At 29.3% G+C, this 56,686-nt stretch overlaps 3 protein-coding genes across 7 annotated transcripts; 1 reads left to right on the forward strand and 2 right to left on the reverse strand.

Moving 5' to 3' along the window:
- Nucleotides 1–17,236: 17,236 nt before the first annotated feature.
- LOC112757097 (protein BONZAI 3-like) lies at nucleotides 17,237–26,210 on the reverse strand. The gene is made up of 16 exons (XM_025805697.3): nucleotides 25,904–26,210; nucleotides 21,244–21,291; nucleotides 20,983–21,131; nucleotides 20,808–20,856; nucleotides 20,387–20,443; nucleotides 20,043–20,222; nucleotides 19,817–19,951; nucleotides 19,659–19,720; nucleotides 19,429–19,528; nucleotides 19,226–19,340; nucleotides 19,061–19,137; nucleotides 18,681–18,815; nucleotides 18,283–18,450; nucleotides 18,064–18,177; nucleotides 17,830–17,926; nucleotides 17,237–17,651 (listed from the first exon to the last, which is right to left on the reverse strand). The coding sequence occupies exons 1-16, from the start codon at nucleotides 26,102–26,104 to the stop codon at nucleotides 17,539–17,541; spliced, it is 1,800 nt and encodes a 599-aa protein (XP_025661482.1). The 5' UTR covers nucleotides 26,105–26,210; the 3' UTR covers nucleotides 17,237–17,538.
- Nucleotides 26,211–29,542: 3,332 nt separating this feature from the next.
- Nucleotides 29,543–33,245, reverse strand: LOC112758723 (bifunctional 3-dehydroquinate dehydratase/shikimate dehydrogenase, chloroplastic). Of its 5 annotated transcripts, none has more exons than XM_072219307.1 (11): nucleotides 33,084–33,245; nucleotides 32,724–32,866; nucleotides 32,502–32,607; nucleotides 31,853–32,071; nucleotides 31,415–31,764; nucleotides 31,266–31,329; nucleotides 31,068–31,173; nucleotides 30,831–30,974; nucleotides 30,525–30,673; nucleotides 29,999–30,161; nucleotides 29,543–29,902 (listed from the first exon to the last, which is right to left on the reverse strand). In XM_072219307.1, exons 1-11 carry the CDS (start codon nucleotides 33,096–33,098, stop codon nucleotides 29,859–29,861), a joined length of 1,503 nt encoding a protein of 500 aa, XP_072075408.1. In that variant the 5' UTR covers nucleotides 33,099–33,245; the 3' UTR covers nucleotides 29,543–29,858. The 5 variants fall into 5 exon arrangements, with proteins under 5 accessions (XP_072075408.1, XP_025663239.1, XP_025663238.1 ...); XM_025807454.3 differs by having other exon boundaries at nucleotides 32,724–32,941; XM_025807453.3 differs by having other exon boundaries at nucleotides 32,724–32,965.
- Nucleotides 33,246–49,164: 15,919 nt separating this feature from the next.
- On the forward strand, nucleotides 49,165–50,242 carry LOC112756773 (uncharacterized). Its single transcript, XM_025805393.1, has 3 exons — nucleotides 49,165–49,441; nucleotides 49,538–49,689; nucleotides 49,763–50,242. The coding sequence occupies exons 1-3, from the start codon at nucleotides 49,165–49,167 to the stop codon at nucleotides 50,240–50,242; spliced, it is 909 nt and encodes a 302-aa protein (XP_025661178.1).
- The last annotated feature ends 6,444 nt before the right edge of the window (nucleotides 50,243–56,686 follow it).

The raw sequence follows: 56,686 nt of genomic DNA on the forward strand, positions 1-56,686 counted from the left end.
AGGGTAACAAAGATTCAGACATGAAAGGTGAAGGTGACTAGTGATGATAGTATGATCCAATTAATAATTGTCTACTCTGTTATATTACTGTTGTTGTATCCAATAACTCTGCATATCATAATAATTCTCAAGAGCTCCTTATTTTTAAGCTGGATGCCTGAATTATACTTCTTAAAAATAATAATAAAATAAAGAAATGTGTAGACAATTATTCATATTATTTCCTGAATTTTATGCTTTCTTTTCTCGTTTAGTCGTTTTATTTTTCCATCATCGTTATTATTTTGTAATACTTTGACGTATGATTTCTATTTTACTACTCTGTCAATGATCTAAAAAAATATTTCCTAGAAGAAATATTATTTATTTATTTATTATTACACTTATCATCTGTTTACCCCACTGTTTAATCTTTCTCATCTCTCTCAAGTGTCAAAGGTTAACCTTTCTCTTTTCTTGATTTTCTTAATGTAAAGAAAATGTTTAATTCTTTCCCTCGGTCAAAGTGAAAGTTTTGCAATATTCCAAATTTTGTTATCTAATTAATGTTTTCAAGAAAAAATATTTATTTATTTATTTATTTATTGTTGTTTGAAGTTGCCATCATGTGGATTCATTATTATTATTATTATTATTAGCTTTTTCCACTTCTTGAAATCATTTTTAAGTAAAAATCCAAGATTTGAATTTTACACCCTTCTCATCTATCTCAATTCTCAAACGATAAAGGTTTGCACACATAAACTTTCTCTTTTCTTAGTTTTCTCCTTCTTTAACATTTGTTATTTTACTTTTGACTTTAAAATATATTAAATTTGGTTCATAATTTCTTTTCTTTACCCATTGAAATATTAAAGAGATTAAGATTCTTTAATAGTAGTGAATAGATACACATATTAAGTAGTTGAGTTGAGATCGATATTTTTTATGAAAACTTTATTATTGATTAGGTTAGTAATTTTTATGACTTTATTATTGTCTTATTCTCTTTTTTTTTTCTCAACTTTCTCATAGCTAAACAATAATAAAAAAAATGTTGAAAAATTGAAATATTTTTCAATAAAAAATAAATAACAAATAAAGTTATAATATTTGTTATTTTGTTTTTTATTTTGAAGTATTTTAAATTTTTCACATAATTTTTTCATTAGATATTAAAACATTATAAAGATTAGGATTCGTTAATCATTGTAAATTTTAACATGAAATTAAAACAATAACTAGAATAAAAAATTAAAAGTGTTAATAATAATAATAGAAAAAGTGTTAAAAGTTTGAAGATATTTCTAGATGAAAGACAAATAATAAATAAAGTTATAAAATTTGTGATTTCGCTTTTGATTTTGAAGTACTTAAAATTTTTCACATGTTTTTTTTTTTAGATATTAAAATGTTATAAAGATTAAAATTCCTTAATCAATGTAGATTTTAACATGAAATTAAAAAACAAGTAGAACAACAAATTAAAGTTGTTTAATTTTTTAGATTTGTAATTTTCTTGTAATATTAATTGTTTTATTTCATTATATATTATATGTCAATGAAGTAAAACAAATAATATTACAAGAAATTGCAAATCTAGAAAATGTATTATAACTTTAATTTGCGATTTTATTTAATAATAAAAAAAGTGTTAAAAATTTGAAGATATTTCTAGATGAAAGGTAAATAACAAACAAAGTTATAATATTTGTGATTTTGTTTTTGACTTTGAAATACTTGAAATTTCTCACATTATTTTTTTAGATATTAAAATTTTATAAAGATTAAAATTCTTTAATCAATGTAGATTTTAACATGAAATTAAAAAACAAGTTGAACAACAAGTTAAAGTTGTTTCATTTTTTAGATTTGCAATTTTCTTGTAATATTAATTGTTTTATTTCATTATATGTTATATGTCAATGAAGTATAACAAATAATATTACAAGAAATTTCAAACCTAGAAAATGTATTATAACTTCAATTTGCGATTTTATTTAATAATAGAAAAAGTGTTGAAAATTTGATGATATTTTTAGATGAAAGGCAAATAACAAATAAAGTTATAATATTTGTGATTTTGCTTTTGACTTTGAAGTACTTGAAATTTTTCACATTTTTTTAGATATTAAAATATTATAAAGATTAAAATTCTTTAATCAATGTAGATTTTAACATGAAATTAAAAAATAAGTAGAACAAGTTAAAGTTGTTTCATTTTTTAGATTTGTAATTTTCTTGTAATTATATTAATTGTTTTATTTCATTATATGTTATATGTAAATGAAGTATAACAAATAATATTACAAGAAATTGCAAACCTAGAAAATGTATTATAACTTTAATTTATGATTTTATTTAATAATAGAAAAAGTGTTAAAAATTTGAAGATATTCCTAGATAAAAGGCAAATAACAAATAAAGTTATAATATTTGTGATTTTGCTTTTGATTTTGAAGTACTTGAAATTTCTCATATTTTTTTTAGATATTAAAATATTATAAAGGTTAGAATTCTTTAATCAATGTAGATTAACATGAAATTAAAAAATAAGTAGAACAACAAATTAAAGTTGTTTCATTTTTTAGATTTGAAATTTTCTTGTAATATTAATTGTTTTATTTCATTATATGTTATATGTCAATGAAGTATAACAAATAATATTACAAGAAATTTCAAACCTAGAAAATGTATTATAACTTTAATTTGCGATTTTATTTAATAATAGAAAATGTGTTGAAAATTTGAAGATATTTCTATATGAAAGGCAAATAACAAATAAAGTTATAATATTTGTGATTTTGCTTTTGACTTTGAAGTAGTTGAAATTTTTCACATATTTTTTTTTTAGATATTAAAATGTTATAAAGGTTAAAATCCTTTAATCAATGTAGATTTTAACATGAAATTAAAAAATAAGTAGAGCAACAAATTGAAGTTGTTTCATTTTTTAGATTTGTAATTTTTTTGTAATATTAATTATTTTATTTCATTATATGTTATATGTCAATGAAGTATAACAAATAATATTATAAGAAATTGCAAAACTAGAAAATGTATTATAACTTTAATTTGCGATTTTATTTAATAATAGAAAAAGTGTTGAAAATTTGAAGATATTTTTAGATGAAAGGCAAATAACAAATAAAGTTATAATATTTGTGATTTTGCTTTTGACTTTGAAGTACTTGAAATTTCTCACATTTTTTTTAGATATTAAAATGTTATAAAGATTAAAATTCTTTAATCAATGTAGATTTTAACATAAAATTAAAAAACAAGTAGAGCAACAAATTAAAGTTGTTTCATTTTTTAGATTTGCAATTTTCTTGTAATATTAATTATTTTATTTCATTATATGTTATATGTCAATGAAGTATAACAAATAATATTACAAGAAATTGTAAACCTAGAATATATATTATAACTTTAATTTGTGATTTTATTTAATAATAGAAAAAAAGTTAAAAATTTAAAGATATTTCTAAATGAAAAGCAAATAACAAATAAAGTTTTAATATTTGTGATTTTGTTTTTGACTTTGAAATACTTGAAATTTCTCACATATTTTATTTTAGATATTAAAATGTTATAAAAATTAAAATCCTTTAATCAATGTAGATTTTAACATAAAATTTAAAAACAAGTAGAGCAACAAATTAAAGTTGTTTCATTTTTTAGATTTGCCATTTTCTTGTAATATTAATTGTCTTATTTTATTATATGTTATTTGTCGATGAAGTATAACCAATAATATTTTAAAAAAATTCCAAATCTAAAAAATGTATTATAACTTTAATTTACGATTCTATTTAATAATAGAAAAAGTGTTAAAAATTTGAAGATACTTTTAGATGAAAGGCAAATAACAAATAAAGTTATAGTATTTGTGATTTTTTTAATTTATTTTGAAGTACTTGAAATTTTTCACTTTTTTTTTTTCGATATCAAAATGTTATAATGATTAAAATTCTTTAATCAATAAAGATTTTAACATGAAATTAAAAAAATAAGTAGAATAAAAAGTTAAAGTTGTTTCATTTTTTAGATTTGTAATTTTCTTGTAATATTATCTGTTATATTTTATTATAGGTTTAATTATCCTGTCAGTCCCTATAATTTCATCGAATTTTTAATAAGATCTTTATACTTTTTTTCTTTTTAATTAGGTACATATATAATATCAACTTTTGTAATTAAGTCCCATTAACAGTAAACGTTAAAAAAAATATTTATCTAGTGTGAATTTATTAATTTACCCATACTTATTATTCTCCTCTTAGAAGTCCCTATACTTCTGATTGTCGAGGCCACCCAAGACTGCCACCATTACTCTTCTTCAGGTAAGGTATCAAATCCTTCAAGGTTCAAATCATTGATACAATAACATCCACACACCCAGGGAGACCTTTATCAAACACAAAGTGAAAATACTTAAAGGAAGTCCCTCTTGAGAATCCTTCCATCGCCCTCTCCCTCTGCGCCTCTTCTTCACTTCCGCCCCTATCTCCACCTCGTTCATTATCACTGGACCACTGTCTAGCTAAGGACGAGACGTTGTTGTTGTTGTTCATGGAGTATGAGTGATAGTGGAAGAAAATATTGAGGGTTCTTTTTGCAATTTAAGAGAAAAAAAAGGATATTTTTATGTAGTATATTCTTTTGTTTAACAGAATATTCTATTAACTTTAAGTTTTTGTAACGAGACTTAATTACAAAATTTGATATAGTATATGATCAAATTAAAAAAAAAAAGTATAAAGACCTAATTAAAAATTCGGTGAAATTATAGAGACTGACGGAGTAATTAAATCTTTATTATATGTTTATATGTCAATGAAATGTAATAAATAATATTATAAGAAATTGCAAATCTATAAAATATATTATAACTTTAAGTTGCGATTTTCTTTAATAATAGAAAAAGTGTTGAAAATTTGAAAATATTTCTAGATGAATGGCAAATAACAAATAAAATTATAATATTTATGATTTTGCTTTTGATTTTGAAGTACTTAAAATTTTTTACATATTTTTTTCTTTAGTTATTAAAATATTATAAAGATTAAAATTCTTTAATCAATGTAGATTTTAACAAGAAATTAAAAGATAAGTAGACTAAAAAAATTAAAGTTGTTTCATTTTTAAGATTTGCAATTTTCTTGTAATATTATTTGTTATATTTTCATTATATGTTATGTATCAATGAAGTATAACAAATAATATTACAATAAATTATAAATCTAAAAAATATATTATAATTTTAATTTATGATTTTTTTAATAATAAAAAATATTAAAAAATTAAAGATACTTTTTGATAAAAGATAAATAATAAATAAAATTATAATATTTAAGATGCTTTTTCAACCCTTTGTAAAAGAATTCAAAATGAAAAAGATTTAAAAATTGCCCACTTGAGAAGTGATCATGGAAAAGAATTTGAAAATCAAGATTTTGAAAAATTTTGTGATGATTTTGGAATTGCACATAACTTTTCATGTCCTAGAACTCCTCAACAAAATGGGGTAGTTGAAAGGAGGAATAGAATCCTTCAAGAGATGACTAGGGCTTTGCTTTGTGAAAATGATGTTCCAAAATTTTTGTGGACTGAAACTATAAATACAGCTTGTTATATTTTGAATAGGACTATCATTAGGAAGGGTTTAAAGAAAACACCTTATGAGCTATGGAAAGGAACCCCACCAAATCTTAAGTATTTCCACATTTTTGAATGCAAATGCTTTGTACTTAACAATAAAGAAAATCTGGGCAAATTTGATCCAAAATCCTACGAAGGAATGTTTGTTGGATACTCTACCACTAGCAAAGCATTTAGAATTTACCTCAAGGAACATAGAACCATAGAGGAATCCATACACGTGTCTTTTTGTGATACTAATTCAATTCCCAGTGCCCCTTTAGATGACTATACAGGTAGTGAAGCAGAAACAAGTCATCAACCAAGTCAAGAAAATCCCAATGCTATCCGAAGTGAAGAACCTGTTCGTCCAGTTTTGTCTCATCTGGATAGAGGAGACATTTCAGTTTTGTCTCCTGAGCCTGCCAGAGATTCCGGAACAAATTAGATTACTGAAGCTCATCAAAGCTCAACCTTACTCCGAAAACCTAGAGAATGGAAGTCCATGAAAGGTTATCCTCATGATTTTATCATAGGTGACCCTTCTCAAGGAGCAACCACAAGATCCTCATCCAAGAAGCAAGCCGAGCCAAGCAATGTTACTTTTCTGTCCCAAATAGAACCTCACAATGTGAAACAAGCTCTTGAAGACCCCACTTGGGTCAAAGCCATGGAAGAAGAACTTGCCCAATTTTAAAAAAATGAGGTTTAGACACTTGTACCTCATCCGAATGATAAGAAGGTAATGGGTACTAAGTGGATTTTTAAAAATAAATTGGGAGAGGATGGAAACGTTGTTCGTAACAAGGCTAGATTAGTGGCCCAAAGTTACGATCAAGAAGATTGTATAGATTTTGATGAGTCTTTTACCCCGGTAGCAAGAATGGAAGCAATTAGGTTGCTTCTTGCATATGCTGCCCACAAGGGGTTTAAAATGTTCCAAATGGATGTCAAATGTGCTTTCCTTAATGGATTTATAGATAGAGAGGTATTTGTGGCCCAACCCCCGGTTTTGAAAGAAAGGAATTTCCAAATCATGTTTATAAGCTTTCAAAGGCTCTTTATGGCCTAAGGCAAGCTCCAAGAGCTTGGTATGAAAGGCTTAGTGCCTTCTTGTTGGAAAACCAATTTCAAAGGGGAACCAACGATACTACTCTTTTTATAAAAGTATCAAATGATAATATTCTTCTTGTTCAAGTTTATGTGGATGATATAGTGTTTGGATCGGCCAATGAATCCTTGTGTGAAGAGTTTGGAAAACTCATGACTAGTGAGTTTGAAATGAGTTTAATGGGAGAACTAATATTCTTTCTTGGTCTCCAAATTAAACAAACTCCTAGTGATATTTTTATTCACCAAGAAAAATATGCTAAAGAATTAATCAAGAAATTTGGCCTAGAAAATTCCAAATCTATGGAAACTCCAATGCATCCAAACACTAAATTTGAAAAAGATGAAAATGGTAAAGATGTGGATGAAACACGGTATAGAGGAATGATTGGCTCACTCATGTATCTTACATCCTCTAGACCAGATACTGTTCAAAGTGTGGGTGTATGTTCAAGATTTCAATCTCACCCAAAAGAATCCAATCTTTCAGCCGTAAAAAGAATCATTAGATACATTAAGGGAACTTGTGATTATGGCTTATGGTATCCTAGAACTAATGACTTTTATGCAGTAGGGTTTTGTGATGCAGATTATGTGGGAGATCGGGTGGATAGAAGGAGCACCTCCGGAATGTGTTGCTTCCTTGTAAGCTCACTTAACATGTGGTCAAGCAAGAAACAAGTCACAATTGTTCTATCCACAGCCGAAATTGAATATATATCTACCTCTGCGTGTTGTTCACAATTAATTTGGTTGAAAACTCAATTGGAGGATTACAAATTGAAAATCAATAGCATACCCTTATTTTGTGACAATATGAGTGCAATAAACATTTCAAAAAATCTCGTTCTGCACTCTAGAACCAAGCACATTGAAGTGAGATATCATTTTATTAGAGAACATGTGCAAAAGAAAACTATTGATATTCAATTTGTAAAATCTGAAGAACAACTTGCAGACATTTTTACTAAACCCTTGTGTGAAGACAGATTCTGTTCTTTAAGAAACAGTTTGAGAATGTTAGAATTGAATTCTGTTGATAAATTGTGAATTTTCTAATTCTGTTTGGTTTTGTCTCGTAGGTAAGGAAGAGACAAATCTGGTTGTGCGATGAGATAGGGAGAGACTGAACTTGTATAAAGCCCAGAAAAATTTGTGGATTAAACATGGAGAACTGTGCCCTATTGCCCAGCATGTTGTAACCATCTTTTGGGCCTATGTAAGACAAACTTTGTTCACATGATATGGACTCATTATCTTTACATCATAAAACTCTTTTAATTTTTAAAATTAATTTTTCAACATGCCATCACTTTACTCCATTTCAAGTCATGTCAGTTTTAATCTTTTGTCATTCCTCATGACTTGTTTTTTCAATTGTCATGTTTTTTTTAAAAAAATAAATAATAATAATAATAAATTAATTTTTAAAAACTATTTTCATTAATGATTTTGCTTTAAAAGAGAAGGTTTGTTCCTAGCATTAATGACAGTTCTTTTACTCCTAAAAAGCGGATCATATAAGAGGATAGCTATTTGTGACAACCCTTGTTCTTTATGCTGTTTTGAACTCCATTCCCATATCTTTAGCTTACTTTATGATTCGTCATTTACGGGGCTGTGTGAAAAGTGATAAAAGGAGTAACTTGCCATATGGTATGTTTTTGACTTGCTTGAGCAATTTAATGTTGATTTGAGTAATGAGCCTGTTGAGAATAAAGTATCCACGATCAAAGGTGGTGGTGGTGTATCAACATGATAAAGGTAAAGATGTTCTCTTGGAGTTTGCTACCATGACCAAGCAAATTGTAAAATCCAGCAAAAAAGCTAGAAAGCTTGCATTGCAAAATAAAAAGGCTTGGCTAAAATCTCATGAAAGGGTAAACTTGCTCTTAAAGCATTTGGATTCAGTTGATGAGGACATAGCTCCTTTCGAGAAAGAAGATGATGTTCTGGAATCTAATGAAGAAAATTCTGATGCCTAAGCTTGCTCCCTATTGCTGCTGCTAAATGCTCTGTTATTTTGCTCCCTGTATATTTGACTCAGTGGAACTATTTTCATCTGTCTTGAATCATTATGAACTGCATTGCTTTTTCTCCATTTTTTGCAGGGTCCTTCCTTGATGACAAAAGGGGGAGAAGAGAAAAAATGGCTGAATTGAAACTGTTATGTTTCATTGATTTGTTGCCCTGTTTTCCTCTGTTATGTTTCATTTGTTGACATGTTTTGCTCTGTTTTATGCTCTGATCTGGCTCTGTTTTGAGCACTTTGTGTTAGTGGATTGATTTCGACTTGAGTTTTGATTATCATTGATAAATTTATTTACTCAAATGCAAGTGTGCTGACTGGACTATGGATTTTATTAATGTGTTTGAAAAGTATTTTCTTGTGAAAATATGGCTCGGTCTTAAAGGATCCAAAATTCTTGAAATTTTTATCTTTTGGGAATCTTTTGGAGCTTATACACATTCTTTGCATTATTGAATATTGTGTTAATCAGGCACACATTAAAGGAGAGCATTTTGAACAATTGAAAGGGAGAGGATTCGGCCAAATTATCAAATAAATTTTCTAATCCTAATCCTTTTTCAATTCAGCTTTAATAATGTTTGTCATCAAAGGAGAGATTATTGAGTTTGGAAAACTAATATCTAATTTGATGATCAAATATTATTAAATTATTAAATTGTTATTTGCTTCCAATAGGTTGTTTAATGTGTTTGTTAGTATGCAGATTTTATATTAGGTCAAAAGGCAATATGAGTCCCACTTGTTATTAATCAAGCCATGTGCAAAATTAATATAAGTGGGTGTGCTTTGAAATAAAAAAAACTAAATTAGCCCAAATGGATCATTAAAGAAAAATCAGCCTTAGGCAAAATTAATTCAAATATAAGTGGCTAAATTTTGAGAGTGAGTTAAGCCCAAATCAAAAGCCCATAAACTAAAGTTGATAAATCAGAAAATGAAGTCCAAGGATCTCAAGCATGTTTCGTTATCCATTTACCTTGGTGGAATCCAAATTCTAATTGAAAGCATGCCTTCCACGGATGCCATTCTCTATGGGTGATAGAATTCAAATTTAATTAAGTGCCTTGGTAGCATGAGAGAGAAAGAATTCATTGATTTGATTACTTTTAATGCTCTACACGTTACAAGGTATGGGAAAGAGAAGTGGTTAACTCATTTTTAATTTCATTCTTCAATTACATTGAAAGTTTTCTTTCTTCTCTCTCTTTTCTCTCTTTGTATTTGGTCACCACACTGTCAGAGAAGAAAATGGTAGAAGCAAGTAATCAGAAGAATGAAGCATAAACTAAGCATGAGTAAGTAAACTTAACTCATTTTATTTTATTTTCTTCTTTAATTACATTGCAAGCTTTTCTCCGTTCTCTCTCCTCTCTCTTTCGGTCTTGTCTAGCAGGAAAGGAGGGATGAAGCAAGCTATCAGAGAAGCTAGTAACAAGAAAGAGGCAACTGTGATGATGGCAGTAAAAAAAAATCTACAGTATGGTGTGGCTGAGATCTTTGCCACTAAAGGTAAGGTGTGGTGAAGAAGTCTCAAGCCTTCCATAACCAAAAATAGAAGAAATCCATTTCGGCCAAAGGAAGAAGATCCCTTGGAAGCATGACTCGTCTCTACTTTTGCTCAAACACTATAGAAGGTAGCTACTGTAGCTACGTGGAGGATGAGGCAGAAGATAAGAGCAGGAGGAAGCTGTCAAGCAATCAAGGACTCATTAAGGGCTAGGAATCTTTCTTGGAGAGCAAGTCAAGATAGAAGGCCCGGATTGATGGATCTTGGTGAGAAGGGATGACACAGAGGTAATTACATGTTGGTTATAGCATTCGGTTTCCTTTCTCCTCACTTTGGCCGAACCGGTTTTTGCATGAAGAAGAAGAAGTTGGCTCGGTTCAACAGTTTCAACCTTGGAGGCTTCCCCTTCTATAAATAAGGGAGAACAGTCAGGGCTTAAAGCAAGGAGAAAAGAGTGAAAAACACAGAGTTCTCATAGCTACCCAAGCTAACAGAAGTTCTTCTCCTTCAATGTTTTTCATTTTGTATTTTTCTGTTTAGTTTTGTCTGTCTTAAGTCTCATGGAAAAAGGCAAACAATGAGGTTTGTAAGAAAAAGCCATAGAGTGGAAAAAGGCAGAGTATACAAAATTAAAAGAAAAAGTCATAGATGTCCTAGAGGTCCTTTGTACATCTGTGTTGTGTTTCATGATTCTGTGAGAATCCCCTTGCAAGTTGGGTTAGCACTTAGCAGTTGAAAGCTTGGTAGGTGACCAAGTCAAGTTCAGGATTGGGGATCGATTCTAGACTTGTCCCGGATAGGAAGGGTAGTTCCTAGGGAGAATTGGTGTCTGTAATCTGTTTGATTATAGTGAAATTCTGTCATTGTTGTGATGGAGACTGGATATAGGCTGTACTGAACTTAGCAGCTGAATCAGGATATATCTGGGTGTGATTATCTCTCTCTACTCTACTCAAATTCTGATTCTGTTCGAAGGAGACAAAATTGAAAAATATCTCCTCATTGGTTACGAGACAAAAAAAAAGTCTCTTGACTAGTGACGAGACAAAAAGCTGAAATATCTCCTTAAGCATTTTAAAAGGGCAGTAAGTGTTACTAAGCAAAAAGGGGCTAAGATTCAACCCTCCTTCTCTTAGCCACTGATAACCATCAAACTATTATATGTTTATTTGCTTTTTACATGAGTATATATTTTTTTAATTAATTTATATAATATAAAATCTTTTATCATTGTGTTAAAAATTATTATGCGTTTATTTGCTTTTTACGTGAATATATATATTTTTTAATTAAATTTATATATAGGAGCTCTTTGAGAAGAGGTCGGATGGTTTGACCTGAAGAGGTCGATCGCTTTGTCGCTAATCATCCCGGATCGGACAGCTCGAACCAGCATATGAACAGTACCCCCATTGAGAGATTTGATATATATATATATATATATATATAGACTCATGGGGATGCGCGCTGGGGGACAGTTCAAAGGTTTAGCAAATCGGACTTGTCGAGCTGGCTTGACAACCGACAGATGAGACTCATCAGCCATAGGACAGACATTCATCATATGCATCTATGTGACATTGTTTGGGTGTGCATATTATAATTGGTTTGCCTATGTGTATAATTATGTCTAATTGCTAACTGCTCTACTTGATGTAACTGCTTGATTGTGCTTGAACATTCATACTTGTGTTTGTGACTGAAAATTGGTTGGATTGGCTGTTGTTTGAATTGTTTGGGTCTAGGGCCATGGTTGGTTATGAGATGTGCCGAAAGCGGTGCTTGGTGTGTGTTTTTGGTTTAGAAAATTATGAAAAACTAAACTGGTTCAGCATAGACTTAATGAACCTATACTTGAAACAGTTTGGTCATTCCTGCTGTCTAAGAAAAACTTTTAAGAAGACTTTTGGATTTCTGAGAAATTAACAGCTTTCCCTTTAGAAAGGATTTTCGGATTTTGAATATTAAATCTTTGGTTTTGAAAAGAAGCATAAGGTGATTATTAATCACTGTACTTTAAAAACGGTTTTATTTTCGTATCTTATTATAGCAATTCTATAACCATATAGTGTGAACCCTTTTGAGGACGATGTTCTCACTCCCTTACAAGTTTTTCCCTTTTCAGGATATGGGCGACGAAGTTTCAGAAGAGTTATATTCATTTTCTGTTTATTCAACATTATTTTATATTATCTTAGTTTTTATTTTTCTCTTGCCTTTATTTCTAGCAATTTTTGTAAGAGGGATAGGAGTTTTAATATGTGAAGTTTGTATATTGGTATGATATATATATATATATATATATATATATATATATATATATATATATATATATATATATATATTATTTGTAAGTATTGTAATCTGTATTGTAATGTATGGATGTATGTTTTGAATATTCAGTTTCAATTTTAAACAGGCTCATATTTTAGTACTAAATATTTTAAGAGTCGTTGTAATCCGAGCTATCAGAGTGGTGCAGTCGGAAGAGTGATTTTGATAGTTAGGGTGTTACAAAAGATACAATTACTAATTTTTTGTTTGTCAATTATATTTCTATTAAAATTAGTTGGATCAAAAAATATTTTAAATTTAATATCATAAAGAAAAAATAATTAAAAAAATTATATAAGGACTAATTTGATTAATTTTTAAAATTTTAGGAATGAAAATGACTTACGTCTGAACTTTCAAGAACTATTTTGATTATAAATAACTTTTTTACATGTCAAGTGACACGTGGCATGCCAGGTGTCACTGATCTGACACGTCAACCAATCATCTTGTGCCACGTGGCATTAACCCACTACGTTATCATGTCACGTGACACTTAACGTGATACGTCATCATCCAACTGACGGAAAGACTAACGTGACCAAGTCGTGTATCTTTCGGGGATCGGAGTATCTTTCAGGGACGATTTTGACTATTAACTCAAAATTTAAAGTTTTTTTCAAAGATTCTATTTAACTTGTAAGAGACTAAAAGATTCTTATAGTATTAGTTTAAAAACAAAAAATATTTTTGTAGTTCATATTTAAAGTACGAGTAAATGGTCAAAGTCTTTTAAAAATCACTCTTTTTCAAATTGGTTTTCGAAATTTTTTTAATCAAACTCGTTCTTTAAAGATTTTAAATTAGTCATAGTAGTCATTTTGTCACCTTCTTTGTTGATGGATCAAAATTTGCTAATGTGACACGTTAAGTGACACCACAACACACACCTAAGGGTAGGGGTGTTCAAATCCAAACCGATCCAAATTAAACCGCTCATCCAATTCGATCCAAACCGAAAACTGATTAAAACCGCACTAATTCGGATTTGATTGGATTCTATTTTTTGCAAACCGCTGGATTGGATCGGATTTCGGATCTACTTTTCATAACCGATCCAATCCAATCCAAACCGCACAATGTGTTATAATATTATTATTTTATTATTATATTTACAATTATACTTATAACATGTTCAATTTGTTATACATTTTTCTATTATTCATGTATTATTATTATTTAATAAATATTTTATGTTCAAAATGTTATTTATTTATTTATTTTAACTAACCTATAATTTTATTTCTATTGTTATGTTATCGTTAGTTTTTTTAAGATATTGTTAAAACTTGTTATGTCATTGTTGATTATTTAAAATTTGATGTTGAGACTTGTTATATGTATTTAATTTTTTTATTTGAAAAACCGTAAATCCAAACCGATCCAAATCGCTTGTAATCAGATCGGATCGGATCGGATTTCCAAAAAAATTTCATCCAATCCAAACCGCACTGCACATAAATTAAGTGTTCGGATCGGATAGCTTTTTCCTTTAAAACCGAACAAACCGCACCGCGAACACCCCTACCTAAGGGTGCGTTTGTTTATAGGCACGAGACATTGAGACAGAAATACAGAAACACAAAATCGTGTTTGACAGATGAGACATGGATAGAGACATTGTGTCAAGAGACACTAAATTAGTGTATTTTGTGTTCATCTAACCGGAAAAGACACAGAGACATTAACAAGAGGCACAACTTATTTTTTATTTTTTTCATTATTCTTATTAATTTTTTATAGTTATAACTCTTATTATTATATTTTTCTTCCTAAATTTTTTGAATGAAAAAAATTATAATAAATTAGACTTTTATAATTTATTGTAATTTATCACCAAACAAAATACAAGAACACTAATTTGTGTGTCTCTGTCCTTTCTGTCTAATTCTCAGCGTCTTATCTTATTCTGTTTTTAAAATCAAACAAAGCATAAGAATCTTAATTGACTATTAACATTATAAATTTATGAAATTTGATCAAATCAAAGTTTAATTAAGGAGAGAACTTGAGGTATTGGAATTTTTCAATTTGGGGTTCATTTGATCTAACTTCATTAAGTAATAATGTTAATAGTCAATTAGGACTATTAGGTGTGTGTTGTTATGTTATTTAACGTACTACATTAATAAAATCTATTGCCGTTAACCATGAAAGTGACGAAATAACTAACATGATTAATTTAAAATCTTTAAAAGACAAATTTGATTAAAAATTTTTTTCGAAAACTAAATTAGAGAACGAGTGATCTTTTAAGAATTAATTTAATCATTTACTCTTTAAAGTACTAAAATATATTTTACGCATTAATTTTAAAATACTAAATTACACTTATAGGATTATTTGAAATTCTTTGATTGCATTAAAAATTAAAAATATTAATTTAATATTAAAATAGAAACAATCTTAAAAATAAATTAAAATACCTTTTAGAATAAAAATTAAAATACTCGTTGAGAATAAATATTTTTTAATTATATTAAAAATTATAAATTTAAACTTTAAATAAAAACTAAAATACCCTTGTAATTAATTTTTATAAGAACACAACAACTTTTGAATGTTGCTAAAATACTAAAGTAATTTTATAAGAACCAATTCATATTATTTAATTGTATTAGGAATTAAAAATTTAAAATAATATAAAAAATATTAAAATACTCTTATATTTAATTTTTAAGATATTAAAATAGTCTTTTTGAATTAATCTTAAAAATAATAAAATACTCCTTTAAAATTAAAATTGTTTAATTATGTTTAAAATTTTATATTATAATTTTAAAATATTAAAATATCTCTATAGAAAAAAAAAATATATTTAACTATTTATGTTTGTTTTTGTTTTTATATTTATCTTAAATAAAAAAGATATTGAGACATAACTCAATCTGATACATTTTACACTTAATTCAATACAAAAAATTATGTAGCCTCTATCGCGCGTCTTTCAAGTTTTATCTTTCAGTCTTTCTCTCAGTATTAGTCTATCGTCCATACGCAACCTAATAATTTCATTTATATTTGAGAAGCTACATTTAGTTTTGGATAAATAACAAATGAGATTATTATTATTATTATTATTATTATTATTATTATTATTATTATTATTATTATTATTATTATTATTATTATTATTTACTTTTTACATAAGTATATATGTTTTTTTAATTAATTTATATAATACAAAATCTTTTATCATTGTGTTTATATTTAATATTATAATTTTTTCACACAAAATAAATTTATTATATGTTTATTTACTTTTTACATGAGTATATATTTTTTTAATTAGATTTATATAATATAAAATCTTTTATCATTGTGTTAAAAATTATTATGCGTTTGTTTGCTTTTTACGTGAATATATTTTTTTAATTAAATTTATATAATACAAATTTTTTTATTATTGTGTTCATATTTAATATTATAATTTTATTTCACACAAAATAAAATTGTTATATGTTTGTTTGCTTTTTATGTGAGTATATATAATTTTTTAATTAAATTTATATAACACAAAATCTTTTATCATTGTGTTCATATTTAATATTATAATTTTGTTTTACACAAAATAAAATTTATTTAAATTTTAATATATATACATAATATATATTTAATATTATTTTTTAGGATTCTAATATATCCTTTTTTTGGGTTTGGTGAATGAATTTTTAATTTATTTTTTATGTATTATTTATTTTTATTTTAATTTTAAAGTCTAGTTACTTTTTTTTGGTAAGAGTAAAGACATGTTATTTTTAATATTTGTATACTATTTTTTTTTGTTTTAGACTTCAGCCCAATATCTAAAAATTATAAAAATATTTAAAATTTAAAAAAAAATAGTTAACCTAATTAACAGATTACCTCTTTAAATTTAAATTATTTAAATAAAATATAATAAATGAATGGTTCAAATTTAATGAATTATAAGGGTGTGGAACAATTAATAAAGAACAATTAAGAATGAGCCTATTTAATTTTGTTATCTAATTAATAAATGAAGGGTTCAAATTTTGTTATCTAATTAATGTTTCCAAGAAAAAATATGGATTCATTAATAAATATGTATTTCTTATAGATATGGAGATATTTTTTTTAATTAGAATTCACAACTTAGAAACTCAATTTTGTCTTGGAAATAAAATTTAGGATCTGATTTGGGATCATGAAGAAATCTGAGCCTCAGATTTGTATGGATTGAATTTTTTTGAAGTGATAAACAAATTGGTGGATTAGTTTTGTGAAAAAAAGTATAAACGACAAATCTGATCCCTAAATTTGTATTTTTTTTAAAAGAAAAATTAAAAATCACAAAAAAATACACCAAGTATCTACATTGTTGAAAAACACTGTTTGAACCACAACGCTAAAAATAAAAAGCACCAATGTGTCTTGTGTAGTTATGTTTTTGTGAAACTAATTCTATGCAAAATTAATTTTAATTTTTAAGTATTTTATTTTGATAGTCCCGATTATGGCAAAAGTAATAAATCTGTCTTTTCTCTTGGAATCTATTTGAGTCGACAATTAATTTTGATATCTAGAATCAGGACTAAGTTTGATAATACTATTTCTTTTTTCTTCAAATTTATGTATACATATAATACAAAAAAGTTGTGTGGAGTGATATTATCATTTTTCATATAATCAAACAATATAACTTCTATAACATCCTCAAGCTAAAAACAAAATTTTCTTTTCACTCTTCCATTTTCAACAGTTTATTCTCCATTACTAACCATGGTAAATTTGGAATAACAGATCTCAGAGGGTTAAAAAAAAGAAATAGATCTATATTCCATGGTAAATTTGGAATATTAGATCTCAAAAGTGAAAACCATAAATCCTTTACAACGAATAAAAAAGTTGTATTTACAGTTTGAATGAGAAGTATGATAGCTAATTCGTTGGGGGTGTCTATATTCATCGACTAGTGAGGAACTTGTTGGGAAGTAAGTGGCTTAATGTCTCTACTTAGCATGAAACTCAGAAATTGACCAGGCAGTTCTTCCAATAGAGCTTGCACCACTGAGATACTTCCCCCTGTCAAAATAGCAGCTTCCTAAGGTTTAGGAATGAAAACAAAACAGCAATGTTTTTTGTGTTCACACTTCATACTAGATTGAACTACTTCAGTGTACAAAAAGTTAACTAGAAATGTTGCATATAATAGTGCAAACATAATTCTTTATAAACAACTTCACAGAACAATTGTACTTACTTTGGACTTCTCTCATAGGGACAAACTGAACGATATCTCGTGTAGCGATACGACCACTAGAACCCTCTAACCGACGGCCATTATCAGCATCCAACACCTGCAAAACCCAACAAGCACATGTTATGTTATTATCTCTACCTATATGAAACTGTTAAGAGCATTCCAATGCTATTATGAATAGTTAATTTAGTGAGTTTGGGAAAAATTCTTGGACAGGATTAGAAGGTAGATCACCTCCATGTTGGTGAAATCAGCACCTCCAACTCCAACTATAAGAACTGATAGGGGAAGATCAGATGCTTTCACAAGAGCATTTATTGTTTCTTGAAGATCCGTAACAACTCCATCCTATAAAATCAAGCACATCACTTGATTAGTCCTTCATCATAACCCGAAAAAGGAAGTTCTTTGAACAAGAAAACCACTTATACCCAATTGCTGAAATCTTCTCACCGTTATGATAAGTAATACGTAATACTTGGTTCCATTATGTGATGCAAGGGACTTGGCAGCCATTTCTGCAGCAGTGTTGATAACTGGACCAAATAAAGTGGGTCCTGAGAGTGTGACATTGTGCAGAGCAGTTGCATATGCATCCATTATGCCTTCAACTCCTACAACCTACAACAATGGAAACCTACCTCTTAAATTCTTTTTCTCTTCAAGGTTGGATACTAGAAGCAGTGTTTCGTAAAATATAAATTACAAGTTGGTATTATTTGTACTCACTTCGCCCTGCACACCAAGTCTGGTTTCTTCACCCTTAGGCTTGGTGTAAACGGAAGAGTGAATACAACAAAAATAATTTTTCTTTTCGAGAACGATCTTCAAAAATTGAAAAATTTTCTCACCTCGGAGTCTCTCGGAGTCCCATTCAGATTAAAACAGTGGGAAACGACACCAGCTGTGCTTCCTCCAAAGCCCCAAGCAGGAAACTTCCTATCAGAGTCATAGAACTGAATAACCTCCCCAACCTCCATTATAGCCTGCAAAAGATTAATATTATTATGCTGATTAGTGATTAGGCAAGACTTTTATATATACAGCATAATGTCACCTTATTATATTAGTTAGTCCAATCATATATCATTGTATTTTCAAGAATTTTGTTTTGAAGCACTATCACTATCAATATTGCAAAATAGCAGACCATATTCTATTGTGCTCCAAAAATTTCTGGATCAGAACAGCAGTTCAGAATCATTCATTGAGAACAAAGTATCAAGCTTACCCTTTGATATGAATTTAACTGACCCGAGACATCAATATAATGCAAAGAATCTGAATATCGAGGATTTCCATTTGAAGCTGGACAAATTTTGAATCAGTTAGCATGATATAAGATGAATATGTAATTTCAGTAATCATCTTCACCAAGATAACAATATTTACTTACCAGTGAAATCCACAGCAACCATGAAGTTCAGTTCAAATCCACTGGATACATAATCAATAAAGCTGAATTGCTCCTTTTCACAATATTGATCCACAAAAAGTTGACCCTTCAGCATCTGCATAGAAGAAATTCCAAGAACTATGAGATTAAGCACAGAAGTGGACCATAAAATGTAATTCTATTATTGCATGGTCAATAAGTACCTTCTCTTCTTTTCTGTGGTGTGTGGATGGTATGAACAAATTTGTGCCTGTTCTCTCTTTGTTAAGCCTTTCTAGGTCTGCTATTGATGATCTCAGTTTACTGAAGGCAATAAAAATTGATATCAATATATATATATATACACTTAAAATCTATGAATGAAAAAATGAAGGCTTACAAGAGTTTTGAATAATGAACAAAATAAAGCAATAGACAATAATTGCATAACTACCCAATAAGCACATGGTCACCACTGCTATTGAAATCAAAACACTCAATGAGTAATGGATTTTCCTGAAAAGTAACAATTTCGAAACTAGATAAATATCATGCTAATGTGAGTAATCAAAATGAACTAGTAATCCATATTTTTTAAGATGATAAACCCACTTTACTTCCAAACTGACGGGAACTAAGGGTGACTGGTCTCCATGTTGGATTCAAATTGTTGTTAATAACTTCAGTCTTGCAAATTGGAACAGAACCTCCACTCTCAACTACTCTTGATATTCTTAAGAAGGGATCCTACAAGGAAAACGAAAAACAAATATGAGAAGTTTTACAGATGCAAACAAATAATAAGTAGAGAAGTTGTAGATGGGGATTGAATATGTACAGATTTTGAGAAAATGTCCTTGTTATCCAAATGTGAACATCTTAAGATCATCTCAATAGCAATCTTTGAAGCAACAGTCTCCTCAGCACGAATAGTGAGTGCCCCTAGGTTTCTTGAACCACCATGCCTGGTTTTGTTTTGGAGGTTTAAGGTTATGCTCCGGCTATGTTTAGTCACTATCTGAAACCACAAAGAAGAGGCACCGGTGTCAATAAAAAGCAGCATCCAAGTCACTTGAAAGTAGAGTTTTTCACAGAAAAGAAATAGAAGTAAAATAGTACAAATATTAGACCAAATTAGCATGCTGGTCATCAATGGAGGTCAATGAGTAGAATGAAACTGACCTCAGATAAAGTGCAACTGGCTTGCCCAAGAAAATCTTGGTCTTTCAGATTTAGTGTCTACAAGAGAATACAAAACTTACTTTTAAAATATAAATTTTACCATCAAATAATAAATTTGGTTGGAATGTACACATTACACAGTACTGCTTTCTTATTTACTATTTTAAGAGTTTATGATTAAGTGATTATGGGGAACCATTACATACTTATGCTTTCAACTAACAGATTATTACCCTTTTGTTAATTTTTTTCCCTCTTCAGTAATTTTAGCAGGTTACAATTTCGCCTTGTCTAACCCAATTGAAAATTATCTGTAAAATCCTGGTCTAAGCTAAGGAACCATATGGGGGAGAATTAATGGTTCAATTAAGCATAAAATGTTAAAAAGGTATATAGTTCTTATTGTCTAATTTTTACAAACCTTAGTGGTAATACCATGATATTTTGAATCAACATCGTACACATGAAATCTGGAAGAGGGGCCAAATGACAAGTAGTTCCAAGTTAAGTTACTCAAACAATAAAGAATGTGTATGTGAACACAATGAATCTCATAATAGGAATAGGAAATTAAATTATCAAAGGGGATAGCTTACTCAAGTGGTTGCACAATCTCAAACTGAAAAGCAACAGTAATTTTCTCTATCCACTCTGGATTCAAGTTATTCATGATGACCTCAGTGCGACCCAGTTCTTGCAATTTTCCATTTTGTTTCTTTTCATATACAACAACCATGGGATCACTCTGAAATAAATTTTGAAGAAAAAGGAATTGAAGTAAAACTATACTAATAATGAATTAACAACTTGCAAGTATCAAGGAGTATATGCATCTTTATATCTTGAAAATAATATACCTTTGATGTAATATCCAGATCAAGTAAATTTGATGCTGAAAAAGATAACTGCAAAAAGTGATTAGAAGAGCATAGATATTAGTTCGGCTTATAGCTGTTTCAAGTTTCAACCATAATGAGCAGTTTATATGGAAAAAATAATGCAGCGCACACAAATAAACTTAAAGAAATAACAAATAAATTGAAAAACACATAAAATACTAAACATGCTTAATCAAAATGGTGAAAATAACACCAGAATATTGCAAAAATTTTGACAAGCCAATAAAAAACATGTGTCAATTTTTTCATCAGCTTGTCCAAAATTCCGATGAAATTGCTCACAAGCAGAATTGAACTCCTGGAATATGCTATGCTACTCTTCTATATGAATGAATACTAGTAGTTAGTCATCAGCTTCAAGAATAAAGGGTAATATTGTCAGGGAAATCTGAAGATAAAAGCTCATTGATGATCTTCAAGTTGTTAAACATTTACTTTTAATATTTTCTAATAACTATCCATATTTAACATTGATTTTTATTTTCCACTTTTATATTCTTGACTTTGTTTTTAACAAAAGGAAAATGAATTTTTGAAGATATAACCATTGAGGCATTGACCATTGTAATCTATAAGGAAGATAATCAATCTACCATTCTCAAAGTTTGATGTAACCTTGGTACCTTACTCAACGGATAATTTTATAAAAGGAAAAGTTTACTGCCAGTAATTTTATTATATTTTGGTCAGCATGTAACTAGCAAAAGAAAAATGAATAATCACACACCATTAAAAATATCATTGATAGCTATTTGATGACTATAAATCACAAAAGTTGCTGGCCTTAACACTTCTCTTTTATAAAAAGTTTTTGTGTGAAGAAAATAAAAAAAAATGTATAAGACAGAAATGAAAAAGAAACTAAAGGCAAAAAAAAAAAAATACTAAGCTATTTGTATGCTTTATTTTCTCCACATAATTTATCTTTTTTATGTGAGTTGAAATATAAGTTAAGAAAATTAAATTAAATTTAAGGATTGAATGCACGTATTGATGCTTTTTTGACTTATTATTTTGATAATTTTATCTCTTTTTAATATAGTAAAGGTATACAAGCAGCAGAAAAGACGTAAATAATTTTTTTATTGATTGAAATTTTTTAATGAATGTTTTAGTTCTCTCAAATTAATTTTTATAACGAAAATATTCGAGTAACATCTCTATTTTCTTTGTACTGATTCTTAATTTATAATTTTTTTTATCTATTAATTCAAATAAAGATATATTCTATAAAGATAATAATAGAGAATTATTAGATAATTTGAGATATTTAATTAAATTATTTAATATATAATATTTTTTTACATGTTAGATATTATCATAACACAATCACAATTTTCATATGAATATGAATAATCACTTTTTTAATTATATAACATAACCTATTTATATCTCACTACTATTAAATTATGATTGAACTCTACTCATCATGGATTAGCTTAGTTTACTATAGAATTTACTAAAAAAATTAAGAGATTAATAAAGTAATAAAATAATAAAATAAAAAATTAAACATCATTAAATTTATAATTTTATTATAAATAAATTTTATTATTTTAATTTAAAAGCGATTAGATATTTATTTTTTTTCCAGTCTCTTCATTCTAGAAGAGTTTAATCTTACAATACAAAAGTAATTATTATTCAAACTAAAAATATTCCATTAATAATGAAAGCCCAGTAGAATTAAATTTGCATCAAGCCGTTAAAAGCACGGTTTTTTATTTCAATAAATAAATTAATTATCATAATTACGAAAATAAATAATTTAAAAAATATTTACTAAAATAAATACTTCTTTTATAAACGACATAATTTTGTATGTATTTCGTTGTAAAAAATATTAACGTGTATATGATTATTTATATCTCGTTTACAGTACATGTATTTAAAAAAAAAATTGAAAATAATAAAAATATTAATAATATCAATAATCTAAATTTTTAGTATGTAAATGGTACATTGAAGCCAATGAGTAATAGCTCAAATGGCATAGTCTCCCAATACTCAATTAAGAGGTTGCGGGTTCGAGTCTCCTATATTTGGTAAAAAAAAAATGGTACATTGAATTGATTTAAATTTGAAAAATAAAAATAACCGTTTGTCAAATGTTAGAAGGGATTGATGGAGATAGTGGAAAGAGATAACCGTTTTTTTATCTCTCACGTTATCTTCCACTATCTACGTGGGAGATAGTGGGAGATAGCCGTTTCAATTCTCTTCCCACTATCTCCATCAACATTACTTTTATTTTTCAAATTTAAATCACTTAAATTGAATTATAATTTAATCTAAAATTTGTATGTACATTTAAATAAAAGTTAACGTGTATATAACTATTTATATCTCGTTTATAGTGTACAGTACATATATTTTAAAAAAAAAAATTTAAAAATAATAAAAATATTAATAATATCAATAATCTAAATTTTTAGTATGTAAATGGTACATTGAATTTATTTAAATTTGAAAAATAAAAATAACCATTTACCAAATGTTAGAAAGAATTGATGGTGATAGTAAAAAGAGATAACCGTTTTTTTATCTCTCACGTTATCTTTTACTATCTACGTGGGAGACAGTGGGAGATATCCGTTTCAATTCTCTTCCTACTATCTCCGTCAACCTCTCCTAATAATGCCCAAACAATTACTTTTATTTTTCAAATTTAAATCACTTAAATTGGATTATAATTTAATCTAAAATTTTTATGTACATTTAAATAACAAGGGAGATAGATTGTCTATTTAAAATAGGTTTAATTATTTTATTGGTCCCTATAGTTTCGTGAAATTTTCAATTAGGTCCCTGTACTTTTTTCTTTTTAATTGAGTCCTTACATTAATTTTTTTTTCAATTAAGTCCTTTTTTTTTTTTTTTACAGAAGATATGGAGACTTGAACCCGCAACCTCTTAATTGAGTATGGGAAGACCCATTTGAGCTATTGCTGTTTGGCTTTTTCAATTAAGTCCTTCTTATTAGTAATGGACTTAATTTTATAGGGACCCAACTAAAAAAAAGAATTGGTATAGGGACTTAAATAAAAAAAAAGTATAGAGACCCAATTAAAAAAAATTTTGGTGCAAGGACTTAATTAAAAAAAAAAAAATATAGGAACCTAATTAAAAATTTTGCAAAATTATAGGACCAACAAAATAATTAAACCTTTAAAATAAACATAAATATATTAATACGTTTACATGAAACCACGTAAGTACGTAAACACGTTTTCTAACTCTACTATTAATTCTATTGCTTCTAAAAAACAAAATTTTTAAATTTTTCATGTATTCTCTTGAATATTAATTTTAAATTATATATATTTTAAATTTTATTTATTGCATAGGAGTACATAAAAGTTTAAAATATAATTTAAATATAATTATATTTTAAATTTTGTTTATTATATGGGAATATATAAAAAATTAAAGTATATTTAAATTTTATTTATTGTATGAGAGTATATTTAAATTATATTTTAAATTTTTATTTATTTTTATGCAACAAACAAAATTTAAAATATATATAATTTAAATTTAAAAATTAATACTCGAGAGTACACAAAAAATTTAAAAATTTTATCAATTAAAAACAATTATTATTCAAATACGTGATAACAAAATGCAATTCTTTTTATTACTCAAATCGAAAAACACGAGACTTTTAATAAAAAAATCAAGTAAATGAAGGTGAATTTTTATTTGGAACTAAAAGAAGAGTAGTTTCTCAAATGAGTCTTTAAAAAACTGAATAAAATAGTTTAATTTTAAATACTAAATTGATATCCGAAAATAGTAATTACTCTTATTATTGATAAAATAATCTCCCAAAAATTTTAAAATTTAATAAAAATACTTAAAAGTCCCAAACATAAGAATATGAGGTCACATACAAGTGTTTTTCCTTTCATGTGACTTCATGGTGTTTAATTTGCGTATTTTTGTTAAATTTTAAAATCTTTTTAAAAAACATTCTATGAATAATAAATTAGTACTTAATCTTTTGGATACCAATTTAGTATTTGTTTTTTACTTTTACTTCGTTAAACAAATCTGTTCCCCATCAAATTATTTGTCTATACAAAAAGACATTTAAAAATTTAATTTTTTAGAAATTGTTATTTTTTTTTAAATAACTATAGCTATTGATTTATCTATTTTTTTTATTAAAATTTGACGCGATTGATATTTATAACAAAATAAAAAAAATTATGAATTAATTAGGATTAAGTACTTGTTTGGACGTAATTATTTTGTTAAAAAAAAATTTTTTTTAGAGAAACTGTAATTTACATTTTTTTTTAAAAGATATTTTTTCTTTAAAAAAAAGATATTTTTTATGTAATAAATAAACAAAAAATATTTTTATATTGTTATACCCAAACATAATTGATAAATAAAAAGATTATTTTTCATGAGATATTCAAACATAAAATTACTTTTACTTCTTCATAATATCTTTTAAAATAAGATAACTCAAAAAAAGATTTTTTCTTATAAATTACTCAAACAAGTCCTAAATTATTCTACTAAAAATTCTTTGAAATTTAGAATATTACTTAAAAAAAGATAGAGCTTATGGAGTTATGGTAGAAGACAGAGAGCGTGGTGGCAATACCTCAACCTGAGTGAACATTGGCTGAAACCCTTTGGTTTTAAAGAAGAAATCAACGGCGTCGTTGTGGGCTCCATTATTGTTATCACCTTGATGCTGCTGGTTTGGATATGGATTTTGATTTTGATTTTGATTCTGATGTGAACGAAACCCTACTCCCACTGCTTGCTTTCCCCCTTCCAAATCAGAAAAGCACCCTCCCATCACACTCCACTCAATGCCGATCGATCAATGTAACAGTAACCCTGACAGTGACGCGTTTTGATTGCGATTATTCGAACCACAATGCTGCTCTTTGAGTCGTTTTAATTGCTACTTCCTTTTCTTTTATAACTGAAACAAAACGCGTTATTTGAATGACTCTTAAATAATAGTCGTGTGTATCCTTATGACTATTATTTTTTTTTCCTTTTTTTGGTTACATTAGCAATTTAGCATGATAAGATTTGAATATAGAATTTATAAATTATTATATAGATATCAGGTTAAAAAGCATATTGTAAGCGTATGTCATGACTCCCACGTCAAGGCTTTATCACGTAGGATATAATTTATTCAATGATAAATGCTATGCTATCTAAAAGGTGACATTTAAAATTAATATTTAATTTAAAAGATATAAAAATAAATAATTTTAAAAAAATTAAAAATTATTATAAAAAATAAGTTAAGTAAAATTTAGACAACTCATAAGTACTATAAAATTGTCTTATTCAATACATCAAATTAAAATGGGTTAATAATCAAATTCGTTTTTAAATGATCACCAATTGATTTATTTTTTAAATTCATCTATAAAAAATTAAAGTAAACATATTAATTCCTAAAATGACATGTACATTAAATTATTTTTTTCGATCTCTTAATTTAATGATGACATATCATATTAAGCGTCTTGACACATATCATTAATCTATCATATCATTATATTTAACATGATTTAATTAATAGAAAGAACAATTTAATTTGCAGCTAATATGACTAATTTCATTTTTTAGAGATTAATTTAAAAAATAAATAATTTTAGAGAATCAAATTTAATTATTAATCCAATAAAATTTATATAAAAAAGTTTTATATTTTCTATAAAATATTTTCATTTGTATAATCCTTGAGCAGAAGTTAATCTGCCATTATGATGCATGGTTTATTTGACCGGGTAAATAATGTACAATTACTATGAAATAGGATCACTAATACACATAAGAAACACAATATAACAAATAATATACAGATATATGAATTTTAATCTTTTATAAAATACGAATATATATATAAAAAATATATTGTAATAATATTTTATTGATATTAAAATATAAATTAATATTTTAATTATTTTTAATTTTTATTATATAAAATGTTTAAAATAATATTTTTGTTTTAATAAATAATAATATATTTTTTAAATTCATTTAAAGAATACATAATAAACATAAGATTGGATACATGTAATAATATTTAGATGTATTAAAATTAAAATATGTTTAAAAAAAATAAGAGATTTTTTTATTAAAATATAATTAAACATAAAACACATGTGTGTCGAATAAATAAATATATTTTATATTATTATTATTTGAATTAAACAAATAGTTATCAATAATTTGTATTTACTTATAATAATTATTGTTAGATACATTAGTCAAATAGATTAAACTATACTATATTATTTTAATTATACAAAACATGAAAATATACATTTTATAAATAAAAAATATCATGTAAATATAAGGAGAAGCTAGCCGACCAGCGTGTTATAACTTAAATGACATAGTCTTTTTATATTTATTTAGAGATTGTAAGTTCGAGTCTCTGTATTTTTAGTAAAAAAAAAATGGAGAAGCCAGCAGGTAGTCAACGGAAATAGATTTTCTGTGTAATTGCAAGGCAAAGGCAGGCGGGGCACTGAGCGAGAGAGGGCTGCTATGCTTCGTTGTTTACCAGCAAAGATGTGGAAAATAGTTGGCGACTAATATAATAGAAAAAAAAATATAAAAAATTAATTTTTAATTATTTAATATTAGTCAATTTTTATTTTTTAAGTTAGATTTATAATTTAAAATTTAAAATAAATATATTTATTTTGTATTTATTAAAAAAATTTAAAGTTTTTCTATTATTAATAATCTTATTATGTATCATTATCCATTAAAACACATATTAATTAAATCTTTAAAATAATTAACTAATATTAATCGAATAAAATTGATTCTTTAACGTTATTTTTTTCTTTTTGTCGCGTAGACTTATTAATGTTTATCATGAAACTACTAGGCTGACCCCCTTCCTTGGGTCTCCATGGAAATTTGCTTTAATTTGTTCACAAGATACGACCCTATACAACCTTACAAAGTGTCATTATTTATCCTGGAGACCAAGACTAAGAAAAAGAACACACAGGTTCTGAAAACCGAACAACTTATTAAATCGATAAAGTTACAAATTTAAATATTTAATTGAAATTTAATAGAATAATACATTTATGTATATAATATATATTTTTTTATATTTTATTATTTTAAACTAGATAATTGCTAAAAAATTAAACTAATTCAATTAATTAATCGATTTTTTATCTAATTTTTTCAATTATTTAATTGATTCGTTTCCAACTAATTTTTTACTTAAACCGAACTAGTCTAGTAACAAATTTTTGATTAACCTGATTAAATTAGTCGATTCGATACAGGTCAACAATAATAAGAATAAAATAGTGTACATAAAAAAAATTTAGATCATCTGAATAGAGAAAATTAATAAAGTGATAAAAGTGAATAGGTAATAATGGTTGAATTTGTAACTTTTATTAGTACCTCAATATCTTGATAATATATATATTAGAATAAACATAATAAAACTACACAGTGAAGTAATTTTTTTCAACTAAGTCAGATGCCCACGCATTTTTTTAATGTGGTCATTGTCTCGTTGTTGTCATCTTTTTCTTCGTCATCGTCATCGTCTTCTTCACTTATTTAATTTCTTCTCCTCATTTTTTTATCTTTTCATCATCCTTCATTATCATTATTATTGTCATTGTCTTTTTCATCTTCTTCTTCTCTCATATATGTTCAGAAAATTAGAGCACATAAATTTTGATGCACAAGACAAATTTTGGTATATAGCACCAATTTTTAAAGACTACATGCTTAGAATATTAACACCTAACCAACAAAATATGCACAACACAAATTTTGGTATATAACACAGAAGATTTGGTACACAATTTAGAAAATTTGATGCACAACACAGATTTTTAAAGAATTACATGTTCAAAATATTAATACCCAGCACAATAAAATACATACAGTACAAAATTTTTGAAGGACCACAATTGACTCATCCAACGAACAAAATATATTCGCAGCAAAAATTTATATGCTATCTGCAAAAATTTCTGTACTATGGATAAAAAGTTTTTTGCTATGTATAAAATTTTTATATACTATATCGATAAATTTTGCTATATGTAAAAATTCATGTTATGTGTAAAAATTTTTGTACTATGTCACCAAGTTTCTATGTCCTCCAATAAAAATTTCTGTGCTGAAAAAAAAGCACGAAAAAAAATGGTGATGCATGGGCGCGTATTTTTTTTGTATTGGACTTGTGGTAACTTGGTTGGATTTGACTACAAAAATATTTGTATGTGTAACATAACCCTTTTAAAAGTATCAAATGTATGTTAAAATTAGCTACCAAAAATCATTAATATATTTGTATATAAATATATGTAGTACTAAGTTTTAATGTGTATTATAGACTGATAATTGATTTTGATAGCTAATTTTTAATGTTGCAACTTGCAGACTAAAAGGAGCTTAAATAAGTTGAGGATGGTAAAAGTTCTTAAAACACTGTAACATAGCACCCATAACCATTATTCATTCATTTTCCGCCAACAAGCTAAGTCTTGATTCACTGCTACAAAATGCAAATAGTGCCCACAAATTCCAAATCATGCATGTTTCTCCATAAGTTGTCTAAACAACTCTTCCGGTGCTGAAATTGAGAAAAGAAAAGAAAAATAATGTCAGCTATGTTCTTCAAATTATTTGTTCATCAATGGGAATTTAAATTCATGTTAATTATAATTACCAGGTAAGCCAGTGAAGTTTTTGTACTGTTCAAAGCCTTGGTGGATCAACATCTCTTTCCCATACACAATGGCAGCTCCGGCTTCTTTTGCCTCACGCAAGAGCCTGGTGTCTTTTGGTGTGTAGATTGCATCAAACACCAAACAATAATGCTCCAAAGCATGCTGCATATATGTTTAATCATTGAGTTCCTCAGCAAGCTTGCAGAGCTTGTGATTTTTTTATTTATTATTAAAAAGAATAAGATATTGGGAATTTAAAAAAACCCCAAGATTGGGTGTTGCGCCATACGTATGAAAGAGTATACAATAGTGATATATTTGGCAAATTAATAACAAACTATTCGGATTGATAGATAATATTAGTTGATCAGTTTTTGAAAGATTCTTGTGAAGTGAAAGGTTTCGTTAACTGCTAACTACTAAGTATAGTAATGTCGAGTATATCTGGTTATTGTGATAATTCTTAATTCATGAGTTGTATTTGATGATGAATAATAGTTAATACAAATGGGTGAAGGAACAAACCTTAGGTATTGGAGTTTGATCCATGTTAGGCTTCATTCCCACAGAAGTTGTATTTGCAAGTACCATCCCTTCTTCTGGATGGAAATTTTCCACTTCACACAATGGCAGAGATTTTCCTCCAACTTTGTTAGCCAATTCTTTAGCGCGTTCTGTAATAAATAGACAACAGAAATTGTTTAAAAGTCTCTATACTACTCCCTCAATTTCGAAATAGCTTTTAATTTGAACATAACTTTTCTAAGATGGATGGAATAGTTTTAAGGAAGCATTTATCTGAATACCACTGCAAGATCCATATTGTCATACCAAATGTGCGGTTAGCTACCACAACTCTTGCCCCTTTCTGTGAAGCACCATATGCAAGTGATTTCCCGGCGCCACCTGCTCCCAGAACAACAAACAGCTTCCCAGACAAGGGCGATCCGGGTGCCGGTTTTGCACCCTCCAAGGCTGTCATCAAAGAAACAAGAATCTAATAAACCATAATTTGAGAAATATTATTAACCTGATTTTGCATTAGTTGGGGAATCTCCAATCAAGAACCTCGTAATCCATCCTCAATAGCGGTAATAGCGCCGATGTAATCAGTATTAAAAGCTATTAACTTCCCATCAGGCCTTCTAACAATGTTATTGATAGCTCCTATTTTCTGTAAGAATTGAAAGAACCATTTGCATGATCATGTAAAGTCTAGTAAGAACTATGCTGCACTTGCTTGTTTTAGAGAACATTGATTAGTACCTTGGCAATATGATCAACCTCATCCATGCATTTAAGTGCAGCCTCTTTATGAGGAATTGTGCAACTGCATTGTATAAGTAACCAATTCAACATATCAACTACATGTATAGACATTGAAAAACTTGAACCGAATCGAAGAGAAAGAGAACCTGCATCCAGAGGCAAAGTCAGGGGATGAGTAAGTATTGAAAAACTTTTCAACATCATCCACCAAGAAGTGCATATAAACTGCATTCAGCCCTACTGATTTGAAGGCTGCATTGAACAAAAGAGGACTCTTGCTATGTCCAACCGGCTTTCCTATAATTCCATACACTTTAGTATCTGGTTTTATAAGCCTGAAATTGTACAATTCTAGCAAATCCTTTACTGTGGTTTGTCCCGGAGCCGAGACAGTATCTGCATCTAGTGCACCATAGGTGAGATAACCACCAAACTTCGGGCTAAGTAATCGCGAAAGCAATCCCCTTTCGCCTAGTGCGATTCCTATGGTTGGGATCTGGCATTTTTTTTCATGGTATATATAATATGGTCAATCAAATTAGTTCCTACTTGCTACACATGGATTGCAATTATGCATGACTTACTTGGGAATGGACAGTGATTTGGAAAATTCGGGCGCAATCAGTAATGTCTGATGCAGTGGTCACTATCTTTGCAATGTCGGCTCCGGTGGATTGTATTCTTGCTATGAGATTGGCAATTGCCTCAGAGGATGGAGTGTCATGGAAGTTGTGTGAAGAAACTATGACTTTGAAATTATCAGGCTTCTTTCCATGTATGGAACTGTTGAACTCATGAGCAACCTGTATACAAAGGTTGGAATCATTAACAAATTAAAACTTGCAACAAGTCATAGAATTAGCAACCTATTCAATTATCAAGTTAGGTTGTCTACATTACAAAAAGGTGTGGCCCTTTCTTGGATCTGCATTAACGCCGGATGCTTGTGTACTAAAGTGCCCTTTATTGTCTAAAATTAAAAATCTCATGCATGTCTTATTATTTACTAAACGTTTAATTATTCTGTTGGTCCCTATAGTTTTACTGAATTTATAATTAAGTCTCTATACTTTTTTTTCCTTTCAATTAGGTCCCTACACTGTTTTTAATTTTATAATTAGGTCATTTCTAGTGTAAAAGTCTAATTGAAAAGAAAAAAATATAGAGACCTATTTAAAAATTTGATGAAACTATAGATACCAAGAGAACCTTATTAAATAAAAAAGTAGGTACCTGAAGTTCAACATCAATGTAATCAGCCCCTAATTCCATTGCTAAGCTAAGAGCATCCTGTCTTCTGTTCTCATCTCCTTCGTATCGACCGCCTTCCCATTTCGGTCTGAAAAATGAGCACCATAACTAAAATCATTTAAATCACAAAAAATTGAAATTCTTATTTAAAGAACATGTAAGGAATCAAATCTTGGATTATGCAAATTGAGTTTGAGTGTGTACCTATAGGTGACAATAGTGGGCAAAGGACACTGCTTGATGAGGGTTTGGAGATGGAATCTTGGGTTGAAGTTTGTCAAATAATCAAGGCGAATCTCAACAAGATCAGCACCAATTTCCTTGGCTCTTGCCATATCAACCAACATCTGATTAACGGTGGTTCCAAGAACAGGAGTGCAAACAAGTGTAGCATTACTACTACTCTTTCCAAATCCACTACCCTTTTGTAAATTGGATGTGTCAACCTAACATATATGAATATGAAAATACTTTGCACATGCATCATGATAACTTGAACAATGGCATCTAGCTACTAATTAAACACGCAAAAGAATGATATTATTGAACGAAAGATAGTAGTACCGAGAGGCTTCCCATCTCAGCTTGATGAGTAGTTCTTGCAAGATGGAAGTACAAAGTTGGTGAGTTGAGTTATTTTGATATATTATTTGATCTGCTTAGTTAGCATGCAAAGAAGAGTAGTTGAACCCTCAACTGAAATGCCAGTTGCTTCTTTTGTTTGGAAAATTTATTGTATACAGAAAAGTTTAACGTACTATTTTTAGCATATATTTATTTGGGTGAAGAATGATTTTGGTGCTGAAGGTAGAGTTGAAAACTTTTTTCATCTCTAACTTTTTTTTACATCTAAAATCGTCTCTAAGTCTTAAAATTAAGTTTTAAAATTATCTTTTTTACTTAAATATTAAAATTTAGATAAAGTATTAAATTGGTTCTTACGTTTGGGTGTAATCTTATTTTGGTCTTTAAGATTTAAAGTGTTCTATTTGAATCCAAAAAATTTCATTTAGCTTCAATGTAGTCCAGTTAAATAATTAATGGAATGTCCTATACGACAGCAATACAAGAACAAATTCAATAATTTGGAGAACAAGTACAAGCTCCAAAGCCACAAAATCAACCGTGAATTTATCAATATATTTATCTATCATTTTTCTTACAATTTAAATGAAATATTTTCTATAAAACTAAGGAGAATGAGAAATAAATGTATTGATTCATCTACGGTGGATTTTGTGCCTTTGGAACTTGTACTTGTTCTCTAAATTATTGACCTTGTTCTTGTACTGCTGTCATATAGGACATTTCGTTAATTATCTAATTTTGACTTTATGGTGGAACTACATAGAATATAAATGAAATTATTTGGATTCAAATTGGACACTTTAAACCTTAAGTACCGTAATAGAATTACGCTCAAATGTAATGGACCAATTTAGTCCTTTACCCTTAAAATTTTGGACCAAATTATCCATAACAAAAAAAATATAAAATAAAAAATAAGAGAAAGAGAGTATTTCTGCTCCTGAGAAGGAAGAAAGGAAGAAGAAGAAGAAGGAAAAAAGAATAAAGGAGAAGGAAAGAAGAAGAAGAAGCTATCTACGATTCACTTCTGTTTTCGCTTCCGTCGCTATCTCAGTATGATTTTGGTCTCTAAAATAAGGACGATTTTAAAACCAAGTTAAATTTCAGGGACAATTTTGTATAAAAAAAGGTTCGGAACGAAAAAAATTTTCAACATGTACTTTCGAGACCAAAATCGTACTTATTCTTATTTATTTATATGTTCTTAGAATATATTTAATATGGGTTAATACTGAATTAATAACTAGTAGGTAACATTTATTTTCAAAGTCTGAAATTAAAATTGGAGAATTGAGACTTAAATATTATGTCTAGTGATCAGAGACTAAAATTAAAATTTTAGTCCAAAACACAAAATTTAATCTCTTCAATATCTCCAAAAATAGGAATACAAGATATTAGACAGAAACAAAAACTTTAATAATATTTCTTCTAAAAAATATTTTCATTTAATTTTTTAAATTTTAAATCTATTCTTCAATCTTTATATTTATTTTAAACTTAAATATAATATTAAAATATAATTTAATTTAATATATTTTATACTAAATATAATACAAAAATTTAATTTAATTTTTATCTTTTTATTTTTTTTTAGTTTCAACCTCTCTTTCAAACACTGTGTTCACTGACTCGTAATGCCATAGACCCATAATCAACCGAGATTGATAGATGAATTAATTAATGTAACCCATTTTGTTTGCTGAGTTTAAAAATGTAAAAAGAAAAAATAAGTAAAAATTAAAAGGGGAGCAAAGTAAAGAAAAAGTTGAGTTTGATTTACCGGCCAGCAGCGGAAGTTCAAGAAAACATATGGTAGACTCAGAACTAGTTTGTTTCGTTGACAAGCTCGTGTGTCATGTCCTAACCTAGAAATGCTAAGCAACAATTGCCAACTTAAACAAGATTTGATTATTCATGATCACATAGCATATTATTCTATCTTTTCGTCAACAACACATTATTAATCCTAGTCTTAACTATGTAGTAATATTAGATCAATTTAGGTTAGCCAAATAATTAATTTATTTATCCGCTTAAGTAAATATCACGATTTCAAATTCCATTAAAAATTAAAAAAAAAAAAACAATTAGAGCATTCATTTTTTTATATTATTATTATTATTATTATTATTATTATTATTATTATTAGAATAATATTTTATTGTAAATAAAATTTATTATTTTTTATCAATATTTAATCAATTTTATATTCTTAATGCTAAACTTAAAATTTTAAATAATAAATTTTAATAATATAAAAATAAAATGTTGACTAATATAGAACTATAGATAAATTATTATTATAGTCACAAAAGGATGAATTATTAAAGTTTGAGTCTTTTTTTTCGGTCAGGTATTACGTTGGTCTAGAAAATATGAATAATTAACTTCAACAAAACTCCCATTTTCAAATATGAATAATTAACTTCAACAAAACTCTCTTTCTCTCTAAGGTTGATAATATTAATCCTATTTGCGAGTATTCAATTTAATTTACGTATCGAATTAAAATTTGAGAAGGTTTAGAATAAACTCTACCAAAACTAACCGCATTCCTAATATATTATAATATATAATTAAATTTATTATATATACAGTGAAGTAGATGAGAATTAAACCCCATATACTCTTCTTTCTAAAAATTTATAGAACTAGTAAACCAATCGCCTTAACTAATATTATAATACATTTTATTTTTTCATAAATCCTATTTAAAATAAACTAATATATAAAACAAATTGATTTTATTATGGATAGAATAAAATACAGTTGGGTGGAGAATTTTAGAGTGTAGATAAGGATTAGAGTTAAAAGATTTTTAACAATAAGATTAAATTTTTTCGAAGATTTTCAACTCATGTATAAAATTAGAATTGAGCACAAACCTTATCCTATCATATCCATTGTTGGCCTTATTTTTCTCATTTTTATGGTCAACATTATTTCGTTGCTTTGGTCCGAGGTCAACCTTCTTTTAGTCCAGTCATTTCTATTTTTATAGTATGCTTTGCCTTTTCTCCCAATCCTAAATGACTACCACACAACACATCGACACACCCACTATATATTACAGCAACAACTAGGAGATTTTTTCGATCAATTGCAGCCGGTGGGACTCGAACCTGAGACCCCTAAGTAAGAAGAAAAAGACTATGCCATTTAAGTTATAGCTCGTTGGCCTATTTATTCACATTTAATTGGTGGTTAGAATTGTATAAGAGCTCTTTTTGGACCCAAAGCCTGCATGTTTGAAGAATTATTGTTGAACAATTTAAAGCACTAAAAAAGGTTGTATAGTTTTCCTGAACAAAACAAGTTGTATAATTTTTCTCTGTTATTATCAGAGTAAGTTTAATTTGAATTTGACCGAGTATATATGTTGAATATAAATAAAATCTCTTTATATATAAAAGTTAACTAGTAGTAGTCTCGATGCTTGACAAGTGGATGCTGTCTATGATCGACACTTGGCATCACAAAGTTATACTTTTTTTAGTATATATAAAATCCCTTTATATATAAAAGTCTAATATGGTTATATATAAATCTCTTTATATATAAAAATCTGTATATATAAAAGCTATCCCTATCAGAACAATATGTTTTAAAAAGTAGAGCTACATGCCAAAAAGATACACAGACTTCACATCCAGTCATATTCTTTTCTCACTAAAAGTTTTCATGTGCTTCCTTTTCAAAGTTTCTCCAGCAAAACCTTGGACCCAATGGGAGAAATATATGATTTCTTTGCTGATGTGAATGCGAAGAAGTAAGCATGGAACTTTAAGGCATATGTCGATAGAAAATGGGAAGTCCTTAGCAAGTTTGGCCAGAAAGAGATTTTCTCGATCGAAATGGTACTTCAAGATAGCAAGGTATGCTAACTAACTAAAATGGGTTTTCTTTTATTAGTTATTCTTTATCACTACATCTGGAACATTGACAACAAATACTGTATTTAACATGTTACTTGAAAAAATCGCAGGGAACAAGGATGCACGCCTCAATCCCTACGCCCATTTTTTAAGAAATGGAGTCGTGTTATAACTGAGTTTTAGATGTACACCATGAGCAACTTTGTTGTTCGACATGGAAAGAACAAGAAGACAAGTCACTTTTAAGTGGATCTTGGTTTTTACCCATAGGACCATTGTGAATCATGTCCAAAACCCAAGTTTCCCTCTGGTCGCATGGCACCTTAAGTCCATTGTAGAGCTCTTGACAGTTGAGAAAGTCGACGACTTTGAACTATTTGGTGAGAAGTTTCTTTTCTTTCAAAGCAAATTTATACTTGCTCATTCATTGTAAAAGTACTAACAAGTGGTATGTCCATGTTGAAATGTTACGTAGATTTAATAGCCGAAGTTGTTGAGAAGAAAGATCCAAGGGATTTGATTACTAGCAAAAGGATGAAGACCAAGGGTTTGGTGATAATCCTGCAAGACTTAGAGTATGCTGTGAAATAAATTTACTTTATTTTTACATTTTGACTATTTAGATTTTATGGAGAGTAGTATACTATGTGTTGGTGTTCAACAAAATGTCAGAAACAACCGTATCAACTGTATTTTGTTCGGTGATATAGTAGATCTCATTCTCTCTCATGTTGAAGATGGGAGAGTAGAGCCATTGATTGTGGTGTTTCAATATTTTAAAGCACATAGGTGAAATGGTAAGGGTTAATAAAATTGAAAAGCTAACAATTTATCTTAACATAATATGTACTTTACAAGTTATAATATGCAAATTATAACTAACATTGATGTTGTGAAATAGGTACTACGTTGATGCAGAGTCATTTTTATGTATCAAAGCTGCATTTTGACCCTGAAATTAAAGAAGTTGCTGGGTTTAGAAGCAGGTACCCTTATACATAACATGTGTTTTTTTATTATCTGCATTCATACGTATTAAAGTTACGCGACATGGTTTAATAATTTTGCTTAAATTGATATCTTGGATTTTTGTAGGATGTTATGTGGTACATCATCTAGTTTTTCCAGGATAAGTCAAGTATTTTTGCAGGACCGGTGGTTAGGTGTTGAGGATTTGAACCAGGGATCTGTAGTTGCAAAGACCATCATAGAAGTTTTGAATTCTTTTGAGATGACCCTCTCCATGTCTCATTAAACCTAGTTGTTCATTAACATGGAGTGTTAATTTGTTGATATAGACAAATAGTCGTGTTAATTATTTGCTATAGTATGAAAAGCTGATATAGTTAAAGAAACAATATATATACAATGTACTATAAACTATAAAATGCATAGACACAATGTGTTGATATAAACATATAATATATATACACTTGTTTTAGCAAGTGGAAGAAACTATTTTAATGTGACGTTCTTCATGTCCCATTAAAATTAATTGTTTATAACATGGTGTGTTATCTATTCATATAGATAAATAGTGATGTTAATGAATTGCTCATGGTATGATAAGATGTGTTAGTTAAGGGAACAAAATATATACAGTGTACTATAGCTTTTAAAGTGCATAGACAAAATGTGTTGATAAAAAAATGCACACGTAGTCAATTGTTTAATTAAATGGTGAGAAACTATAAAGGCAACCATTCAGAAGGAACCATTACAAGGAATAAGTTCAAATACTACTGTAATATCGCTAGGTATAGTTTTTAGTAGAACTAATTTCTACTTTACTTAAGTGCTGCTCATGTTATTATTAGCCATGATTATCGTTGTCAGAATATGTATAAGTTTATTGTAAATAGTTTTACTAAGTAAAGTTTAAAAACATTAGCTACAATTGACTCAGTAAAAGGAAAGACCTTATATTTAGTTTTCTGCATAATCTAAAATAGTAATTCTTAGAAAATATTTTCATTCGTAAATAAAAATGACCGAGCAAGTAGATTTTTTGTTAGTAAATATTACAGTTATGTAAATGGATTGTATCTAGATTCATTTTTCTAATGGGTGCCAATTTTCAGGAAGGTCTCGTATGGATTGCTGCAACTATAGTATCCATAAATGCAAGCAAGAGCAATTGGTATTACAAGCCATATAGGAGGTGCCCAAAAAAAGTTGACACTCCTATCGGGAAAAGATATGAATGCACCAAGTATGGACACACATGGATGTGCCGTCATTAGGTACGTGAAATAAAAACCTATGAACTTTGATAAATGCCAACAAATTTTTCATTTCATTTTTTTTCAATGCTTCATGTTATCACTAATGCAACCAATTTCTTTTTCACGCAATAATAAGTACAAACTTGAGGTGATGATATATGATGGAATAGGGAGCATGACTTTGTTATTGTGGGACAGGAAAACAACACAATTGGCTAGAAAGATTGCTAAAAAAGTTATGGATGAGGAGGTAACTTCACAAATTATTAAATTATGTATAATCACCTTTAATTTCTCATGTTTGTGAGATAAAACTTATCATAAATTGTACTTTATGTAAAGGTTGTTGATAAAGAATACTCCCACCCTCGATAATATCATGGATAAAATGGCGCTATTCAAGATAAATGATAGAGCGGCAAACATCAAGCAATACGATCAAAATTACATGGTTAGTTAGGTATGTAATGATGAGAAGCTTGTGGAGAAGAACATGCCCAAGAAAATGCAGACCAATTCATCTACAAACATCACAGTATGGTCTCTTTTTCTACATTAAATATTGTATTAGAATTTTACATGTACGTTATGAGTTATCAAGTATAGTATGTAAACAGAGATATGTTACTTGGGTAGAAAAATGGCTGTAGAAACTCGGTGGATATGTCAGGCCATGTTGTCAACCTTAAAACTGATATTGATCCTCATTTTAGCATGGTAAGAAACTAAGAATATATATTAAACTTTAATTTTTCATTTCATTAGTCGTCCATAAATCAATGTTGTATTGTGAATAGTTGACTAATGAGGGTCACTTATTGTAGGATGACCTTAAAGATAACGTGTCAAGTGGCAAGTTTAAAATCTCGGCTAAAAGTGCTTTCAGTGGGATAAACGATGCTGCGAAAAGCTTGTCCCAGAATGAAGAAGAAGGTCAATTTTCTACTAATCGTTTCAGTAGGAAAGCTAGGAAAAAATAGAAGATTCAGTTAATTGATGAGAAAAATTAACTGGCGAGTATAATGGTGTGCAAGATTTATCCAGTACTATGTTGGTAACTACTCTAACGATAATTACTTGAATTATGTAGTAGTAGTATGTGGGTTATTTTGTGAAAATTTACTTGAACTATGTCGTAGTACTATGTGGCATATGCTAACCATTTTTTTTTTTGAAGCTATCAACATTAAGTTATCTCCCTATCTATAATCTAAAGATTTATTTAACTTTCTGGGTTAATATGTGAGAATAAAGATAACAACGAAAAAAGAAGGTATATTTTATAAGGAAGTCATTTTCTTTTGTTACCAAATAAAGGGAAAAATCACAATAAATGATAATCTCTATTAGATCAATCATGCTAAAAATGCCTGCTAAATAATACATATTTCTTTACAAAAGCTAAAAACGTGAGAAAAGTGAAAAGGAAATATACGTTGCAAACAATGTATGGCGCAATTATATTTTCTTACCATTTGTAAGTAAATAATTTTATTACACCAGATAGTAAGAAAATAGGTATTTACAATTAGGTGAGCATCAATAACTAGAAAAATCCCATGGTAAATCTTCCAGTTGTATATGACTAAATCGAAGTTAAAAAAATAAAAAGTATTGACAAGACCAATTATAGTAATAGTAAGACAAAACATGACTTAGGTTTTTGAGTGTTAAAAGCAAATGTGAAGGAAAAAAATTTTACAAAATCTTGATAAAAGTAGGGTCTTCTTCTTAGATGGACAGATGTCAGTATAATAAGTTTTACTATGTGTGACAGATCTATATGGATGATATCCAAAAAAATCTTGAAGAAAAACTCACGAATCATTGCGTGAAAGATGAAGAAAAAATCAAATTAAAGAAACAACTATTTTGGAAAGTAGATTTTATTAGGACAAAAAAAAAAGACTCATAATATCATGGATAAATAGTGACATTATTAATATTCAAGCATATCTATGATCAATTAGTACATTACAATGTCAAAGCAATAATATAAGTGTAGTAAAAAATAGTATACATGACCAGTATCCGTGAATAGTGTGTATTAAATTACAGGACGCATGAATGCCTTTTTTGCTTTTCTAAATATTGACAAATGCATGGTCTTGGAATGATATTTATTAATATAGATTGGTAAAAAGAATACATGGACATATCAAGTTGCAATGAGAAATTAAGAAGTTTACAATGCAGTCAGCGTGTTTTATTATGCAAAGGTCCGAGAGTAGCATGTTTTAAGCCCACATATAAATAACTTATGGCAATGAAAATATTTTTTTAAAGAATAAATAAATAATATAATCCTTATTGAGAATCGCAATCTTGATAGCTATGAGGTTGATATACATATGATGAAATTCTTATGAATCTAATAAATCTAATGCACCACCTAACTCCACTTCTTTTTCTTCCACCTAATGAATCTATGCTCCTCATTCTCTTCAAATCAAAGTCATGCACAAACAAAGGAAAAGAACAGAGAAAAGAATAAAACGAAGCTAAAGAGGAAGGAAGGAGCTATCCGCGTCAAGAAGATAGGCGCACCACCTCTCATCACTCTGAATCTTCGAAGCACCCTTGTTGGGTGAGAACCGGCAACTTTTCTTTTTCCTCTTCTTCAAATTTAAAGAAAGAAATCTTGTTATTCCCCTTATTCCACCTCTGCCATTCTAATTTCAATTCTTGCTAGAACAGTGGTAACCATAAGCAAGAACTCTTCTTTTGATCAAGCTGAGGTCGGCCGTTTGTCCTTGGAGGAGAGGCTAAAGCTTCAATTCCATGTGGCTAGGGTTTTGATTCAGGGAAGAAGCATAAATATAATTTTTAACTTCAAAAGAGGTAAGGGTTAGGATTGTAGATTAGCTATGGGTGAGTTAGATGTAATCTTGATTGATGATGATAAGCTAACATGATTGATATTGTTGAAAATTATGTTAATTGGTTGAATTATTATTGTTGGATGTAATGCAGATTTTTAATGTTGTGAAAGTGTGATCGTGTTATATTTATTGTGTAAATTCTTGATGTATATGGAACTGAGGCTCTTGGGTGGAGTTATGGCATAATTCATATAGATATGGTAATGAGTAATGAGGATTATTGATTGGTATGAGTTAGAAACTTAGAGGATCAAATTTGGTTATGGAAAAATTACAGAGTCTTGTTGCAGAAATTCTGAAACAGATTGGACAGCAACTTAAAATAAATTTTGGGAGCAATCTGGTAGTTTTTACAAGAAAAATTAATTTTTTAATAAACTTCAAGAGGTCAAAATTTCTCCGTAAAAATTTCAAGAAATTTGGCCAAGTGGTTTGGAAGATGTGAATTTTTGAACTTTAGTGGTTGTTGTAGAATTTCCTGGTTTTCTGGTTTTGTAGTATCAACTTCCAGCCATTATAACTTTTGACGTATTTGGCATTTTGAGTTGCTTCCAAAGGAATTTTAAAGATCTATGAGTATACTTTAATTGGGTACAATTTCATCCCCATAGCTATTTTGTAGAGTTAATTATGTCTCTTGGAAGTTGGGCTGTTCGCAGGAAATTCAGAACCAATTATTTGAAACAGGACAGTACTTCCAATTGACATTTAATTAACCAAACGAACTGCTATGAACTTGAAACTTGTTCATCCTAAAACTTAGGGGTGTTACAAATTGGTATCAAAGCAGTTCCTCCTTTGAGCCTTGAGATGGACTGACTATGCTTTCTCGCATACTCTAAATCTTTTTATGCCATACAGTTAGGATATTTTTGTAATATATTCTGCATGAAAGTATGTAAACATCCATTGTAGTAATATTAATACTTGATTTTGATATATTAAGACTGATCACCTTAATATTGATTATTGGCTGTTGATAGGACTCAAATGGCTGTGAATAGGCGAGGACGCCCTTGACTGGAGGGAATAAGTGAGGGAACTATCCTCGATGCAACGGCTATTCTCGAATATGTAAATCTTATGGCTGCTGCTGTACGTGACTCGATAGCTGCTACCAACCGAGTAGCTGAACATCTTGATTGCCACAATGGAGCTGGAAGTAACCATGAGACTAGACATGAAAATTGAAATGGCGACGAAGCTAAAGATGGATTACACAATGATAACCAGCCAATGACTTTAGCCTCTTTCTTGAAAATCAATCCGCCGCAGTTCAATGGAAACACTAGTGCTACGCGAGCTGATGACTGGTTTAAGGAAATAGAACGATCACTGCGAGCATAACAAGTCCCCAAAGCACAGCATATAGAGTTTGCTGCCTATATGCTGAGGAACGATGCGCAATATTGGTGGCAGGGGGTGCTTCAACTACTGGGAAGAGAAGCTGTTGGCATCACTTGGGAGGAATTTTCAACTAAATTCTATAAAAAATATTTTCCTCAGTAGAGTTGCTTCAGTTGAGACAGGAAAACATGACAGTCACTGAGATACTCACAAGTTTGAAGAGTTATGCCGATTCTCAAATGTTTGTCAAGGAGCACAAGCTACATTCGAGAAATGAAAGTGCATCAAGTTCGAAGGAGGACTTAGGGAAGAACTGTTAGCTCATGTGGGCCAAATGGAAATTCAGAATTTTGTGGAATTAGTTAATAAGAGGCAATTGACAGAGTAATGTGTAAAGAAGTTGGTGGTAGCACAAACTAACCAAAAGAATCTTCCAACAAGGAATTTCAATTGTAACCTCGCTCCTCAAGGAAGAAGCTTCAAAGTAACTCGGCAGCCAGACCTAGGCAAACAACCGCAACTGACCCAACCAAAACTGACATGCACTGTGTGTGGAAGGAATCATGGAGGCAGGCCCTGTCTGCCAAAATTTGGGGTTTGCTATAATTGCGGGAAGCCGAGACACGTAGCCAAAGAATGCACATGACGAAGGGCTGAATTTGTTTCCCCTGGGCAGCAACAGCCAGGAAGGGTATTTGTTATGGATGCGAAAAATACTACCGAAACCGATCCCCTCACTCGAGGTAATGAAATTTTGAGGACAAAATTTTTTTTAGGGAGGTAGAATATAAGAACCCTACCTTTCTACCCTGAAAATTTCATTCCTTTCAAAAAAAAATTATGATTTTTCACGACTTTATATCTGTGTGTGATTGATAGATATTAAGGTAGAGGAATAAAATTTAACTTATATCACCAAATTCAATATTATTTTACTCTGTTTTAATTAACGGCGAGATTCGGTAATTTAAAAATAAATAAAATAATAATAATAAAATTACCCTTCCGATTCAATTATTCTGTGGAATAATTACTTCTATAAAACTTAATCATTTCTTTAGTTGTTCTTGAAAAGAGTTGATAAATGAATCATTGAACCACACTATCTTAATGAACCAAATCCTGAACCGGGGTGGTTTCTTTTCTTTTGGCCCAACCAAACCACCTCCCACCCAATTAAACCCAACTCTGATTACCTTCTCTCTCAGCATCGTTTGGAACTCTGGTTACACCTCCTCAGACATGCGTTGATGCTGTGTTAGAAGGAGGAGAAGACACGAAGCCTCTGCACCACCTCACTACACTTCCTTTTCTTCCACCTAATGAATCTAATGCTCCTCATTCTCTTCAAATCAAAGACATGCACAAACAAAAGAAAAGAACAGAGAAAAGAACAAAACGAAGTTGAAGAGGAAGGAAGGAGCTATCCATATAGCAAGAAGATAGGCGTACCACCTCTCATCGCTCTGAATCTTCGAAGCATCCTTGTTGGGCGTGAGACCCAGTAACTTTCCTTTTTCTTCTTCTTCAAATTCAAAGAAAGAAATCCTATTCTTCCCCTTATTCTACCTCTACCATTCTAATTTTAATTCTTGCTAGAACAGTGGTAACCATAAGCAAGAACTCTTCTCTTGCTCAAGCTGAGGTCGACCGTTTGTCCTTAGAGGAGAGGCTGAAGCTTCAATTCTGTGTGACTAGGATTTTATTTCAAGGAAGAAGCAGAAATAGAATTTTTACTTCAAAAAGAAGTAAGGGTTAGGATTGTAGATTAGCTATGGGTGATTGTTAGATGTAATCTTGATTGATGATGATGAGCTAACATGATTGATGTCATTGAAAATTCTATTAATTGGTTGAATTATTGTTGTTAGATGTAGTGCAAATTTTTAATGTTGTGAAAGTGTGATCATGTTATGTTTATTGTGTAAATTCTTGATGTATATGGAACTGAGGCTCTTGGGTGGAGTTATGACATAATTCATATAGATATAGTAATGAGTAATGAGGATTATTGATTGGTATAAGTTAGAAACTTAGAGGATCAAATTTGGTTATGGAAAAATTAGGGAGCCTTGCTGCAGAAATTTTGAAACAGATTGGACAGCAACTTAAAATAAATTCTGGGAGTAATCTGGCTAGTTTTTACGAGAGAAATTATTTTTTTAATAAACTTCAAGAGGTCAAGATTTCTCCATAAAAATTTTAATGAATTTGGCCAAGTGATTTGGAAGATGTGAATTTTTGAAGTTTAGTGGTTGCTGCAGAATTTTCTAATTTTCTGGTTCACAGTATCAACTTCCAGCCACTATAACTTTTGACATATTTGGCATTTTGAGTTGCTTCCAAAGGGATTTTAAATATTTGTAAGTCTAATTTAATTGGGTACAATCATGCTCATAGATATTTTGTAGAGTTAATTATGTCTCTTGGAAGTTGGGCTATTCGTAGAAAATTCAGAACCAATTACTTGAAACAGGGCAGCACTTCCAATTGACATTTAATTAACCAAACGAAGTGCTATGAACCTGAAACTTATTCGTCCTAAAACTTCGGGGTGTTACAAAGATGATATCCCGTATTGTTCACATAAACGATATATAGTCTGGATGGTCAAACATTTTGACTTAGGGAATAATAAATCCAAATGATAACACCATTGATCTACTAGGTAAAAAAGGTCTATTCATAATGAACAAGAAAAGAGCCGTGTATGGAAAAGGTCAGTTTATTTATAAGTCCCAATGTGTTACAAATATAACGGGTAAAGCAGTTGTGTGTGATGTTTAGAATACAGTTACTAATATAATGGAAAAGAAAAAGTTAAAAAGAAAACAAGATATATCAGACGATATGAATCTAAAGTTTTTTAACAAAAGAGAGCAAATCATGATGTAAATATATCATACAACGGAAATAGTATTTCATGAATAAATAAATAATCTAAGCCACATTGAGAATAAAAATGAGAGGTAATGCAGATATGTGTGAAGTTTAAAATAGGGTTACTTATATTATGTAAAAGCTAGATCTGAAAAGAAAAAAAAGATACATCAGACGATTTTTTTTAGTATATTAACAAAAGAGAGAAAATAACAAGTGAATAAAAATGGAATATGAAAAAAAAGCTTCGATTACCAGATCATGTTCATGGCTTATTAGGATCCGTTCAGGTGACAACTATCATTGAGAAGAGCTTAACATTTTCAAGCCAGTGCTTGGCCAAATCTACTAGAAAGTTTATCAGTAAATATATAACAATTACACATGGAAAAAAATAGAAGATAATAAAAAATATATTTCATACTTTCTCAATTAGCTAGACATGTTTACTGTAAGATATCGAAAGATATGTATACGTTTGTAGAAGCATAAATGACAAATCTTTTAAGTCTAAAATAATGATCATGAGATAATAAGACACTTAAATATCCATATTGCCATTTAAACTAAACATAAAATGAAACTGTAGTCTACATTAGTAAAGAGACACACATAGCCAGCTTTATAAATACATATTGATAGAAAATGGGCAAATGCGTGGACAAACACATCATTTGTTCACCAAACACCATATCCCAAACACATCTCCATTTAGTTTCAAAGATGAGTGATATCATGCCTAGAAGGGTAGAGTTACCACACATTGTGGATGATCTTCTATGGAAGATCTTTGTCAAAGCTGACCCAAAGACTGTTGGTAGATGCAAGACACTGAGTAAGGTGTGGAACTTTTACTTATCAACCCCAATGTTTATTAACCAGAATTGGAAGGAGAACAAGGCTAGGAAACGAGATCTAATAGTTGGGATTGGATACCCACTTTCCGACCAAAACTCTCAATATTTGTTAGAGCACATGACGAATCTGGAGCAGAGCATCAACTTCCGATACGGTTAGCCATTAACAACTTTGGCTTCTACTCAATGATTGGGTTCAACCATGGAGTTATTTGTCTGAGGTTCTCTTAGGGTAGACTTGATTGCTGCTTTCTAATATGGAACCCGCTCACCCGAAAGATGAAGTTCGTTCTTAATGAGGCAAGGAAATATCAGTCCCATGCTATGTCACTCTACGCTTTTGGTTATACGTACAATAGCATGGAGTATTGTATATTGCATGTAAACAAAAAGTAGTTGCAAGGGTAGAGTATGTCATGGACGCTATATAACTCATGGGATGCTGACTGGAAAGATTCAGGTAGCTTTGAGCGTAATGTGAGAAAGATGGGTCCTAAGTCTGTTGTGAATAACGATGTCATTTTTTGGATTGGATGGGATGGACTTAGCCTAACAGATCCATCATCAATCATAACATTTGATCTGCGATAGAAGTTGGTTTACGAGGCTAAAGTTTCGAATGGTGCAAAGTCAACTTACCACTCACTAACAAACTTCAAGAACAGCGTTACTTTCATTTCCTACAAGAATCTGGGTTACACAAGAACTGTTGTTGTTTGGATGATCCTTCTAATGAAATATAGCCTGGAATGGTCAGACGTGATTGCATCAATGAAGAGCCTTGCACAACTATTCCCATTATTGATACAATATTCCGGCTTTACCTAAATCTATTCCATTAGATGTACCTGTCAACAACACGTGCAAAGAATTGGATATTTCGCACAGAGTCCAATAGTATGCACAATAACAGTAGTGAGAATTAGTTACAAGAAAAATACATTAGAGCACATGCATGCATAGTATAGATAGGAGCTTGAAGAAATACATCATGTTATAAAAATTACATTATTTACTCCATTTTTAGTAGTTATGGAAAGACTAACTAACCAAAACAAATAAAAAAAATTGTACATACAAAATAACTTGCTGGATACCTTCATGAAAAACCTTATGTTGAAATAAATATCTTAATTGATTTGTACAAGCATGATATGATTCAAGTATATTTATTGTAAATGAATAACTAATCCTCATACATAATAACAATTTATTACTATTAAGGATATTGTTCAACCCCATAGTCATGACGTTAGCCTAACTAAAATACAAAACTTTTAAAATGAATTAACATGTGTTTTGAAGAACAAAGACTATTAGTTCTTTTTCAAGGAATGCTATTAGGAAAATCATATCAATGAGTTCAAACAGTTATATATACTTGCTATAATCTCACAATAGGACACACATTTGATGTATAAATAGTCATTTGAAGTATATGGGAAATTCAATATAGTAATAGATATCCTTGTTGTTTCAGAAATAATGGCATGCACGTAACTTGATAGTGTTATTATGGTTTCATCTGACCATAGCCTTTTAATTCCAATGTAGGTTTACATATAATAGATGAAGAGCTGAAGGACTTGATTCTAATTGAAATTGAAGATTTATTGAAGGCTTACAATAAGAGCTTAAAAGACTACCATTCTATGCCATACCCAAACATGGAGGCATGTTATATACTTTTGATGCACATTGGGATTAATAGACTGATTCACGATGAACTTCGATATGATAGACGTAATCTAATATTGGAACACACAACATATCTGCAACGACTAACAGAAAAACAAAGATCAGTACATGAACAAACTATAGAAACTGTGAATAATGGGAAAGAGAGGGTCTTCTTCCTATATGGATACGGTGGGACTGAAAAGACATTTGTTTAGAAGACACTAGTTGCTGTAGTTAGATCAAAAGGGAAGATTGTTATCACAGTTGCGTCAAGCGGGATAGCATCCTTATTGTTACCAGGTGGTAGGATGGCACACTCATGTTTCGCAATCCCACTCAACCTTGACAAATTTTCAACATGCAACATAAAGCAAGGCGGTGCATTGGCTGAGTTGATAATAAAGACTCGGTTAATAATATGGGATGAAGTTCCTATGGTTAATAAACATTGCATTGAAGCGCTTGATAGGACAATGAGGGATATCTTGAGGTTTGGTAATCCGAATAGTCAAAATCAGCCATTCAGAGGAAAGATAGTTGTATTCAGTGGGGATTTTCGACAGATACTTCCTGTTATTCCCAAAGGTAGTAGGTAAGATATTGTACATGCAATAATGATAAATTCATCTTACAACTGAGAGAGTTGCAAGTTACTTTATCAAATAACATGTGGCTGAAAAGCTACACATGATGATGAAAAAATAAAAGACTTAAAGGAATTTGAAGAATGGATTCTTAAGATCAGTGATGGAAACCATGACACTCATAAGGATGGTGTTGATAAAGTCAAAATCTCGGATGATATCATGATAAAGGATTGGGATGACCCCATCGTAGCTATTTGCAAAGCAATATATCCGGATTTGTTTGATGGGACAAACTATGTATCCATTATTCAATATTCAGAATCGGTCCATACTTGCACTCACACTGCATATTGTTGATGAAATCAATAATTACATGATGAGTTTGAACCAAACTGAGGTGCAAACCTTTTATAGCTCAGACAAAGCATGTGAAACAGAACCTGCTAATGACATCACCGCATCAATTCACACACCTGAGTTCCTAAACACGATTAAATGCTTTGGGGTGCCAAACCATGAATTGACACTCAAGGTTGGGACACCTATAATGTTATTCTGTAATATTGACCACTCATCTGGGTTATGCAATGACACTCGCTTAGTCATAACCAAAATTGGTAAACACATAATAGAAGCAAGGAGCCTAACAGGATCAAATAGTTGCCAAAAGGTTTTCATCCCAAGAATGACTTTAACTCCATCTGATCATAGGATACCTTTCAACTTTCAACGTAGACAATTTCCGATAATGGTATCATATATGATGGCCATTAATAAGTCAAGGCCAATCGTTGTCTAAAGTTGGGTTGATCCTAAAAAAAAAATTAGTCTTTACACATGGTTAGTTATATGTTACAGTATTCAGAGTTATAAATAGAGCAGGGTTAAAAATATTGATATGCCACGATGAGGATAACAACATAGAAATCGACAACGTGGTATATAAAAAAGTGTTTAGGAATGTTGGTTAGAAAACTAAACAGACACTAGGCCAAAAAATGTTGTATGACAACTTATTCAAGCATGGATGATTATACGGACTACAAGTGTTTTTAATTACCCAAGCATATCATCAAATATCGCGAAAAATTACATTTCTCTCACGTATGAATAATGTACGCAATAGTCTCGCTTGACAACACATGGGAAAAGAAAATGAAAAATAGACTTTTTGCCACTGCTAAAAACCTAAATATTGCAAAAGTATATAAAAGTTCAAAAAAAAAAAATACCAGATGATAATTTAGGGGATGCATTCTTTCAATTTTCTCATTAACACTAACGGCAAAATATATGTTGATAACAGAGTTATCACTCGAACTAATAGCATAATTAGTTTATACTTTAAAAAATATACTTTGTTGAAAGAGACAAAATATTATAGTAGTAGTTAACATATCGATTTTTTTTGTTGGATGCAAACCATGCTTTGGTAGAATATCAAAGTATTTGAAATTTTTTCCTGCCACTTCTCCCCTCAATAATGCTAATGAATTATATCATTATATGTCTTCATTGAATCAATTCCTCATGTCAATAACACATGTAGTTTCGGAATTATTTTCACCGAAGAAAATATGCAACATTACTAGCCAGAACTAATCACAACAAAAAATAAAGATTGACATATAAAATGTATATGTTCCTTATAGAGATAATATATTAGTCCAAATTATCAGTTATAAAATAATTTCACACCATGTATACAGTGTTTGCTACTAATCTTTTATTTTCATATTTAAAATATCGAAGTAGATCCTATATCAGAGAATTTTAAATCTTTTATTTATAGACAAAGGTTTCAGTGGGTACAAGAGAAACAAAATAGCAAAACATTCCGTCTTGACAACGAAAAAAATGGAAGGGAAGTTATTTTCTACAAAATAGCATTTTTATGTAGACTTAGTGTATTTCTATACATATTATTATTATTATCATAATCCACTAAGGATAGAGCATGCGTATTATTAACATAAACAGGTAAGCTAGCAGTTAAATAATTAGAAAAAGTATATTCTTTTATGATAAAAAAAGGAAGACGACACAACTTTATTGCACAACATTATTATCTTTTTCTATCAAAAACTCTCAAATAGATTAAAAAAGCGCGGATAAAAAATTTACTGCTGATCCCTATCTCTGTATATTTTATTTGAAATAAGAAACTATGTAAGAAAAATAATACCTACAGTCATGTAAGAAATTATGACTTTAGTAGCAACTATATTCCAGAGCAAAAATGTTAACTTCATGATGCAAAAGTTTCTTATATATTGAAGGGAATTGTTAGCTTATGTAGTAGTACTATACCGCGTGATGTTTAGAACAGAAAATAGGAGTTAAATCATGTATTATATTTACGTGAGTTTTCAGCAAACACATCTCAGCCCTGATCTGAAGGGAATCAAATGAATAAAGAAACCTGAACATAGCCAACCAATGTATCATAAGTACTATAGCATAGCTTAATTATTCACTTACACTGCCCATTGAATCCTATGGTCTGCAAATGCAGACAATATAGGGGTGTCAGGATCAATTGCAGAATAAAGTACTAAACCAACAATAACAATAGAGACCAGAACCACCAATACCCAATGGCAAATCGCAATGAGGATTTTTTAACCTGTTGATCAAACTAACACAATAGTAAGTAGCTAGAAGAAGCTCCTCAATTATGTATGTATACAGCACATAAATGACATTTTGAAACCTGAATAGACAATCTGCATTGCATCATCATTTACACTACCTTTTAGGTAGTGCTGGCTACTGCATCAAAACCTTTATAAGAAAAAAAATTGTTACAGAACCAGCAAGCATCCCAACTACCCCGAACAAAAAGTACCTATTACAGAAAGAGCAATGGAAAAGTAATCGGTAACTATAAGATACCAAAATGCAAGTCGAAGATTGAAATAACGATTTAAAGTACCTTGTAGGAAGTTCATATCCAGTCCATCTAGATTTGAATCTAAGGTAACCACTAGCTAAATTACAAACATCAAAGGACATATATCCACTGATGTGACTATATTTCATACCATTGCACTCTGCATATATCATGAATTTATGTTGTTCAACCCATTTAATTTTTTATTAAAAATAATAACTTAGTTGAATCTATATATTTTCTTAGCATATCCTAACTGGCTAACTCATCATTATCATTATTTAATGATTTGTCACTTATTTTCTTATATTCTCAACTGTTTAGGAGAAAAAAACGGATTAACCAAGTCATCACGGTACAAATTATTTGTTTTTCCTTTGTATAATTTATAAACTTATATATGCATGTTAGTACTACATATTAGGTTTCTAATTTAATGGCAATTAATCATATATATATATATTGGGATTCCATCATAAGAGTAGTCTTATGGGTACTGGAGATAGAAATATATATAATCTTATCCAACATCCAATGCTTCAAGGGTATAACCCAAGCACAATTTTATCCGATAGGTACACATGTATAATCTAGACTGTAATTATATATATAGCTTGGTTAATTGACTTAGTACCTTTATCTCTCTTTTACTTATGTTAAGTACTTATGTTAAAGCTATATTTATTAGTACGTATTTGAAGTAAAAATAGAAAGACAATGCGCTTGGTTTGTGTTTTTATTTTTTATTTTTTGCTTTTTTTCAATGTTCTCAAGAAAAAAAGATAACAATAACATTTTATTTTTTGTTTTCATCTATTTTTTTCCATTTTTCTTTATAAATATCTAAAAAAATCCAAAAAATAAAAACAAAAAATAAATATGTAAACCAAATACACTCATATCATTAATTTTTTTCTTTCACAAAATTCTAAAAACTGAAAATATGAAAATAAAATTAAAAACACAAACTAAATGCACATATTTCTATTTATAGAAAAAAATTCTAATAGAAATATACCTCTTTAACACCAAAGCAAAGGAGTGCAGTGATAATACAATGTTGATGTTAGCAAAACCACACAAAAATATTTTTCTTCTAGATTAGCTTGATCTAAATGAAAATATAATAAAATGTTTAGTAGTTACATTAATAGAAGGATGTATTACCTCTGAAATTCTTCGTTTTTTGGATTTTTGATGATCTTTCTCATGAAGTATACTGTGGAATGGTCAAATGTGATTAGAATAATGAATAGCATTGCACAGTCATACCCATCATTGATATAATTTTCAGCCTTTATACAAATTCATCCCATTAAATGAAGCTGTCAACAACACGTGTAGAGAATTAGGTATTTTACACAGGGTGCAATAGCATGCACAATATTAATAGTGAGATTTACCTAGAAGTAAAACACATTGGGAGCACTGAGCACATTCATGCATAGTATAGATAGGATTTGAAGAAACATATCGCGTTATAAAAATTACAACATTCACTCCATGTTATAAGTATTGTTATGAAAAGACTAACTAGGTAAAATATACAGATAAAAATGTACAAATAAAATAACTTACCGAACAATTTCATGATAAATTCTTATGTTGAAACAAATTTGTTAATTGATTGGTATGATGATGATATGATTCAAATATATTTATTTTTAATAAACAAAATTTTCAAACCTAATAACAATTTATTACTGTTAAGGATGTTGTACAACTATAGTCATTATATCAGGCCAACTAAAATAAAAAAAAATTTAGAATACAATAACATGTATTTAGAAGAACAAAGGCTATTGGTTTTTTTTTCTTGAAATGGCAAACCCTGGCATCAAATATTCAAGACATATATCCAACAAAAACAAATTTCACAGGTTCATGCATGCCTATTATCCATAAAGAATACACATACAAGTATGCAACACGCTGAAGTGGAACAATTAAGTTATCAATGGCAAAGAAAGAAATTACAATTATACTCCTACAAAGACTTCATGAATAGTAAATAAAATGACAGCATACACCTGTTAATAAATAGACACGAAAAAATAGCGTCAAAGGAAATGAACTATCTACACTTTCTCAAATAGCAGATTCTGTTGTAGCATTTCTAATGGTAACCATGATCAACGACTGTCAACACAATCGCACAATCTAAGCCAGCAATCAACCCCAACCAGAATTAAGTAAGATGATCCACACCTAACATCATTGTAAATTATAGAAAAATTTCTTATTGTATTAATAACTATGAAATCTAAAATGATACCACTACAGGTACACAAGATTACTCTGTAAGAACCATAGAATTGCATGTTTCTCACCTAAAACAATACAGATCCAGATACACAAATGTTTTCAGTCCACAAGATCACTGTCGACGGACAAATTATGACTGACATGTCCGACAAATGGTCATTCTTCCTTTGGCGAAGCTTCTTTGCCAACAAATGAGAACGACCTTCATGTTCGGTAGCCAAACCCAAAATTCAGCAAACCCTCAACAAAACCAGTTGGATGAATCTTATAATGCGGCGGCTACCATCAATAAAGGAAAACATACCAAGGGTGGTCAGGAGAGCAAGAATCATATGGCCGATTTGTGGGGGGATAACTCATGTTTGTGTAGTGCTACGAGTGGATCGAAGAATTATGGTGTTTTATAGGGGAAGACAATGACCAAGTGGGAAGGTTTTGGGATAACACGGTGGGTGATGACATTTCCCTTAGCTTGCGACATGGGCTCATATAAATGTTTAGATTTATCTAGACGCTTTATCGGTGGCCGGGGTAGGTGGGAAAGTCACGAGGCATAAATGCGAAGCTCCTCTCCGGTGAATAAAATCAACATATTGGTGATTTTTCAAACATTATATTATTGCATGTAGTAATATAATCTTAAAAAAGAATCTTGATAAAGAAAGAACAGTAACAATATTTGATTGAACTTGATTAAGTATTTTAGTTGACATACAGTAGAATTTTTTTTTCATTATAGATAGATTAGCTTGTGTATATTTACTAATAATGTACGCAAAATCTATCTATTAATTTGAACAGTAACTACTTTGGGATGATGGAATTCGAATGGTGTATATGCCAAAGCTAACTACGCTATAATTAAAAAAATATTATACGAGGAACTAACTCCTCCTCAATTTACAAGGGAACCGGTCAGACGATTGGGTCATTGGTTCATTGGTTCAATCGGTGGATCACTGGTTGAATTGGTTGACCGGTCTTATGTAAATAAAAAATAAAAAATAATAAAAAAATTTAAAATTAAAATTTAATATACATCCTTTCACCAATATTTTAAGAATATTTAGCTATTCTAAAATAATATGGAACATGAACAATATGTATTTTGTTAATTTTATTCTATCATAAATATTTTTATTTTGTTTTTATATTAAAATAACTATTATTTTCAAATTTTAATAATTTATTAATTAGTTTATACTATTATATTATTATATACCACAAGTATTTATTAAAAAATAAGTGAATTTATAATTCTTGTTAAATAAAATATAATTAATTTAAGAATGAGTGATTTTATAACTATAATTAAAATCTATTAAATAGAAGTAAACTATTTGATAGAAGATATCTATATGTATTATAATTTGCATATATATTAATAAGAAACATGACAACCTGGTGGCTGTGAAGGACATCTCTTATTAAGGACGGGGTTCAACCGATTGGATCGATCTTCATCAAATTTGATCCATTTTTATTGGTTCATTTTAAATTTGACCGATTTATTCCAATTCTTCACTTTATACAGTTCAAACATTGAACTGAACCGGTATAGGATCTAATTCACCGGTTTTACACAACTATGCAAGGAAATAAAAAAAATTCTACATTCATTAATTCACAATGCCAAAAAAGACTTTTGTACATGACACGTTTCTTTCGGACCTACTTCATATATTCAAATACAACAACTAATTTTAGTTTATTATTATTATCATTACAATCAAATATCCAAATAACCAAATCTATTAATATATAGTGGTTAACTAGTCAAACAGTAAATTCACACACTATTTAGCACTGTTAAATGATTTCTTAGAGAGTGACAACTGTCCTATGTAGTTTTGTTTTTTTTCTCTTCATAATAGGATGTTGAAACTAGCGTGACTGGACAATGGAGCCTAAAAAGACGGATGAAGCGTTGTTTTGCACAGAAGACTTTTAGGTAATTCAAACTTTGTGTATCCCTAATTCCGAAATTGCAATTTTCCAAATACAGTGGATAATCGTAGCATTTGATTGGCTGATAATACCATCACACGGATTGCCTTTCGTTGATCAGCCAAATGTTTTTATTTC

Source organism: Arachis hypogaea, chromosome 16 (genome assembly GCF_003086295.3).
Source record: "Arachis hypogaea cultivar Tifrunner chromosome 16, arahy.Tifrunner.gnm2.J5K5, whole genome shotgun sequence".
Classification (NCBI taxonomy): domain Eukaryota; kingdom Viridiplantae; phylum Streptophyta; class Magnoliopsida; order Fabales; family Fabaceae; genus Arachis; species Arachis hypogaea.

Coding starts and splice junctions, on each gene's coding strand:
- LOC112757097 (XM_025805697.3), bottom strand. CDS start 26,104: ATGGGAGGGTGCTTTTCTGATTTGGAAGGGGGAAAGCAAGCAGTGGGA. Junction 20,223..20,386: donor CCAGTTGCACTTTATCTGAG/GTCAGTTTCATT, acceptor TTGTGGTTTCAG/ATAGTGACTAAACATAGCCG. Junction 18,178..18,282: donor ACGTATTACTTATCATAACG/GTGAGAAGATTT, acceptor TTGATTTTATAG/GATGGAGTTGTTACGGATCT.
- LOC112758723 (XM_025807453.3), bottom strand. Junction 31,765..31,852: donor AAATCACTGTCCATTCCCAA/GTAAGTCATGCA, acceptor AAAAAATGCCAG/ATCCCAACCATAGGAATCGC. Junction 30,162..30,524: donor ATCAAACTCCAATACCTAAG/GTTTGTTCCTTC, acceptor ACATATATGCAG/CATGCTTTGGAGCATTATTG.
- LOC112756773 (XM_025805393.1), top strand. CDS start 49,165: ATGGCACACTCATGTTTCGCAATCCCACTCAACCTTGACAAATTTTCA. Junction 49,442..49,537: donor ACTTCCTGTTATTCCCAAAG/GTAGTAGGTAAG, acceptor GTGGCTGAAAAG/CTACACATGATGATGAAAAA. Junction 49,690..49,762: donor AGGATTGGGATGACCCCATC/GTAGCTATTTGC, acceptor TTCAATATTCAG/AATCGGTCCATACTTGCACT.